The sequence below is a fragment of the Nicotiana sylvestris genome, chromosome 6, assembly GCF_000393655.2.
Source record: "Nicotiana sylvestris chromosome 6, ASM39365v2, whole genome shotgun sequence".
NCBI lineage: Eukaryota > Viridiplantae > Streptophyta > Magnoliopsida > Solanales > Solanaceae > Nicotiana > Nicotiana sylvestris.
Window position 1 is genome coordinate 163,850,495 of NC_091062.1, and position 72,089 is coordinate 163,922,583.

Below are 72,089 nucleotides of genomic sequence, written 5' to 3' on the forward strand. Positions count from 1 at the left end.
ACATCTTCGGCAGTTCCATCTCTGGGAGTCGCACCTCCGGGAGTCTCCTCCTCGAGGACTTCATCTTCGTATCCCCCGCTATTGGAGCCACTGACTGAACCATCCTCATCAGAAAGCAAAGCGGCAGCCTCTTCTTCCAAAGTCTTTGCCCTTTCAATATCGGAAGAGAGGTCGAAGCCGCGAGCATGCACCTTTCCCTCCGGGACTGTCGCCTAGCATGGTCAATTGTACATAATAACTTAAACTTTGGCCGTAGAAGAAATCTCCTTTGCCCGGGTGTTAGCTGCATTAGCATCAGTTCGGTACGAAGATATAAATGCCTCAGCGTCGGATTTGGCCTTGGCAAGCTCAGCAACGGATTTAACTTTAAGCTCCTCGATTTTGCGACATCAAGCCAGGCTCTCCTCCTTCACACTTTGAAGATGGCGTTCGATTGAAGCCAGTTGCTCCCGAAGACTATCTTTCTCCGAGGCAAAACTGTCCATACCTTGCCTCCACTCCAAGGCCTCGACCTCTTTCATCTTGAGCTCCTCTCGGAGCTACTCCACCAGCTCGCCCTTTTGTTGAAACTACAAAGTAAAAGTGTTAGTAAACCGATTGGACAAGTCCATAAAAAACTTCAGAGGGTATATTACCTTTTCAGTAAGCTCAGCTTATTCTAGACGAGCCTTTGCCAGCTCGGCTCGAAGATCGCTGATCTCCTCCGCTTTATTGACATAGAGGGTTTTGAGATGGTCCCTCTCTTCCGAGGTTTTCGTAAGCTCGGCCTCACATCGAGCAAGTTCAGCTCGAGACTTTGAGAATTCTTCTTTATGGAGAACAACGACCTTCACAAAAGGGGAGAGGTTAGACTCATAACACCAAGGATAAAAGCACAAGCGTAATCCTAAAGGACAGAAACTTACTTGTTTGAAGAGCTGATGGGCCTCGACGAAAATAAAAGCAGCATCTAGGTCGGGGCCATCTTCAATCCCTGCAAGGCATTCTCAAAAGATATTATGCCCTTCATGGCTCACCCCCACGTCAGGAGTTCTCATGTTCCGAGCATCTCGGAATTGCCCCTCGGAGAATTCAGGATCGAGCAGCGAATCATCCACATTAATTACCCCAAGGGATCCACTCGAGGCATTTTCTTCTATACGAAGGGCCTCTAGGCCGGGCCCCTTGGTCTCACCCTCCAAATGATCTCCAAGACGGTTTCTCTTTTGTTGCCCGATGGCTCGGGGACTTTACTCAAACTTTCCTCGGAGATTTTGTCGGTTCTAGAATGAACCATATCTGCCACCACCGATTTGGCAGACTTCGAAGCTCCAGTGCTTCCTTTTTTATGAGCTACCAATAGGCAGTCGTCATCTTCTTCTTCCTGGTCCCGAAGGCATTGGGCCATTCCTGGAGATAAGGCCAGAGTATCGGCCTTGGGCTTTCAAACCATGCTCTTCTTCGGCTTTGGTGTATTTACAGGTGACCCCCTCTTTCTTTTCTTTTCTTTGGGAGGTTTTTGGGATCTCTTCTTCACCGGTTGGAGGTGGCCGCATAGCGACGGCATCTCTGAGGCCTGCATAGACACAAAGTAAGTACTTCACTGAAAAATACAAGCAAACAAACAAGGTAACTCACTGTGGTTTTTAGCCTCCCATCGGCCTTTGGCCAGGTCATGCCAACAACGTTTCGCGTATGAGGAAGTAGAGGCCAGTTTTCAGACCCAACCTTCGAGGTCTGGGACCACACCGGGAAACCAAGAAACAATTATACCATCGAAAAAGGGTCAGACCGAGAAAAAGGGAAGGTCGAGGAAGAGAAGGGAAAACTGGATGTAAAAGTCACTATCAATAAGCATGTACTTACGCTTCATGTTCCATTCCACGGGTAATGACATCCTCTCAGCAGGAATCAGGTCAGAGGTCTGGACTCGAACAAACCGGTTCATCCATTCTCAATCTTTGTCCTCATAGATGTTGGAGAAGAGAGATTTCAAGAATCTACGTTGCAGCTTTATCAGGACACCTTGATAAAGGTGAGGGCTATACATCCTGATCAAATGGTCGAGGTTAAAAGACATCCCCTCGACCTAGCTCAAGAAGTATCGGATCAGATTGACGATTCACCATAATGAGGGGTAGATCTGGCAGAGCGTCACTTGGTATTGTTGGAAAAAATTGAGGATAACTAGATCTATGGGACCCAAATTCGGGTCGGCAGGACCCAGTGTGAATGGGTAGGTATATATGCTTAAGTACCCCGCTTTGTGAATAGTGATATCCTCTTCAAGGAAGGGATCACTACGTCCTTGTTCTCCCAAATGTAGTCTTTTTTCACTTGGTCGAGCTCATAAATGGTTATCAAACAGATATACCGAGACATGGGATCACATTGACCTGGTGTCGATACAGGTTTATCAATCTTAAAATTGGATGTTATGTTGCACGACGGGGGAATGCACTCCTCGATGCAAGGTGGCACCACCGATTTACTTATGGACGGTCGTGATGACGAAAAGGCTTTTTCTTTTTGGGGAACAACTTTAGATGTTTTAGTCATTGCAAGAGAAAGGGTTGATGATAAGCTAAAGGCAAGCTAAGGAGATGGATGAACTCAGAGAGGTTGAAGGAGCTAGTGAGATTTTGAAAACGATTAGAGAAGTAAAATTTGTAAAATGGTGAAGCTGGTCTATTTATAAGGGCCACTTAAGCGTGTTAGGGAAGCCGAGCAGCCGATCGTCAGCCGCGTCCAATTAATGGCCATGGAGAACTGTGCAGACGCGACCTTTCAGTCACTTCAGTCGCTGACGTCATGAGATTAAAGTCATGATCGAGGCATTGAAAGAACGAGAATCAAATCGTTTCTTATCATTTTAATCAAAGAAATGTGGGGACTATCTGTATACGGTCGAAATCAAGTGTGCTCGATTTTCCAGGTTCGAGGGGTTGCTCTAAGCCCGAGTTTGGGAGGGTCGAGTTCAAGCTCGATGGGCAAACTTGAGCTTGAAGACAGAATGCAATGCCCAGAGATAGGAGTACGAGGAATACTGAGGCCGAGTATGCTCAATCCCGAAATAGTACCATTATGGACTTGTAATAGAATGAGCTAGATTCCCGCCACGTCCCCAAGATCATGGTGCAAATTCTGGAATAGGATTGTACGATTCCGTACTAGGCGGTTAGACAGTTGTATCAAGAATATTCCTTACTGTAAATAAAAATAATCCTTATTTAAGATTCCCCTATTATATAAAAAGGACCCCAATCATTTGTAAGACAATCTAATCATTGAGCAAAGAATATACACTCTACTTTTTCGCCTATTTTTCATTAGAATTGTCCTTTAGCTCTACTGCTCTTACTTTACTTTTCTTGATTAATTGTTCTTACTGCCCTAAACCCACCTCGAATATACTCTCTACTTTTTGCTCTTAGCTCATCAGAACCGTCCTTTAAATTAATTTTTTTTCTTTATTGCTCTTAGTTCATCTCGAGGCCACTAAGCTCAAGGTCACCACTGCTGAGTAACATTGGTTTGGTTCACTTATTTCTTTCATTTCTACTTTATATTTGTTAATTATTAATTGGTATTGAACTAAATCACATATCTTTAAAACCAGAAATCAAATTTAATTGTTACTCGTATTTTTGAGGTAAACAATGCCACTTCACAACAAGCATTCTAGGTGTTATTAAAGCATATGTATAACAATATAACAAAACCATGTCACAATTTGACTTGTCTTCTCTGATTATTTATGAAATATTTTTTAAGTGACTCATGATACTTAGGTAAAGATAAGTAATTTTTTGCTAAAAAGTATTTTAATGACTTTGGTGCAATAAAGGTATTTAAATAGTAAATTTTTCAACTATAGCAATATTTTTTATGGTTTCCCCTTTAAATTCCACTTACAAAGTAAAAGAATAAGTGAATAAATATTTTTTTTACTTTGGCCCTTTAAATCCCATTATTACCAACTCAATTGAAATTCCTAAATTAGCACAATCCAAATGAATACTACATACAGCTGCTTTCCTTAAGGTTTCTGCTAATCATTCTTACATCTCTATACCTTTTTTAATATAATACTAGTTTCTGGGCACGCGCATTGTGCGTGTATCCCATATTAAAGAGTATAAAAATTCTAAAATAACAATTAAAGAAAAAAGTGAAAGTTTTGAAAATGATGAATGTCAATCATATTCAATAAAGATATCATTCCCTTCCCATATAAATCATCTAATGCCTTACTGTAATTTCTTACAATTTGTACTTACTTTAGAAGCTCAAGAAGATATTTGCTTAATAGCACAGAAAAAGTAGATGTGTTGGTTTGTATTCACATTGTGCATAAAAGTGATACATTCATTCAATTGGGAGAAAGTAAAAATAAGAGAGTCTTATCGGTGAAAACCTTCGCGGGCACCATAAGACGACAAGGAATTGAGGAACAAATGAATGAGAGAGGTTTGTCGGTGAAAACCCTTCAGAGCACTGCAAGTCGAACAAGGTACGTAAGTTGGCGGAAAGTAAAATTGGGTTGTGGAAATCTTGGAGAACAAAGTAAAACAATTGGAAAGGGGATTGGTTAAATAGACTGGGCTGATTAATCCAAAATGCATACCATGATCATTGGTGCCAGTGGCTCCACTCAGATAAGTTCCTTTTTCCTATCTCCAACAGTCATCCAAATTTGGATTTTCTTCTTTATTCTTAATTCTCAAAATCGTCGCATTTCATTACTGTTAATTTTTACTCCTCTAAAGCTCTTCCAAGGTTAGCCTTATTCCAACAAATAAGAAGGAATGTAAAAGTGTACTACCATATTCAAAATTGCACAAAGCAAAATACGGCTAGGACATGCTGGAGATAGTATGATGAAAAGTGGGGCCTAGGGTATAAGCAAAGGTTAAATCGGTGGAATGGTTCAGTAATGTCATGAGAGATGTATGGTTACGAATAAAAGGGTCAGAAGTGAAAAACAACAGTTGGGGATCCTGCAGTTAAGGATCAGTCATGAGGTCAAAACAGTCCTTTCGACCAGTTCAAGGCAGTCTGTTGAAGCAAAGCATGGCAAAGAGAAAACCATCCCTAGCAAGAATGCCACAACTAACCACCACGTTTTAAACTGACAAGATTTTCTTTGATTTGAAACAGGGGCAAAGATGGCATTTATTTCAGGAAGCACCCTGTAAGGAAAGCAAGTACAATGCAGGTTTGATCGTATAAATTCTCAGGACCCTCCTGGAAAATGGGACTTAACTTTAATTCAAAACATTCATGAGTACAAGATCTAGCATAAGCTCTACTTCGTGAAAATATAAGTTGGTTTGAATTTTTCATTTTTTTTAAGACAAGACTCAATTCGAAACTTCAGGACCCTCCTGGAAAATGGGACCTAGGTTAAAATTCAAGACAAACATAAGTAGTGAATATAGGACAAATGTGCACCAAAAGGGATATAAGTTGGCTTCAAAGTTCGCATAAGAGTTTTCAGGACCCACCTGAATAATGGGACGTAACTTTAAGCATTTCATTAGATAAGTAAGTGTTGTTATAAAAGAGTACAATTTAGCCGTAAAATTGTCACTCTTATGATAAGACTTGATTTTTGATTGCCAGGACCCTCCTGGATAATGGGACGTAGTCTAAAACTGGCTTGGATAACAAGATTTAGCATAAGACATACCTTCAGTAAATATAATTTAGCTTTAAAATTGTCGTTAATTAAGAGTTGTCAGGACCCTCCCGGATAATGGGGAGTAGTTTAAGACCTTCTTAGATAACAAGATTTAGCAGAAGTCATACCTTTAAAAGATATAGCTTAGATTTAAAATTGTCATTTAGTAAAGAGTTGTCAGGACCCCCCCCCTGGATAATGGGACCTAGCTTTCAAATTCATAGTAATATTTGGTAATATGATTCAGTTTAACACTCAAAGATGCGCCCAGCTACCAAATTGGGGCAGAAAATTTTCTTTTGTTTTGTCTATTTTTGTTGAAGTCATGTGCCCATCTGAAGAACAGGGAGAACAACACGGATGTTAAAGATAAGAGCATGACAAAGTACTAGCAATCAGGCGTCCACCTGGAGAACAAGGAAAAACAGTTGAAATATCAGCAATCAGGCGTCCACCTGGAGAACAAGGAACAACAGTTGAAGTATCAAGGAACAACAGTTGAAGTATCAGCAATCAGGCGTCTACCTGGAGAACAAGGAAAAGCAGTTGAAGATTCAGTAATCAGGCGTCCACCTGGAGAACAAGGAACAACAATTCAAGTTTCAGCAATCAGGCGCCTACCTGGAGAGCAAGGGAGTACAATTCAAGTTTCAGCTTTCAAGTTCTTACTGATATTTGGTAACATGATTTAGTTTACACTCATATATATGCCCAGCTACCAAACCGGGGCAAAAAAATTTCTTTGTTTTTGTCTATTTTGTTGAAATCAGGCGCCCACCTGGAGAGCAAGGGAATACAATTCAAGTTTCAGCAATCATGCGCCCACCTGGAGAGCAAGGGAATACAATTCAAGTTTCAGCAATTAGGAGCCCACCTGGAGAGCATGGGAGTATAATTCAAGTCAGCGGTCAGGCATCTACTTGGAGGAAAGGGAAAACATCTCAGATTACAATTAAAGTCAATAACAAAAGAAGTTCGCGGCAAGAATGCGAGTCAACAGTCCGAGCTGATCAACAAAAGTTAGTCGCGATCCAAAAAAAAAAGACAAGAAGTGAATCCAAATGTAGAAGTTGGTAAAAGATGTGAGCTTCTCAAGACATGGTTAAGGTGACAAGCACTACATGTCCGGTCTTGATCCGAAAATCTGAAGAAGAACGGGCTAGCACCTGCAACTAGCAAGCGTCAAGGTTCAAATCCAAATTCTGTATAAAGAACCATTCAAGACTCAAGATCTAGCTTCAGAAGACTTATAGATAGGAATCTTGTAACTCATAGTTGATAGGCTTAGCTAGTTTTTTCCATGTTTTGATTTTTGATGTAACATCAGGATTGCGGATCTGAGCCTCGGATAGAACCTTACTCGACTCTCGAACATCACTTCATCACCTCATCCATTTCTGAACTACATGCGACTGGATTCCCTTATAACCCGGGATATGTAGGCTGTCCAAAACCAGGACTTGGTTGCACCTTTTCTTTTTCTTTTTTTTCCTCTTTTGAATACCGATATGGTCAAAGAATTAGTCACATGGTTCATTTATCTTTGCTAGAATTTTATTCGTGTTTCCGAGCAAAGAGGGACAGTTGTGAACACCTAATTTTTGACCGCACTCAAATTTTATACTAGTTTAGTGTAAATATTTCTTTTAGGTCTAATCTTAATATTTTAAAAAAAAATATCTTACTTTTAATATGTTTTACTTTAGAAAAAAAAGGGTGCCAAGAAAAGTTAAAATAAAAAAAATAATAAACTAACGGAAGAACAAGAATCAGTAAATTAAGAAAGATACAAAATAATATCCCTTTTACCCATGATCTCCTCAACCGCCCCACGATTTCTCCTCCTAACTCTCATTTTTCCACTTTCTCATGTTAGTGACTTTCCCACTTCCTCATATTAGTGACTTTTCCACTTTCTCATATTAGTGACTTCCCCACTTCCTCATGTTAGTGGTCATGTCTCAATCCCCACTTCCTCATGTTAGTGCTCACTCCCTCACGTCTCACATCATGCGCACACACACAATCACTGGCACACACACACGATCTTACACAAAAACACACATACACATCTATATAATACACTTCACAAATAAAAAGAAAGAAAAGAGAAAAAACAATAATTCAAGTAAGAAAAAACGAGAGGAGAAGTTCAAAACATAGAGACGAAAAAAGGGATGGCTTCTTCTTAACGGAGACAGGGGGTATACACTCGATATACAGTCACTATACATTTTTTATACACTAGCGATACTCTCAATATACACTGGATATACACGGCCAGCCATTGAAAAATACAAGGTCATGAACCCCACCCCAGACCACCACCCTTGACTTCGTCTTCTCCAAAGGAACCCCCCCCCCACTTCGATTTTCATCTTCTCCACTGGAAAAACTCAAAAAAAAAACCAACCAGGAAAATCAGTCCAAACACACCTCACAAAATAGCTCCATAACCACCGAGTGCTAGTGTCGGAATTTTGGAGTTTCGAGGTTACAGATTGTTGGTTCTGTTTGTGGTTCGAGGGGTCCGTCGAGGTTGCCGCCGGCAAAGGTTTGTGGTCGTTTTATTTCTTGGCTTGATGTTTGAGTTACAGAAATGTAAAGTTTGATCTGGTCAATATAAAGGTTCATTCCCAATCTAATCTTTTATCCTTTAAATGCATTTGGGTCTAGCAAAAGAAAATTCCGTTAGCTACAGGTGCGTGCCATATTTTTGACATGCTTTAAAGTCTAATTTGATCCTTTAACTTGGTGCCATGATATTTGCTACAATTTTATTTGCATTATGAATGTTTAAGTTAAGTGAAATTCTTGTTGTTTAAGTTAAATGATATTCTTGTTGTTATGTAGTTGCAAGTGTGTTAAAGTCATGAATGTATATATATACTATTTTTATAATCTGATGTCCTAGGTATAAATAAAAGAATATTATTTACTTTATTAGATCTAAAGGGAAACAACAAACTGAAATTTGTTAGAGCTAAAAGTCGTGTAGGCTAGTTGCTATAGAATGAGCCAAATAACTGGCCACTGGTATTGGAAATCGGACATAAGCTTGGTATAAGAATGATGTTTTGGTTGAAATATATCACATTGCACCTTGGCGTTTTAGTTAAATGCTGACCTATTTCTTCGATAATCAAGAACGTCGAATTATTCAACGATACTAGTATGCTTGTACCCACGTTCTCTTAATAATCTATTATCGTAATTGTGTACACGTTCGCATGACATAATTACGATTTTTAGAATAAATCAAGGTACGCGTTCGCGCGATTTTGGCCAAATTTTTTTTGTAATAATAATAAAGTGTTGTTAATCGTGTACACGTACGCGTGACATGATTTTTAACGCGCCAAACAAAATGAGTACACGTATGCGTGACTCGTTTCAGGTTAATTTCTTAATTAAAAGCGGTAAAAAGGTAAATGCACATAGGTTCTAAAATGAGTAATTAAACAATTTTAATAAGTCAAGTATGATCAAAGCAATCGTGCTAAAACTACGGAATTCGGGAGTGCCTAACACCTTCCCCCGGGTTAACAGAATTTCTTACCCGGATTTCTGTGTTCGCAGACTGTAAACAGAGTCAATATTTTCCTCGATTCGGGATTCGAACCAGTGACTTGGGAAACCATAAATTATCCCAAGTGGCGACTCTGAATCTTTAATTGAAATAAATCCTGTTTCAATTGTCACTTTAATTGGAAAAACTCCTTTATCCCCCTCGGTGTAGTTAAAAATGAGGTGTGACAGCCATGGCGACTCTGCTGGGGACAAGAACCCAGAATTTCTTGTTCAGGGTTCAAGAATTCGAGCTTACAGTAACTGTTATATTTGGCTTTATTATTTTTTTATGTTTGTGCTTAATGTGCGAAATATTGCTTTTTACCTCTTTGATATTATCTGAACTGTATATATAAACTGTTACGAAACCATTCTTCTTTCTGAGTCTTCTGAATTTATGGTGCACACGTGCGCGTGGCCCACCTTTCTGTTAGAGGTCATATCAAATAGAACGAAGTTGGTTCAAGTAACTAGACCGGGTAGATTTTCGTGCTCCCGGTACGTTGCCCCCGCTTCGGCTCGAGCTGTCCGCTCAGGTAAGCCAGGTCTAGAACAATAAACCCAGGTTTTAAACCTAGTATAACAAAGCCTCATGCCGGATCCCTAGTAGGAACGCTTGTTTGCATCACGTGCATTTGACTTTGGGGACTCAACACATGGGTTGGGTCCGTCTAGGACAGGTGCACCCAAAATAACAGACCATCTTGATGCATCCTATGTGCTACATGTTGCATTTATTCAAGGGTAAAAGGGTCATTTGGCGGACCAATGATAGTTGAGGGCAAATGAAAAAAAAAAGAAAAGAGAGAGTGAAGTGTGGGGATAAAGCGAGTTGGGCCCAATTATGTTGTTAAAAAAAGAAATTGAAATTTCAGGAAAAAAAAGATTTTGCACTTTTTCATCATTTTCCGAAAATCAGAAAATCAAAAAAGAAAGAGAAAAAGAAAATCCAAAAAGATTTTGCATGTTTCATCATTTTTCAAGAAAAAGTAAAAAATAAATATGTTATCTCTAAATTAGTTATTTTTTTTAATTATCGCCCGTATCCAATCTGCCCGAACTACGCGAACCTGATTCTCGTCTCTCGCGGAGGGATACGTAGGCAACCCACATAGGGTCCGGTCTTCCTAGTAAATCCTAGGTTCTTGGCTTTGTGGGGTGTTAGCCAAATTTTGCACTTCTAGCCACCTTTTGGCCAAATAAGCTATTTTGCAAAAATAGCCTCAATCATGTCTTGCATGTGTCCGCTAGGGAGTGTTATTGTCTCACATAGTGTTGGTTTAAAGTTTTCTCATACAGGTGTGGATTTATTTACCGAAGTTTGAGCATGACAGACACCCCGTGACCATCTAGTCAGGATCGCTCAGTCAGGAGTTGCTTAAGGAGATTTGTTTTTTTTTTTATGCTTTGAGTTTGTTCTTCATTTTATGTCGTCTTTTACTTTCTAGTTTTTGTACAGTAATGTCAAGTCTTTTGTTATTGTATTTCTTGCTTTATATTTGAAAAAATATGTTATAACTCAAAAATCCAAAAAAAAAGAGATGTTGCATTTTTTTTTAGGTTGTTCTTCCTTTAGGCAATTAATATCTAGGACTTAAAATGGGTTGTTTTTATGTTCCTTTAAGTATATTAGGACCAAAATTCAAAAAAAAAAAGAATTTTCTTTTAGTACTTCTTTAAAAGCTTTCTTTATGGTGTTAATTCCAAAATCCAAAAAGATTTTCTTTTGAGGTGTTTCTTTGAAATTACTGAAACATGAAAAAAAAATTCTTTTTATTTTCATTAGAACTTTAGGATATTGTACATAAAAGAAAAAAAAAAGACAACATACTTTATCTTTGGTTTATTTTCAGAGTTTCTCTTTTAGGCAATCAAAATTGAAATCCAAAAATATTGCTTGTTTCGAAATCTTGCGTCAAGATATCAAATGAAAATTCAAAACATTTTTATGTGGTTTATTCTTTAAATTTTCTTCCTAAAAATAAATAAATAATAATCAAAAAATATTTTTCTCTTCTAGGATATTACCTTAATAGAGTATATGTTTCAAAAGAATAAATAAACAAAAAAATATGCCCGTGAAAATTGAGTTTAGAATAGGTCATAGAACGTTAAGTCTAGAAAATAAAATAAAAAAGAAGGGGGATTTGCTGCTTTTATTTCTCTTTTCTCTTCCGAGTAGTCGTTAAGGTAAAAAGAAAAAAGAAAAAAGGAGAATGTCAGTTTGTTTACTTTATTTCCGTTCTTCCATAACAACGCAAAGATCTGATTCATGCGGCGTCATGATACGTAGGCAACCTACATAGGGTTCGATCGAATTATTTTTTTAATTTATTAAAAGAAAAAAGAAAAAATAAGGGAAAAGAAAAAAAAGATGGTGAAATTATGGGACATGAGAAATGAGAGAAGAAAAAGAGTGATAATCAGAAAGAAAAAGGGGAAGGAAAATGAGCGAGCTAAGAAATGCGAGGAAAGGAAAGAAAAGAGAAGATTCAAATGGACAAATTGGGATGATGCCAACTGACCTTTGTACCCTCGAAGTCATTTTAGAACTGATAACTGTGGCTAGGTACATTGCACATAAAGTGAGATTATTTTATGTTAAATGTCCTAACGCTAACGTGATGGCTTCATTTTGTTATATTCATAGCAGAAGAAGGGTAGTTGGTTTGTGGTTTTTAAAGTGGTAACTCTTCTCTACAACACAAAGTCAAAAGGCAATGGCAGACAACAACAGAACTAAGTTGGTTGATACCGGTGCCTGAAAGCAGTTGGTTGAACGGGACAATGGGTTGGTTGAAGAGGTAAAGATGTTAAGAAAACACATGACGGGCATGTATCAGGCTTGGATGACTGGGAAGGCACCACCCTCGCCACTACCTAGCTTCCTAGATGCTGGCCTTACCCAAACTTCAGACACAATGCCAGATGATCCTCCATACTCTCCAGATCTACCCGCTTATCACAGCTTTTCCAACCACCCTAGTAGCTCCATCACTCGTCCACCAAATATTTTTTCCCAAAAGCGCCCTCCTGTCATATCCACTATTCCCAACAATGAATATCCACTCAAAGCTCATGACCAAAACTACCCCGTAGAGGTTGCCTAAAAGGTTCCTGACTCATACAAGAAGAGCCCTCGGGATAAGCTTCATGTTGAAAATGAAAGGTTCACAGGAAGAGAAGGGAAAGATGGGATACCCAGGAGGCTGAAAGGCATAAAACAATCCTTGAAGAACAAAGAAGGAAGGGAAGACCAGGGTAGCATGGCTTACAAAGAACTATCTGTGTCCCCTGACGTTCGCCTGCCCGTGGGGTTCAAAGTGTCAAAATTTAACTTGTATGATGGGTGTGGAGATCCAGTAGCCCACCTGAGGGTCTATTGCAGTGAAATGAGAAGCTTTGGAGAGAAAAATGACATGTTGATGGCATATTTCAGTAAGAGCTTGACTGGGGCAGCTTTGGACTGGCATATTCGTCAAGATGTTGGTAAGTGGCCTACATTAGGTGGCATGGCTCAAGATTTTGTTCGATACTTTCAATACAGATCAGGCATTACCCCAGATTGCTCCTCCCTATCTAGAATGGAAAAGAAGCCAGAGGAAAGCTTTAGAGAATTTGGACTCAGATGGAGGGAGCAGGTTGCTCGAGTCAATACCCCGATTGGTGAAGAAGAAATAGTTGAGCTTTTCCTAAAAGCCCAAGGGCCAACCTACTTCAGTCATTTGATCCCGGCCTTGGGAAAGCCTTTCAATGATGTGTTAAAAATGGGGGAGCTAGTAGACGAGGGAATCAAGTCAGGCAGAATCATGAGTTGTTCGAAAGACAATCAGAACATCCCAATAAGCTTGGGTGGAAGAAAGAGAAACAGAAAAGATGATCCGATGGGCTTTCCCGATCAACACTTCTAGTCTTGACATCATCCCCGTGGATATCCTTGTGCACCAGATGACCCTTCCCAACGCTACTTCTCTCCACATAACTCCCAAAGTCGCACATCACTTTCCTAGTACCCAGCTCCACAAAATGCCTATCTACCCCCACGAGCCTACCGAAAACCCCCTGGATCAGGTTTCCGGCCCAATCAAGCCTTTAAGAATGAGAGGTTACAGAAGAAGAAAACATTCACTCCATTGGGAGTGTCATATGCCAGTCTGTTCCAGAGGCTAAGGAAATTGGACATGTTGAAGCCGACCCAGATAAAAATGCCAAACCCTCTTCCAAAGAAATTTGATTTTTCTCAAAGGTAAGCCTATTGCTCAGATGCCCCGGGGCATGACATAGAGAAGTGTTGGAATCTGAAGAATGCGATTCAGAAGCTTATTGATACAGGCGACATTGTCGTGCAAAGTCCAGATGCAATAGACACTAGCCAAAGTCCTTCACCTGTGCATAATGAGACACATATGGTGGGTATGATTTGTCTTGAAAAGGAATATGAGAATTCTTCTGAGGTCCTCGGAGGTCCACGTGCTGTGAAACTTTCAACGCTATCAGAGGTTGATCTTAAGAACGAGCCGGCAAAAGGAACCCAAAAGAAATTTCTTAAGAACAATGTGATGAAGACTTGTGAAGTTCCTAGTATTGTTGATGCAGAATTCAGTGGCTAAGATACCGTGCTTGGTAATTGTAAAGACGCCCATTTCTTGGGCAGCCAGAGGGGAGCTTTGGTGGTTTAGTTTGTTGTCATTTCTGTTGTCCGGGTTATTTCAGGGTTGTAATCCCGATATTATCTTGTAATCTAAACCCTTATATCCTTTTATTTTGTCTAGCTCCTTTAGTCGTAGTATCTCATTTAGTGTTATCTAGGTTTGTTTTAGGGTTGTACCCCAATTCATTTTGCTTGTTTTGTTGTTCAAACCCTTTCACCGTCTGTCTAATGCAATTCTCTGTTTTCTGCTATTTATAGTCATTCTTTTAGTCCTCTTCTTCTTTTACAGTTCTTTTCATGATGGTTCTAGTGACATGACATGCACAACATAATTCTCAGCCTGATCTTTAAAAGTCAGTTTAGTCAGGAAGCAATGAGACAATTTTGAAGATGATGGGGACATTTGAGGGAAATACGTAAAGGCATTATGAGATCACTTCAAGCCCGAATTGTGTGAAACTGGGGAAGATAGAGCATAAAGAACCCCTTTTGAAACGCATCATGCCGCATCAGGTTGAAGCTAACTGCAAGTTTGCCCAAATTGATAGGGGTCGTTCGTGGTAATGAGAGTGAGGGTATTGTCCAATGGTGCTTTGTAGTTAACAGATGAAGAAGACGAATGTGTGAATATAGTTATCAAGTCTAGTACAATCAAAAGATGTTACAAATGTTTTCCTTGGTTTGTTTAATTATGTAGTTTGCACTTGGCATGTTTTGGAGATTGGAATGACGAAGGCATTTTGTTCTGCTATCTAAACACTTTATCTGTCATTACCCTTTTGAGCTTTATTTATTTTCTTTCATACCCCTCTTTCGGAATCAGTAGCAAAGATCAGAAACGCAAACATGAAAGATAAATAACGAAAAAGAGAGAAAAGAAAGAAAAGGAGAAAAGAGAAAAGAAAAGAAGTGAAAAGAGAAAGTATAACAACAAGGAAATTCAAGTGTGAACTACATTTGACTTGATTCCTATTAAGGATACGTAGGCAGCCTCACGGCTCGTTCATAGTAAAATAAAATATCAAAAGATCCCCAAGCAAGAAACTGGGGCAGAAGTTGTACTTGTAATAAGAAATGTGATTCCAAGAGTTGTAATTTTAAACCCATGTCAAATTGTTTTGAGCCTTTGATACCCTTTCTTTCTAACCCCGTCCAAAAGCCCATATTACGGTCCAAAGAAAGACCTTCCGATCAGTCTTCGAGAGATTCCAAGTTGAGCAAATAGAGGTGATTCATATCAGGATAACACTCTGGTCCAAGCAGGAAAAGTAATGAAAATGAGAAAATCTTATTGGTGAAAACTCTCATGGGCACCATGAGGCGACGAAAGATGAGAGAAAGTAAAAATGAGAGAGTCTTATTGGTGAAAACCCTCATGGGCACCATGAGGCGACGAAAGCTGAGAGAAAGTAAAAATGAGAGAGTCTTATCGGTGAAAACCTTCACGGGCACCATGAGGCGACGAAAGTTGAGAGAAAGTAAAAATAAGAGAGTTTTATCGGTGAAAACCTTCGCGGGCACCATAAGGCGACAAGGAATTGAGGAACAAACGAATGAGAGAGGTTTGTCGGTGAAAACCCTTCAGGGCACTGCAAGTCGAACAAGGTCCGTAAGTTGGCGGAAAGTAAAATTGGGTTGTGGAAATCTTGGAGAACAAAGTAAAACAATTGGAAAGGAGATTGGTTAAATTAATCCAAAATGCATACCATGATCATTGGTGCCAATGACTCCACTCAGATAAGTTCATTTTTCCTATCTCCAACAGTCATCCAAATTTGGATTTTCTTCTTTATTCTTAATTCTCAAAATCGTCGCATTTCATTGCTGTTAATTTTTACTCCACTAAAGCTCTTCCAAGGTTAGCCTTATTCCAACAAATAAGAAGGAATGTCAAAGTGTACTACCATATTCAAAATTGTACAAAGCAAAATACGGCTAGGACATGCTGGAGATAGTATGATGAAAAATGGGACCTAGGGTGTAAGCAAAGGTTAAATCGGTGGAATGGTTCAGTAATGTCATGAGAGATGTATGGCTACGAATAAAAGGGTCAGAAGTGAAAAACAACAGTTGGGGATCCTGCAGTTAAGGATCAGTCATGAGGTCAAAACAGTCCTTTCGACCAGTTCAAGGCAGTCTGTTGAAGCAAAGCATGGCAAAGAGAAAACCATCCCCAGCAAGAATGCCACAACTAACCACCACGTTTTAAACTGACAAGATTTTCTTTGATTTGAAACAGGGGCAAAGATGGCATTTATTTCAGGAAACACGCTGTAAGGAAAGCAAGTACCATGCAGGTTTGATCGTATAAATTCTCAGGACCCTCCTGGAAAATGGGACTTAACTTTAATTCAAAACATTCATGAGTACAAGATCTAGCATAAGCTCTACTTCGTGAAAATATAAGTTGGTTTGAATTTTTTATTTTTTTAAGACAAGACTCAATTCGAAACTTCAGGACCCTCCTGGAAAATGGGACCTAGGTTAAAATCCAAAACAAACATAAGTAGTGAATATAGGACAAATGTGCACCAAAAGGGATATAAGTTGGCTTCAAAGTTCGCATAAGAGTTTTCAGGACCCACCTGAATAATGGGACGTAACTTTATGCATTCCATTAGATAAGTAAGTGTTGTTATAAGAGAGTACAATTTAGCCGTAAAATTGTCACTCTTATGATAAGACTTGATTTTTGATTGTTAGGACCCTCCTGGATAATGGGACGTAGTTTAAAACTGGCTTGGATAACAAGATTTAGCATAAGACATACCTTCAGTAAATATAATTTAGCTTTAAAATTGTCGTTAATTAAGAGTTGTCAGGACCCTCCCGGATAATGGGGAGTAGTTTAAGACCTTCTTAGATAACAAGATTTAGCAGAAGTCATACCTTTAAAAGATATAGCTTAGATTTAAAATTGTCGTTTAGTTAAGAATTGTCAGGACCCCCCCTGGATAATGGGACCTAGATTTCAAATTCATAGTAATATTTGGTAATATGATTCAGTTTAACACTCAAAGATGCGCCCAGCTACCAATCTGGGGCAGAAAATTTTCTTTTGTTTTGTCTATTTTTGTTGAAGTCATGTGCCCATCTGAAGAACAGGTAGAACAACACGGATGTTAAAGATAAGAGCATGACCAAGTACTAGCAATCAGGCATCCACCTGGAGAACAAGGAAAAACAGTTGAAATATCAGTAATCAGGCGTCCACCTGGAAAACAAGGAACAACAGTTGAAGTATCAAGGAACAACAGTTGAAGTATCAGCAATCAGGCGTCCACCTGGAGAACAAGGAAAAGCAGTTGAAGATTCAGTAATCAGGCGTCCACCTGGAGAACAAGGAACAACAATTCAAGTTTCAGCAATCAGGCGCCCACCTGGAGAGCAAGGGAGTACAATTCAAGTTTCAGCTTTCAAGTTCTTACTGATATTTGGTAACATGATTTAGTTTACACTCATATATAGGCCCAGCTACCAAACTGGGGCAAAATTTTTTCTTTGTTTTTGTCTATTTTGTTGAAATCAGGCGCCCACCTGGAGAGCAAGGGAATACAATTCAAGTTTCAGCAATCAGGCGCCCACCTGGAGAGCAAGGGAATACAATTCAAGTTTCAGCAATCAGGAGCCTACCTGGAGAGCATGGGAGTATAATTCAAGTTCAGCGGTCGGGCATCTACTTGGAGGAAAGGGAAAACATCTCAGATTACAATTAAAGTCAACAACAAAAGAAGTTCGCGGCAAGAATGCGAGTCAACAGTCCGAGCTGATCAACAAAAGTTAGTCGCGATCCAAAAAAAAAGGAAAGGCAAAAAGTGAATCCAAATGCAGAAGTTGATGAAAGATATGAGCTTCTCAAGACATGGTTAAGGTGACAAGCACTACATGTCCGGTCTTGATCCGAAAATCTGAAGAAGAACGGGCTAGCACCTGCAACTAGCAAGCGTCAAGGTTCAAATCCAAAGTCTGCATGAAGAACCATTCAAGACTCAAGATCAAGCTTCAAAAGACTTATAGATAGGAATCTTGTAACTCGTAGTTGATAGGCTTAGCTAGTTTTTTCCATGTTTTGATTTTTGATGTAACATCAGGATTGCGGATCGGAGCCTCAGACGGAACCTCACTCGACTCTTGAACATCACTTCATCACCTTATCCATTTTTGAACTACACGTGTCCCGATTCCCTTATAACTCGGGATATGTAGGCTGTCCAAAATCAGGACTGGGTTGCACCTTTTCTTTTTATTTTATTTTCCTCTTTTGAATACCGATATGGTCAAAATATTAGTCACATGGTTCACTTTATCTTTGCTAGAAAACTCTTCGTGTTTCCGAGCAAAGAGGGGCAGCTGTGAACACTCAATTTTTGACCGCACTCAAATTTTATACTAGTTTAGTGTAAATATTTCTTTTAGGTCTAATCTTAATATTTTAAAAAAAAAATTATCTTACTTTTAATATGTTTTACTTTAGAAAAAAAGGGGTGCCAAGAAGAGTTAAAATAAAATAAATAATAAACTAACGGAACAACAAGAATCAGTAAATTAAGAAAGATACAAAATGATATCCCTTTTACCCATGATCTCCTCAACCGCCCCACGATTTCTCCTCCTAACTCCCATTTTTCCACTTCCTCATGTTAGTGACTTTTTCACTTCCTCATATTAGTGACTTTTCCACTTTCTCATATTAGTGACTTCCCCACTTCATCATGTTAGTGGTCATGTCCCAATCCCCACTTCCTCATGTTAGTGCTCACTCCCTCACATCTCATATCATGCGCACACACACAATCACTGGCACACACACATGATCTTACATAAAAACACACATACACATCTATATAATACACTTCACAAATAAAAAGAAAGAAAAGAGAAAAAAAAACAATAATTCAAGTAAGAAGAAATGAGAGGAGAAGTTCAAAACATAGAGACGAAAAAAGGGATGGCTTCTTCTTAACGGGGACAGGGGGTATACACTCGATATACAGTCACTATACATTTTTTATACACTAGCGATACTCTCGATATACACTGGATATACACGAGCAGCCATTGAAAAATACAAGGTCATGAACCCCAACCCAGACCACCACCCTTGAATTCGTCTTCTCCAAAGGACCCCCCCCCCCTCCACACACACACTTCGATTTTCATCTTCTCCGCTAGAAAAACTCAAAAAAAAAAACAACCAAGAAAATCAGTCCAAACACACCTCACAAAATAGCTCCATAACCATCGAGTGTTAGTGTCAGAATTTTGGTGTTTCGAGGTTACAGATTGTTGGTTCTGTTTGTGGTTCGAGAGGTCCGTCGAGGTTGCCGCCGGCAAAGGTTTGTGGTCGTTTTATTTCTTGGCTTGATGTTTGAGTTACAGAAATGTAAAGTTTGATCCGGTCAATATAAAGGTCCATTCCCAATCTAATCTTTTATCCTTCAAATGCATTTGGATCTAGCAAAAGAAAATTCTGTTAGCTACAAGTTGTTTGCGTGCCATATTTTTGCCATGCTTTAATGTCTAATTTGATCCTTTAACTTGGTGTCATGATATTTGCTACAATTTTATTTGCATTATGAATGTTTAAGTTAAGTGAAATTCTTATTGTTTAAGTTAAATGAGTAAGTTAATTGATATTCTTGTTGTTATGTAGTTGCAAGTGTGTTAAAGTCATGAATGTATATACACACTATTTCTATAATCTGATGTCCTAGGTATAAATAAAAGAATATTATTTCCTTTATTAGATCTAAAGAGAAACAACAAACTGAAATTTGTTAGAGCTAAAAGTCGTGTAGGCTAGTTGCTATAGAATGAGCCAAATAACTGGCCACTGGTATTGGAAATCGGACATAAGCTTGGTATAAGAATGATGTTTTGGTTGAAATAAATCACATTGCACCTTGGCGTTTTAGTTAAATGCTGACCTATTTCTTCGATAATCAAGAACATCGAATTATTCAACGATACTAGTATGCCTGTACCCACGTTCTCTTAATAATCTATTATCGTAATTGTGTACATGTTCGCGTGACATAGTTACGATTTTTAGAATAAATCAAGGTACGCGTTCGCGCGATTTTGGCTAAGTTTTTTTTTGTAATAATAATAAAGTGTTGTTAATCGTGTACACATACGCGTGACATGATTTTTAACGCGCAAAACAAAATGAGTACACGTATGCGTGACTCGTTTCAGGTTAATTTCTTAATTAAAAGCGGTAAAAAGGTAAATGCACATAGGTTCTAAAATGAGTAATTAAACAATTTTAATAAGCCAAGTATGATCAAAGCAACCGTGCTAAAACCACGGAACTCGGGAGTACCTAACACCTTCTCCGGGTTAACAGAATTTCTTACCCGGATTTCTGTGTTCGCAGACTGTAAACAGAGTCAATATTTTCCTCGATTCGGGATTCGAACCGGTGACTTGGGACGCCATAAATTATCCCAAGTGGCGACTCTGAATCTTTAATTGAAATAAATCTCGTTTCAATTATCACTTTAATTGGAAAAACTCCTTTATACCCCTCGGTGTAGTGAAAAAGGAGGTGTGACAACAGAAATATCTCAATTCCGACAAACAAATTCCTTAGTCCAAATTGTCCACATATTGTAGGCAACTATGTTCGAGAGCTCGTTTGAAGTTTGATATACCAACTACCAAGTCTCCCACCCTTAATTTGTTTGCTTCATAAGGCTTGTTCATTAGTACACATATATAGATGAAGATTGAAGAGATGGGCAAAGCTTCATTGATCGTATACATCAATTGTTGTCTCCTCTCCTCATTTTTAATGATCCTTCCATCAAAGCTAAGTGTCATGACCATCATTCCCTTAATTTACAATCTAGCTTCGTTCTCTTAAATTTTATTTTTCTAGCCTTATGAGATGCAAAATCAAAGCTTTTCGATAGTGAAAGCTTTTCTTTTGTCATCCCTCTATTGTTTTGTTTGGTTTCCTGGAAATATTTTAATTATCCTTGTTAAATCTACAAATAATATGAGCTTTCTTTTCTATATTTTTAATTTCTTTGTTTTCCAGTGTAGAAGGAACTAAGAAACAATGAATAAAAATGATGATGGCAGCATCTAGTGATAATAAATAAATAGTTAATGGGGCCTCAAAAGATCGGGGCCTAAAGCAGTTGCTTCAGCTGCTTGGCCCTTCAACCTTCAATCGGCACTGCGATGAACGCATTCACTTCAATCCTTTAGTGTCTAAAAGTCGAGTGTCAACGTGAGGACAAGGAACGGAGAAGTAGTATATGGATGCCCATCATTCAGAATTACATGAGAACGATCGAACAACCGCAGCCTGAAATGTAAGACCTTATGGATGCTGAAGATTATCTAAATGATGAGTAGAAGTTCAATGTAACTGATAGGCTCATCCTGTTGTGCTTAGTGACGTATGATTACACATAGGATCTCCAATTGTTTAAGACGGATTAGGTATCTATATAAGTGTCTCCTGGAATTCTAAGCATCCAAAACTGAAATGTTTCTAATTAATGCTAGCTGTTTTTACTTATTGTGCATAGAAGGGGATAAAGAATTAGTCTTTTTGTCTTCCTTTTAATTGTATTACTACTAACCAAACGTTTATTATTGTGGGAACTAAAATGAAATAAACAAAGAGGTAAATAAATCATCTGTTTTGTCTTTAACTAACCAATAAATAGTTATTACTAGTATAAACGATGAAAGAAACAAAAATAAATGCTGAAATAACTACAGGTAAGAAAATTTACACACCTAATAAGTTGTAATAACTATGGGTAAATGGAACAAATTCTCCATATTCACACGGTTCAATGTTACAAATAATATTCATTTAATGGAAGGTTTTTCTTTCTTTAAGGACAAAATGGTCATTCAGATTTTAAAGGGCATTTTAGTAAACTAACTTCATCTAAAAGTGTTCATGCTTATAATATGGTATGATGATAATATACTTATATTGTTCATGTCTATACTGTGGCTCACTTTGATGTTCCCCGTAAATCTTGTAGGAAAAAAAATAGCAAAAAAGATGGGGGACCCTAAGAATCGGGGGGATTGAACCCGACGTGAATCGAACACGCAACCTTCTGATCTGGAGTCAGACGCGCTACCATTGCGCCACGGATCCAATGTTCTTTGACAACTGAGAAAACTCTATAAAATACAAAAAATGTTGGATTAACATTTCACCTTCATATAGCTACTAACGAATCCAGTAACTATAGTAGCAGTAATTAACTACTCGAGAATAAAAGCTGCATTAATTCGCACTCCTAAATTTAAAAAAAAAAAAAAAAAAAAATTAGCAAGTGCGAAATAATAATTAAATTTGACTCCTGATTTCAGTTAAAAGTCGGGTTATTCTGTGAGTCTTTTCCTTGGCACCTTATATATACACTTTTTTTTCTTCCTATTATCAGCTGCTTAGCCTTACATTTACTGGTTCACTCATTGATACGATCATCCATTGAATTTCAAATTGTGTAAAGCTCTTTTATCAACATTGAATTTGACAGCAAGCTTCACGATTGAACTCACAAATTCAAATGAACTCAAGTTCAAGAAATCAAACAACAGTCTTCCTGACTAAAAATACATATAGAGGAATAGGCATGAAAGATATTTTCTCCACTTCCCAGCCAGAGACTGAATCTAAGGTGAGTTATGTGACTTCAATTGAACCCGTTGCTTTCATCTCGAAGTATGTATACATATGCAAAAGGATAATATATTAGATATAATAAGATCATACTCAGTATGAACCAAAGGGAGAAGTAAGAGAATTTCTGTTAATTCATAACAAGTGTTATACGTTCTAACCAAGCAAAAAGCTCTATTTGCTGTTAAGTTCATCAAAGACAGTTTGGTCACCTGAAACTCATAGTTCACGGCAGATAAACTTATGTACATTATAAACAACTCAGAGTTGCATGCTATAATTTTTATTCTCTTCAGTCTAGTTCAAATGACAACCTCAGATATGAGCGACGAAATCATCACTGTTGTCAATTTCAGATTCCAGGTCACCTTCCATGTCATCGGGGTCGACTGTTGCCCCAGCAGGAGCTTGCTCAGGTTTTGACCCTTCTCCAAGGATCTTTGCCTCTTGTATGATCCGCATTATATCTTCCACTCTTTGCTGTGACTTCTCTGAAGCTTCGCCATAGTTCGCCTTCTCGCCATCCATCAAGTTTTTCGGCAGATTCTTTAGAAACCAGGAATGTTTCTTTATCTCCGGAATAGTGATCCTCTGCAGTATATTGAAATGTTTCAGCTAAACCCAGAGGCGGAGCCAGGATTTCAAATTTATGGGTTCAGGATTCTAATCGTTTTAAGTTACTGGGTTCTAAATTAATAATTTATACATATTCAATTGATTTATTAAGACAAATTCAGGGTTCGAACCAAAGCTACTGGTTCGGCCTAACCCGCTCCCGAGACTCTAGCTCCGCCCCTGGCTAAACCCATCTTTAGTATATACACAGCTGACAGATTTTTTTTAACAAGAAAGCTTGTGTCTAACGTGTAAAATATATTGAAATAAGATGCTTTTCCCGTAAACTGAAGGATCTTCCATTGAAAACCTTTACAGATATCAACGCGCTAGCTAGTGCAATAAATGAAACTTACCATTGATGGATTCGCAACAAAGATTCGAGAAAGAAGGTTCTTGCAATCTGCAGATATTCTTATATAATCCGGTATGGAGAACTGGGCACTCATTATTCTCTGGAAAAGGAAACAAACAGTACTTAATCTGCTAATTGAGACAATAGCGAATCGAACATTGTTCAGGAGATGAGCTTACGTAGTTCAAACCTCAAATCAAAGTATAAGTACAAACTTACCCCAATAGTTTTACGGAAATTTCTAGGATCTTCAGGATCCTCAAAAGGGTATGCTCCTACTAACATCACATACAGTGTCACCCCACATGACCACACGTCTGCAACCTGAAAATGCTAGACTTTAAATCTGCAGAATACTTCAAGTAACTCAAAATGAACCAGATGTAAACAGCATTCAAACATTCAGAAAGGCTATGATATATAAATGAGCTAGCAAGTTCTTACTAAAATGTAGTGTTCCATTTTTATTTATTTTTTGGTTTGACAAGTTCTAACGGGAAGATTTGCTTTAGGCCTAAATATTTAGCCAGAACTAACTAGGCTGCATCAAGTGGTTCAGCTCTAAATCAGCATGATTGAACAGTGGGGTAGTTCTTGTGCAAACAAACCTAGAAACAGATACTAGTACAAGTTCAGCAGGTTCTTCATCAGATTTTTTCATGGTTTTTTAAGCATGTAGTAGCATATATTTAGTTTCAAACAAGAAAAAATCAGTACTTCATCCGTAAATTTACTTATCTTTACTGAACATCTTTTTTGCAAAAATTTTAAAGTATATCCACTGCTGCAATATTTAGTGAAAAGCCAAGTATACCGTCTGTGCAAGCAAACAAAGGCCCCTATGGTAGATTAGTGAAAGGGAAATCGATAAGTAAAATTATCAGGGTAATGCAATTCTTGTGATGCTTGAGGGTTTTGCTTTAGCTATAATGGGAGGAATACGGAAAAGGGGGTTTGGATTTAAAGGTCGAAAGACAACTTGTCAAAGAATTCTTCAAGATTCTAATGTATACCTTCCCATCATATTCCTTCCGCGAGAGGACCTCTGGAGCAATGTAAGCAGGCGTTCCTACTGTTGACTTGGGTTGTGAATGCAATAATCCAGACTGCATGAAGAAAATAGCATGTACAAAGTGCAATGTCTTCTAGATATATGATATAGTACATAACTTCTCAACTAGAAAGCAAGAAACCTTGGAATAGCCAAAATCACATATTTTTAGACGTGGTGTTGGGCTTCCATCAAGGAGCGTGTTTTCCAACTTCAAATCCCTGTGACAAATTTCCTGCAGTAAAGTAGAAGTATTGCTTGAGAAGATTATTACACGAGCAGATGAATATCATAAAAGAACAAAGAGTAGTTTGAATGTTGTACCATTGAATGACAGTAGCTGACTCCAGATATTAGCTGTTGGAAGAAGAAGCGAGCCTGTTGTTGGTAGAACAAAATGAAATGATAAGGATAACATCTCATTCTCACCACCTACAGTAACAGAATAAGTTGGATATCTTTATAACCTCATCTTCACTAAATCTTCCCGCACTGCATATTCTAGCAAAAAGTTCTCCCCCTGCTGCATATTCCATCACGATTGCTAAATGTGTCGGAGTCAACAATACCTTTAACAAAAGGTCCATACCATGTTAATTATGGCACAGCAAGATGGAATAAAGCGCTTTAGTAATTATCAATTAGTGATTGTGACATACCGCAGAAGTTAACCTTTCAAGCGTGAAGATCACAGCTGTGAAGGGTTATGTAAAACAGTGGTAATTGCCTTAGAGACACATTTATAGATTTTATTGGGATGACAGTTTGAGCAAAAAGTACACCGCTTACTCTATATGCACTTCATTGTATACACAAGCAGAACTATTGTAACCTGTATGTGTTTCCACTTATCCTGAAAGCATTTCTGTATTCAAAATATTCTGATAAAATATTTGATTTGTTAACTGGCAGCTTAGCTAAAGAAAAAGCTTCACTGTAAGGAATGTGCAAAGGGACGACAATTTTGCTTCATCTTGTATGCTTTGCATTTAACGCTTTGGGCTGCTTCGGGTAAGCAACTATGCGATCATTATATATGAATCATACAACAAATAAAGGGGATAGAATATGCATATCGGAAAAGAAAGGTGAATCCATTTTCCTTTATTGTTCCAGTCTTCTCCAGAGCGGGCACTACACTAGTCAGTGAAAGCATCTATCAAGTACTTTGATCTCAACATGATGCTGGTTTGTCATCTAAAATGGAGCAGGAGACATGAAAAGTGAAGAAAGAAACAACACAAGGACCTACTGTTACCTATAACTGAAAATGTAGATAACCTCTAGTCATGTTAGAGAATCCAAATTACTCAATATTGGAATGAAACGGATATATATGAGGTGAAATTAGATAGCAAGAATTCACATAGTTGACCCCAACTAACTTGGAATTAAGGCGTTGTTGTTATTGTACTAAGTCTTCAAGTCAAGAAAAAAAGATGTATTTACCTCTTTAAATCTGATAATGTTTGGATGCCTCAATGATCTATGATTTATGATTTCCCTCTGCACATTCTCGTCAATCTGAAACAGCAAACGAGTATACATCAGGATAACTTAACCAGAGAACATATAAACCTTTTTTTTGTACGCTTATAGCAAGTAACTGGAGATAAAGCATATGACATTGTTTTACATGAAAGCAATAAATTAATAGAAATATACTGGAACTTCTCCGCTGCCAACCCGGTGTTGCTCCTTGTTAGATTGGGTCCATGTGATTCAATTATAAAACAAATCAGACAGCAATACCAGCTACCACACTAACTCGGTCAAGAAACCAAGATCAATCAACTACGCCTCAATATCAAACAATAATCGGGGTCAATGAATAAAAAATAAAAAAGTAAAGAAAGAGTGGAGCAAGGGCGAAATTTCATCAACATCAATCAAAGACTCCTAATTCCAATTCAATTGTCCAAAACTCCAAACGACAGCCTAAAGTCAGTGCCAAAACTTTCTAGATGAACTGCCAAAATGCATGTAAACTCCTTCACGATACACTAAGATGCAATGACCAAACTTAACCTCAAAGAGAATTTAATTAATGTAAGAAAGACCAAACATCACCTCAAATTAAGCATTTAAAGGAAAATAAGCATATCCAGAGTTAACAAATACTATATTGATAGCACTGAGAGAAAAAAATCAGTTTGACAAGGAATTAAAACTACCTTCTTCCCTCTTTCTATATATTTGACAGCAACAAGCTCCTTTGTTTTCTTGTCCCTCACTAGCCTTGCCGCCCCAAAATTCCCAGAACCTAGTTCTTTCAATGGCTCATACCTTTCCTCCATCTCAGCTCAATTCAACCCAAAATCAGTAAATCACAAATTTCCAAAGTTTAAACTGGATATACCCAACAACATATATACCCAAATTAAACAGAAAGAACCTTTTTTTTTTAAAAGCAAACTTTCTGACCAGTCCCTGTTTCTGAAATTTTCTCAACTTCCAGTGCTGACACTTTATATAAATGATTAAATCTTAAGTATTAAAATATGCAAAACGTTGAGAACCTGAGCACGTGGATACATTATACGGCACGAATTTAATTAAGGGGTTGGATTCAAAGTTTAATCAGACAATTTCTTCAAGAGTGGGTGAGACTGACACTTGTATATGCTGAATAAAAATGCAATAGCTTAATTTTGTACATAGGCGTAAGATAACCATGCAAAACAGTTGTTTGAAATCAAAAACAGTAACAGCCATTTTAGCTTTAATTTTTTACTCTCACTTTTCAAATAATACTTCTAAATTATCTTATGACTTCGTGTTTTTTAGTTTTAATGGAGTATTAATAATTTTATTTATCACAACACTCACTCTATTTCAATTAATATGATACTACTATCTTTTTAAATTTGGCGACATTCCAAATCTTTGAAATATCATATGACCAAATCTTTGAAATATCATATGACACTTCTGTATCAATATTCACACGGGACAAACTACAGGACAAATTTTTGGGTCCTACCATTAGTGGTCGGTTGGTAGCTTTCATTCTATTTCTTGACCAAGTTAGATGTACACATGTTATCTGGATTTGAGAATTTGTAGTCGTCGAATGATGTTTATGTCACTGTCATGTTTCTTGATCTATTAAACAGGTTAATTCACTTTCACTTTTTCCCAAATAAAGTCACCGATCGAGTTACTACTGTTTTTCTTTGATTACTGTACGTACTCCACCTTCATTTTTCCAAAGCCATAACTCACTCACTCACTCGCCAAGTTATTTCAATTTTACTCCTCTCAAAGGGATTCAAAACCCAACGTGCTTGAGCATTCAATCCCTCTCATGCACGTGTTAAGTTGCTTACTTGGAAAGAGAACACGAGTTAAAACAAAAGTAGAAAACTAATTTAAGATTTGATATTTTCTAGAATTTTTTCTTAATTTACATCTAAAATCATACTTCCTTTGTTTTTAAAGAATGACACTATTTTCTTATAAAACATAACTTTTAAAATTTAAAATAATTTAACTTGAACTTTTTATTTTATTCATTAGTGATAAAAAAAATTTATAATCACATAAATGGTATGACCTATATATTTAAGATAATAAACTTCAAGAGTTTTACAGCAGCACATACATATTATTTCAAATTCAAAATCACATCTATCAAAAGTATTCTTCTCTTTACAACAACAACAACAATAACAACAACAACCCTGTATAATCCCACTTAGTGGGGTCTAGGGAGGGTAGTGTGTACGCAGACCTTACCCCTACCCTAGGGTAGAGAGACTGTTTCCAAATAGACCCCCGACATCCTTCCCTCCAAGAATTTCCCACCTTGCTCTTGGGAGACTCGAACTCACAACCTCTCGGTTGGAAGTCGGCATTCTTCTCTTTCTTAAACTTTAATATAGTCAAATTACGCCTTATATATAAATTACAATGAAGGGAGAATGAAAATTATTTAGGATTTGATATTTCTGAATTTCTAAATTCATGTCCAAAATCATATTTAGCATAATACTAGAAAGCTACATTGTTTAAAATTTGATATTTGCTTTTTTTATCATGCCTAGAATCATATACTACTATAAGTTTTCCGGTTTCTACTCAAAGTGGGTTTACAGTTTATCTATATTATTATAAAAACATGAATAAAATATTGATTTACAAAAATAACCTTATAATATTAAGCATACTAACTCATAATGAAAGGACATGACTGAAATTCTAGACATTAGCCTTGTAATCCTATTAGTTTTAAGGACATCTCAATGTATTAGTGTACAAAAATATTCCTAAAATATTGAATTTACTTTTCCCATAAATTTCGGTTGGAGTTTAGGACTTCGAATTCATTAAAAACACTGCAATCTTGGTTTAACTAACACTAATATATCTATGTTTGAAAATGTCACTCAAATTTTCAAGTAGATCATATATTTTGAAAGACATACAAATAAGAACTTTGAATTAGAAAAAGATTTGGCTACCTTTCACGTGACAATGTTCCTCCCACTCAAAGTGACACAAAAAGTCAACATAATATATGTTGTAAAACTTCGCTTCAAAATTTTAAAAATCAAAAGTGCACATTAAATTGGAAAAAGATTAAGTCTCCAGAGAATTGCATATCCTAAAATAAAAAATAGAATCACTAAAAAAAGGACTTATGGTAAATACAATTTTTACGTATAATAGGCATTAAATTGTGTATCATGCACTTGCCACTTGATCTATTTTGCTATAGAATATAAAAGTAAAACAATGACATGATATATCTATATTTATCTATCTATCTATATCTATTCTATATTTATATTATTATAAAAGTATGAATACAATGTTGGTTTACAAAAATAAACTTATAAGTGATATTAACCATAATAATTCACAATACAAGGACGTAATAGGAATTCTAGATATTAATCTTATAATCCTATTAATTATTGGGCATAATACTACACGTTAAGAATCCTATATGATTACCTTTAGAAATCTTATTATAGTACAATTACTTCAGGGCATAGACATATAATACTATATGTTAGCATGTAAACCTAATACCTCTAGAAACATGTTAAATTTTCTATTAGTAATTTCGGGATAGAGACGTATTTTTAGCCATGTAATCCCATTACGTTTAGGATATACTTCTTAAAACTTTCTATTACTAATTTAATTTGAAAACGTATTATATTGTCCTATTACTAATTTAATTTGAGAATGTATTATATTGTCCAAATTCATTTTAAAAAAAGAGCCTATATATTATTATAAAAGTACAACTACAATATTGATAAACCAAAATATCCCTAAAATATTAAACAGAAGATTCACAGGGAAAAGACATCAGTAATAACCTTTTTGTTTTGGACTACAATACCTTCTATATGAATTTTAAAATTAATAAAATATTTTCTATTAAGTTCTTATTAAAAATATGTGGGAAGATTTAATAAAATAATTTTATAAGAATCCTCCGTATTGGCAATATATTACCACTCTATAATGTCTAATACCCAAAAAAATAGAAGTTATGTTAAATGGATTGTGTAAGCACGTGATTTTTGCCCTATAGGAGAATTACTCCCAAAAATTCAAAAATAAAATGATTTTTCTTTGGTGTGCAATTTTGTGATATTTTGTGATATTTTGAATAATTGTTTGTATTTGCATGTGCATGTCTATTTGCTAAATTAATAAAAAATACAAAAATATGTCGCATTTTGCATGTAGGATTTAATTCTACAATTGTTAGTAATTAAATTTGTTTTACAAAAATTAAAAATTACAAAAATAAGCATCGTTTGCATTTTTAGCATTTAATGTCCAAATATATAATTTTATGCTTAATTAATACTTAATTGTGCGTTAATTATTATGGGAGTTAATTTGCGCTTTTATAACTTAATTTAGTTCTTAATAATAGTTTAAATATTTTTATAATTTAGTTTTAGAGAAATAAAAGAAGAAAAGAGAGCGAAAATATAAAGAAAGTCGGAATTGGGCCTCTTCTTCGATTTCAAGCCACAGGCCCAAAAAATGGCCCAATCTTCCCTACGACCCAGTCCATTTAGAACTGGATCGACCCAGTCCATAACCCAAAAGACCCAAACCCCTTTGTCTTACATTTTACAAAACAAAACAAAAATTAAAAAGACAAAAACCCCTAAAACCTAAAAACTAAGTCATCCGCCTCCCCCCCCTCCTCTCTCTCTCGTCTTCTCCCCAAACGACCCCCAACCTCAAGCAGCCATGGCTGCCCGCCCCCCCCATGGCTGCCCAGCTTCCATTGTCACCACCCTCACACGAACTTCCCCCTCCTCATCGTCCAGACAAATCCTCAAGCCTCCAGCTCCCATAACTGCTGCCGATGCTTCGTGTTTCTTCTCCGATAACAAGACCACTAGTTGCTACTGTTTCGTCGAGCTGCGTTGCTGCTGCGTCTTCTTCTCAACATCGACATAGATACTTCTTTTCTTTCTACCATAGCTGCTACTGTTTCATCGAGCTCGAACCGGAGTTAACATGGTTGCGCCAAACAGTGTCACTGCTGCTTCTCTTCCTCCGTCCAGCTCCCCGCCGCTGCTGCTTCACTGCAGCTTCTTCGTCATTACCATTCCCGTCCAGCTCGAGCTGTTTTCAGCTGGGTTGAAGCTGCGGACTGCTGCTCCTCTCCCTCCGTCTTCTTCGTTTTAGTCGAGGTCGTCGAGCGTCGTTTTGAGATCGTCAAAGTTTACAAGGAAGGTGAGTTCGTCGTTGAGTTCGTCGTCGAATCCGGACAGATTCATTCCCATTCGAGGTTCGTCGAAACAATCCGTACATATTTCATTTCTATCCGGTTAGTAGTTTTTGAGTTTTATTTTATCCGTATTTTGCTTTGATATTTTCGAATCTAAAATCGGCAAATGTTTGTTTTGTTTATCGTTTGAATTAATTTTTGTTCATGTTCATGTTGTTTGTTAAATTAATTTTCAGATTTCAAAATAGAAGTTTAATTAGTTGTTTTCATATTCATTTCATGTTTGTATTATTGTTTAAATGAATATTTGTTAGTTTGATGTTTGTTAGATTCAAATTGAAATTTAATTAACTATTTCTTCAATTTGTTTCATGTGTTTATGTATTGTTAGAAATTGTTAATATTGTTAAGTTCAAGCTTAAGTTCATAATTGTTTATTCGTCGATCTTGTTATTTGTCTAAAAAGAATTTAGTTGTGTTAAAGGAATATATTGATTTAATCGTTTAATCCGTCATGTTTGTTGTGTTAAAATAGATTCATTCATGTTCATACTTTGTTTGGATGATCTTGAATCCGAATTTTGTATAGTTTGATTTCTTGTTTACCATTTATGATTATTTTTTGAATTGTTCTCATAATCTTGTTTAAAGTTTAATATAAGAATTGTTTGTTGTAATGTTGTTAGAGTTGATTTTAAGTTCAATATGATTGAATTTAGAAATCTTCATACTTTGTTTGTTGTTGTTGTTGAATCCGAAAATAGGATTGTTTGTTGCTAAAATATTGTTCAATCAAATTTTAGTTGTTCTTTGTTGTTCAATTTGTGTTCATGTGATTTGTTGTTGAAATGTTGTTAAAATCGTGTTCATGTGATATTGTTGTTATGATGTTCATCCGTGTTCATATTGTTGTTTGAACATTGTTAGAAATTGATCATATTGTCTATATTTTGGTTAAGTTTGATTAATTGATGTGTTATAGCTGATGGGTAGTTTGGTAAATTTGTAGTACGTTCAGGGGTAGTTTGGTAATTTCAGTAAGGTCGGAGGGGGTAGTTTAGGAATTGTACATTTTGTAATTGTTTATTTGAAGCATGGGGGACAAAATGAAATGGGGTGGGTTGTGATATGGTTATTTAATATAAAGGGGGGACAAGATTTAATTTAAAGGGGAATCTTGCATTATTTTAAATGAAGCATGGGGGACAAAATATAATGGGGTGGTGTGATATGTTTATTTAATGTAATGTGGATGAGTGGAAAGATAATGGGTTGGGTAGAGAAAAAGTATGGATTTTAATTAATTGAAAGGTTTGTGGGATGGGTTATATATGTGAAGTCTTGAACACAAGACATAAAAAAGAAGAGAGAACAGAAATAGGGAGAGAGATACGAAAAAAAATACACACACAGATAGAGAAAAAAAACGGACAGAGAATAGAAGAGAGAAAAATTCCGAAAAATATTTAAGCTTTCAAAATAAAAATAAAAGCTAAAAAATCTACTGCTTTCTTTCTTTGTTTGAAATTAGTATTAATGGTTGTTGTTTCATTTAAAGCTTAAAGCTTTTGTTTTTGGGATTACTACTCCACCGGTCTGTTACTGGGTTGTTACTGCTGCTGGACTTTTGTTGCTGTATTGTTATTACTGTCGCTGATTCTCATCATCATTTTCTTTTGCTTCCGATATCAGGTACACAACTGAAAGCTGGTTATTGTAATCCGAATATGAAGCATGAATACGAAAAAATAAATAGTTGAAATTTTGAATTAGTTTTAATTATATTCTGAATTTTATTTGTATGTATAATTTATTTAGTTTGCAAAAAAATCAGAATCGTGTAGCTATTTAATACATATAGTGGAATATCCGACGATAGCTTAACGATTGAACTACCTATATATTGCCAAAAATAAATAAATGGTGTAGTAACTTCGTCAAGTAAAAATCAAACGAATAGGCCATCTAGTAAGAATTTGGTAGAAATATTGTTTAGTTAAATAATATTGGTTAAGTTCAGCATGTAAATGGTCTAGGATTAAAATTGGATTGCTATTTTTTAATTTGACAAATTGAGAACATGCCTAGTATAATGTAACTAGGTAATAACATGTAAATAAATTAAGACATTTTCTCTTTATTTTGTAAAGAAAAATTTCAACAGAAAATGTAGGCATTTTAGGACTATTTTTTTTAATAAAATGAGATGAGTCTCGCCCAATAAAACACACTAATTGCGGGGCCCTCAATAACTATTTAATTGATTACTTAGACTTCGGATGAGCCGTTTAACAAATTTCACGGCATTCCCCAAAGTAAATAAAACGCTAATTGCTTTAGGCGCGGTATAATAATAATTCCATTCTTAAACATGGGTACGCATTTATGCGACCCAAACTAATTTGCATAATTACGGATGCGTTCGCGTGACTTGATTATACTTCTAAAGACATTTCGGATTATGCGTTCGCGCAACTTCGAGCAAATTTTTATTAAAAAGGGGTTCTTCGGAGAATATCAAATTAATTTCATATAACCTGGGATGTGCAGTTCACTATTTAATCATACAAGAGCGACAAACGTTTTTAATTTTATTTTAAGCACAATTTCGAACTTAAGTCTATTTTTATAAATAAATAAAAAATTCGAAAAAAAATAAATAAATTATATTATCAATATCATTGTGTAGACGTACGCGTAACACGATTTTTCACGTTAAAAAAATATATAATATATAAAACGGATACACGTATGCGTGATTCGATTCGAAGAAGGGTCCTTAATTACAAGCAGTCTAAATAGAAGCGGTAATAATAAAATTGGGCAATAAATATGCATTTAATAAATCAAAGTCAAATATAATAACAGTTAAGCGACCGTGCTAGAACCACGGAATTCGGAAATGCCTAACACCTTCTTCCGGATTAACAGAATTCCTTATTCAGGATTTCTGGTTCGCAGAATAACAAACAGAGTCATATTCTCCTCGATTCAGGGATTAAAAATTGGTGACTTGGGACGCCTTAAAATTCCCAGGTGGCGACTCTGAAACAAAACAAATAAATCCCGTTTCGACTGTCCTTTAATTGGAAAAACTCTCACGCACCCTCGCGGGGCGGAAAAAGGAGGTGTGACAGCTCTGGCGACTCTGCTGGGGACTAACACCCAGAACCACTGGTTCAGGGTTTAAGAATTCGAGCTTAAAATAACTGTTATAGTTGGCTTTATTTATTATCTGATTTTTTTATATATGCCCAATGTGCTAAATGACACTTTTACCGCTTTAATATTATTTGAATTATGAATATATACAACTGCTACGAAACCCCCTTCTTTCTGAGTCTTCTAAATTTATGGTGCACACGTGCGCGTGGCCCACCTTTCTGTTAAAGTCATACCAAATAAGACGAAGTTGGGACAAGTAACTAGGCCGGGTAGACTTTCGTGCTCCCGGTACGTTGCCCCCGCTTCGGCTCAAACTGTCCGTTTGGGTAAGCCAGGGCTAGATCAATATGCCTCAGGTTTTTTCACTTAGAATAACTCAGCTTCATGCCGGATCCCTAGTAGGAGCGATTGTTTGCATCACGTGCATTTGACTTTGGAGACTCAACACAGGGGTTGGGTCTGTCTAGGACAGGTGTACCAAAAAAAAATGACCATCCTGATGCATCTTACTTGCTGCTACTTGCGCATTTATTTGATCCGGATTTGTGTGTTGACTGACTTTTGAATATCATGAATAATATTTTAAAATTGAAAAAAAGAAATAGCGGTTAGGGAATTGACTGTTTATTTTTGAAAAAAAACCAATGCCCAAATACTGTCAAAACTCTGCCGAAATTTTGAGAAAATGAAAAAAAATATTTTATTAGTTTGTTTTATTAAAACCAAAGAAAAAATAGAAAGAAAAAAATCGTTGTTCTGTATATATATATAAAGGAAAATAGTTTGTCTTCCCCTGAAAATGACAATGAAAAAGAGTCTTACTTTTAAAATAGTTTTTTTTATTCGTTTCTGAAAAATTCAAAATAAGAAAATGAAAATAGTCGTGCTTTGAAAGTGGTTTTGTTATTTGTTGCTGAAAAAAAATCCTGTTTTAAAATAGTTCGGTTAACTACGCAGGTTTGATTCTCACCGGATGTGAGATACGTAGGCAACCCTCATCGGGTCCAACCCCCATTTTTACTAAAATAGCCAAAAACCAATAAATAAATAAAAAACATGTCAAAATTTTAATTTTTTTTCATAAATAAGTCGGGCAGTGTCCAGCCTCCACTTTTTGCTAAAACAAAATAGCCAAAAAAAAATATGTCAAATTTTAGTTTTGTCATAAAGAAGTCGGGTGACGCTGTTTTATCAAGACATAGCCGAATGTTCCCGAAAGGGACGCTGGAAGGCTGACTTTGCATAAACAGCCACCTTTGGGTCATTTTTTAAAATTTGGTTCAGTTGACCCACACAGCCTTAAAAAATCTTCGTCCCCGAGGCACTGAAGGGCCGTGTTGCACCACCTGGTTTTTATTGTAATTTGAAAAAAAAAAACAAAGAGTCAACGGTCAGGTGAATTTTTTTTTAGTAAAAAATAAGCCGAGCTAGCTTCGACAGTGTCTTAAACCGTTCTTGCCGAAAAAGCCTTAGAGTATCTTTCAGTTGTCGAAAGACTATTTTCGTAAAAGAATGTACAAGTTTTTAAAGTGTCATAAAATAATCTTCTCCGGCCTCAAAATTTGGAAGGGGCCACATTTGCAAAAAATAGCTGTTTGATTGCATTTGTCAAACGGGGAAAGGAAGCTGGCCGTTTGTTTTTGAGTTTGTAAATCTTTTGATTAAAATATGTGGGTTGTTTGATTTTCGAGTTTGTAGGTCATCTTCAAACCATTGAAACCCAGTTTATTTTAATATGAAAATTGAAAAAAAATGATTAATATTGTTCATCTTTTATTGGTCCGAACTACGCAAGGTCTGATTCATGCGGGGTCATGATACGTAGGCAATCTCCATAAGATTCGACCACAACAAAAAAATGAAAAAAAATGAAAAAGAAAAAATGAAAAAAAAATGAAAAAAAAAATCGAAAAAAAAAAGAAAATGAAAAAAAAGATGTTAATAATGGGGACCAACTGAGTCCATTCTAACCTGTTTTGTTTTGAATCGCAAAGAAATAAGGTGGTTGGTTTGTGGTAAGCCGGAAATACAAGACCCAGAAGCACACTTTGCGGGGATCAGGCATGATAACAGAAGCACTCGAATCCTATTGGGACTTGTTGACTAAGGTTGATGATATCGAAGTTGGAAATGGGCTGGACAATACTGATGCAAAGTTCAGTGGCTAAAGATGTCAATTTCAATAAAGTGGGAGGACGCTCCGTTCCTTGGTTAGCAAGAGAGAAGCTGTTGGTGGTTTATTTTGTTGTCATTTCTGTTATCCGGATTATTCTTAGGGTTGTAATCCGAATATTGTCTTGTGTCAAACCTTCTTATCTTTCCATTTTTGTCGTATCAGTTTGTTTAAGTCTCGTTGATGTTGTGTTAAGATTTTATTCTGGTTGTTTTGTTTGTTTTTCTAACCATTTCGCCGGAAGTTTAATACAAAAGCCGGTCTTTTATTATTTCCAGTCATCTTTTTATTTAGTCCTTTTGTCATTTTCGTTCAATGCCGATTCTAGGGACATGACATGCGCACACAGTTTGGGCCTAGTCTATAAAGTTAATCATAAAACCCTGGGAAGGTGATCAAAGCATTTAAAGGAAATAAGAACGGTTTGAGATTATTTGAAGCCCGAGTCATGTGGAACTGGGGCAAGTAAAACATAAAGAAAACCGTTAAATGCAAGATTCGCCAAATTGGCATGAGGGTCGTGCATGAGAGTGAGAGTGTCGCCCAGCAGTGCTTTAGAAATGACAAATGAAAAAGCAAGTGTTTAACATAATTGTCAAGTCCAGCACCATCGGAAGAGACTATAAATCTATGTTCAATTGTGTTGTTTGCACTTGGCATGTTTTGAAGACTGGAATGACGAAGGCATTTTATTCTGCTACCTAAACACTTTATCCTTCGTTACCCCTTTTGAGCCTTATTTATTTTCTTTCATACCCCTCGTTCGGAATCAATAGCAACGACTAGGAAATACGAGCCTGGAAGGTAAAGAAAAAATAAAAAAAAACGAAAAAGAAAAAGAAAAATGAAAAAAAAACAAAAGAAAGTCAAAGTCAAATGAAAAAGAGGAATTGGGAACTACGTTTGACCTGATTCCTCAAAGAGGATACGTAGGCGCCTCACGGCTCGGTCATGGTGTAAAAAGAAATTAAAAATAATAAATAAATAATCCCCAAGCAAGAAACTGGGGCAAGAGTTGTACTCGTTGTAAGCAAAATTGGTTCCGAAGGTTGTAATTTTAAAACCCCAAATTTATTTTGTTTTTGAGCCTTTAATACCCTTTCTTTCTAAGCCTATCCAAAAAAACCCCATTACGGTCCAAAGAAAGACCTTCTGATCAGTCTGCAAAAGATGCCAAGTCAGACAAATGAGAATCTTACCGACGAACATAACATTTTGTTCCACAGCAAAAAGGACTCTAATCTCCAGCAGAGAGAGTCATACCGGCAACACTCCAAATCCCCAGCTGGAAAGTGATACAAATGAGAGAGTCTTATCGGTGAAAATTTTTACGGACACCATAAGGCGACGCAAGCTGAGAGAAAAACCAAAATAAGAGAGGCTTGATAGTGAAAATCCTTCGGGCACTACAGGTCGAATAAGATTGGGAATCAGATGGGGAATAGTCAAGGGAAGACCTTGAAAGACGATTGATGACGAAGGATAGGCCACATATGCATGTCATGACCATTAGAGTCAGTGTTTTCATTTGATAGGTTTTTATTTATAGTTTCTTTTGTTAAAGAGTCATTTTTTCCTTTGTCTTTTATTCTGTTCCCTTTTATCTTTTCCTTTCATAGAAATTTCCCCAGTAGAGTCTGTTTGGTCAAGACCAGTGGGAAATGACTTCAAAGTAGACCATCAGCTTTCCAAGATAAGATCTGACTAGTACATCCAAGTGATATAGTCAGGAAGGAACAAGCGCGAGGCCAGTGTCAAGAAAGATATCCCCAGCAAAAGGATTGACGAGTGTCAAGAGGGATATCCTTGCCGAAATCAAAGGTTATTAAACCTCAAGACCAGAGCCCGTGGACAAAACAAGAAAAACAATAAGCATGATTTGGGAAATTCATGCGAGACTAAAAGGTCGGGAAAATGCAAGTTTCCGAGCCATGCCACGAAAGAAGAGGGATATCCCCAGCAGAAAAGGATTATCCCCAGCAAATAATATCATCCCCAACAAGTTGTGGAACGCAGAGCAAGGAAGGGAAAAGGGAAAACCATCCCAGTGGGAGTATCACAACCAACCACCGCGTTTTAAACTAACAAATTTTGTTTAAATTGAAACAGGTAAAGGAAGTGGCATTGATGACAGAAATGCATGCCATAAGGGAGACTGTAAAACTGCGGCAGAAAATTTTCCTTTCATTTGGAAAAATTTTCTGGAAGTCAGGTACCCACTCGAGGAAGAATAAAGATAACACCAGTCTTAAGGGAAGTGGTCATTGAACCAGTGTTGCCCCCGACATAATAAGTTTCCAATGAAGGAAGTTGTTCCCCAGCAGACAGAACAAAGGGATGACATTTGTGCTCAGAAAAGCAAAAACCATTATCATCCCCAGCAGCTTCCAGAAGAATGAAGCATCGATTTGAAGGGATAAAATTCCCCAGCAGCATTATCCTCAACAACGTTATCCCAAGAAGATAACACTTTTATCCCCAGCAGTGTTGAAAAAAAAATTGAATTTGAAGGAGGGGAAGAAAGGAGACTCCCACAGTGGTATTATCCCCAACAAGCAAGAACAAAGCAGAGCGAAGGAAAAAGAAAAGAAAAAGTCAGGCGTCCACCTGGAGAATGAGGATGAAAAAAAATTGAAGAAGAAGTCAGGCGTCCACCTGGAGAATGAGGATGAAGAATTTAAGAAGAAGTCAGGCGTCCACCTGGAGAATGAGGATGAAAAAAAAATTGAAGTCAGGCGTCCACCTGGAGAATGAGGATGAAAAAAAAATTGAAGAAGAAATCAGGCGTCCACCTGGAGAATGAGGACGAGAATTAAGAAGAAATCAGGCGTCCACTTGGAGAATGAGGATGAAAAGAAGAAGTCAGGCGTCCACCTGGAGAATGAGGATGAAGAATTAAAGAAGAAATCAGGCGTCCACCTAGAGAACAAGGATGAGAATTAAGAAGAAATCAGGCGTCCACCTGGAGAATAAAGATGAATAATTAAAGAAGAAATCAGGAGCCCGCCTGAAGAGAGGAATGGCGATTTATTTTCAAAGTTGTGGTTGAAGTCAGGAGCCCGCCTGAAGAGAGGAAAGGCATTTTTTAAAGTTGTTGAAATCCCGCCAACCTAAAGAAAGGAATGACGATGTATTGGTTGAAGTCAGGAGCCCGCCTGAAGAGAGGAATGACGATTATTTTCAAAGTTGTTGTCAGGAGCCCGCCTGAAGAGAGGAAAGGAATTTTTTTTAAAAAAAAAAATTTGAAATCTTGCCAACCTAAAGAAAGGAATGGCGATGTATGGTTTGAAGTCAGGAGCCCGCCTGAAGAGAGGAAAGGCGTTCTAAAGAGTTGTTGAAATCTTGCCAACCGAAAGAAAGGAATGGCAATGTATGGTTTGAAGTCAGGAGCCCGCCTGAAGAGAGGAATGGCGATTATTTTCAAAGTTGTTGTCAGGAGCCCGCCTGAAGAGAGGAAAGGCATTTTTAAAAAAAATTGTTGAAATCTTGCCAACCTAAAGAAAGGAATGGGGATGTATGGGTTGAAGTCAGGAGCCCGCCTGAAGAGAGGAATGGCGATTATTTTCAAAGTTGTTGTTGAAGTCAGGAGCCCGCCTGAAGAGAGGAAAGGCGTTTTTAAAAAACAGTTGTTGAAATCTTGCCAACCTAAAGAAAGGAATGGCGATGTATGGTTTGAAATCAGGAGCCCGCCTGAAGAGAGGAAAGGCATTTTTAAAAGTTGTTGAAATCTTGCCAGCCTAAAGAAAGGAAATGGCGATGTATTGGTTGAAGTCAGGAGCCCGCCTGAAGAGAGGAAAAGCGTTTTTAAAAGTTGTTGTTGAAGTCAGGAGCCCGCCTGAAGAGAGGAATGGCGAATATTTTCAAAGTTGTTGTTGAAGTCAGGAGCCCGCCTGAAGAGAGGAATGGCGCTTATTTTTAAAAGTTGTTGTTGATGTGGGGAGCCCGCCCAGACAACAGAGGCATACATTTCAGTCTTTATATTTCAAGCATTGAAGTTGGGAGCCCACCCAAATAACAGAGGCATACATTTCAAGTCTTTAATTTTCAAGTATTGAAGTTGGGAGCCCGCCCAGATAACAGAGGCATACATTTCAAAATCAAGTCAGAGGACAATAAAACAGAGGGTTACAATAGGAATCCCCAGCAGGAAACAATAAAATTCCCCGGCACCGGGAAGCAGAAGGTTGCAACAAGAGGTCACAGCACAAACTCAAGTGCATGTGTCAAAAGAAGAAAAGTACCGGAAGAAATGCAAGCAGACAAGGAAGCAAGGCAACAAGAAAAATTGCAGTCTAGCCTAGCTTCTTGTTTTCTTTTAAGCACGGTGTAACAAGGAGATCGGTAAGCAGTAGTAATAGCATGCAACAACAGTAACATTGCAGTCCAACGGTAGTCCCAGCTACCAAAATTTCCCGAACTACATTGACCTGATTCCTGTTTAGCCCAGGATATGTAGGAAACCTTTGAAGCAAAGGTTCGGTCAAATCTTTTTCAAAAAATGCTTCAACGGAGTACTCGGATGGGCAAAAATCGCTCGCTTTATCTTTGCACGAAAACCCTTCGTGTCTCCGGGCAAAGAGGGGCAGCTGTAAGCACGTGATTTTTGCCCTATATGAGAATTACTCCCAAAAATTCAAAAATAAAATGATTTTTCTTTGGTGTGCAATTTTGTGATATTTTGTGATATTTTGAATAATTATTTGTATTTGTCTGTGCATGTTTATTTGCTAAATTAATAAAAAATACAAAAATATGTCGCATTTTGCATGTAGGATTTAATTCTACAATTGTTAGTAATTAAATTTGTTTTACAAAAATTAAAAATTACAAAAATAGGCATCGTTTGCATTTTTAGCATTTAATGTCCAAATATACAATTTTATGCTTAATTAATACTTAATTGTGCGTTAATTGTTATTGGGAGTTAATTTGCGCTTTTATAACTTAATTTAGTTCTTAATAATAGTTTAAATATTTTTATAATTTAGTTTTAGAGAAATAAAAGAAGAAAAGAGAGCGAAAATATAAAGAAAGTCGGAATTGGGCCTCTTCTTCGATTTCAAGCCACAGGCCCAAAAAATGGCCCAATCTTCCCTACGACCCAGTCCATTTAGAACTGGGTCGACCCAGTCCATAACCCAAAATACCCAAACCCCTTTGTCTTACATTTCACAAAACAAAACAAAAATTAAAAAGACAAAAAACCCTAAAACCTAAAAACTAAGTCATCCGCCTCCCCCCCTCCTCTCTCTCTCGTCTTCTCCCCAAACGACCCCCAACCTCAAGCAGCCATGGTTGCCCCCCCCCATGGCTGCCCAGCTTCCATTGTCACCACCCTCACACGAACTTCCCCCTCCTCATCGTCCAGACAAATCCTCAAGCCTCCAGCTCCCATAACTGCTGCCGATGCTTCGTGTTTCTTCTCCGATAACAAGACCACTAGCTGCTACTGTTTCGTCGAGCTGCGTTGCTGCTGCGTCTTCTTCTCAACATTGACGTAGATACTTCTTTTCTTTCTACTATAGCTGCTACTGTTTCATCGAGCTCGAACCGGAGTTAACATGGTTGCGCCAAACAGTGTCACTGCTGCTTCTCTTCCTCCGTCCAGCTCCCCGCCGCTGCTGCTTCACTGCAGCTTCTTCGTCATTACCATTCCCGTCCAGCTCGAGCTGTTTTCAGCTGGGTTGAAGCTGCGGACTGCTGCTCCTCTCCCTCCGTCTTCTTCGTTTTAGTCGAGGTCGTCGAGCGTCGTTTTGAGATCGTCAAAGTTTACAAGGAAGGTGAGTTCGTCGTTGAGTTCGTCGTCGAATCCGGACAGATTCATTCCCATTCGAGGTTCGTCGAAACAGTCCGTACATATTTCATTTCGATCCGGTTAGTAGTTTTTGAGTTTTATTTTGTCCGTATTTTGCTTTGATATTTTCGAATCTAAAATCGGCAAATGTTTGTTTTGTTTATCGTTTGAATTAATTTTTGTTCATGTTCATGTTGTTTGTTAAATTAATTTTCAGATTTCAAAATAGAAGTTTAATTAGTTGTTTTCATATTCATTTCATGTTTGTATTATTGTTTAAATGAATATTTGTTAGTTTGATGTTTGTTAGATTCAAATTGAAATTTAATTAACTATTTCTTCAATTTGTTTCATGTGTTTATGTATTGTTAGAAATTGTTAATATTGTTAAGTTCAAGCTTAAGTTCATAATTGTTTATTCGTCGATCTTGTTATTTGTCTAAAAAGAATTTAGTTGTGTTAAAGGAATATATTGATTTAATCGTTTAATCTGTCATGTTTGTTGTGTTAAAATAGATTCATTCATGTTCATACTTTGTTTGGATGATCTTGAATCCGAATTTTGTATAGTTTGATTTCTTGTTTACCATTTATGATTATTTTTTGAATTGTTCTCATAATCTTGTTTAAAGTTTAATATAAGAATTGTTTGTTGTAATGTTGTTAGAGTTGATTTTAAGTTCAATATGATTGAATTTAGAAATCTTCATACTTTGTTTGTTGTTGTTGTTGAATCCGAAAATAGGATTGTTTGTTGCTAAAATATTGTTCAATCAAATTTTAGTTGTTCTTTGTTGTTCAATTTGTGTTCATGTGATTTGTTGTTGAAATGTTGTTAAAATCGTGTTCATGTGATATTGTTGTTATGATGTTCATCCGTGTTCATATTGTTGTTTGAACATTGTTAGAAATTGATCATATTGTCTATATTTTGGTTAAGTTTGATTAATTGATGTGTTATAGCTGATGGGTAGTTTGGTAAATTTGTAGTACGTTCAGGGGTAGTTTGGTAATTTCAGTAAGGTCGGAGGGGGTAGTTTAGGAATTGTACATTTTGTAATTGTTTATTTGAAGCATGTGGGGACAAAATGAAATGGGGTGGGTTGTGATATGGTTATTTAATATAAAGGGGGGACAAGATTTAATTTAAAGGGGAATCTTGCATTATTTTAAATGAAGCATGGGGGACAAAATATAATGGGGTGGTGTGATATGTTTATTTAATGTAATGTGGATGAGTGGAAAGATAATGGGTTGGGTAGAGAAAAAGTATGGATTTTAATTAATTGAAAGGTTTGTGAGATGGGTTATATATGTGAAGTCTTGAACACAAGACATAAAAAAGAAGAGAGAACAGAAATAGAGAGAGAGATACGAAAAAAAAATACACACACAGATAGAGAGAAAAAAAAAACGGACAGAGAATAGAAGAGAGAAAAATTCCGAAAAATATTTAAGCTTTCAAAATAAAAATAAAAGCTAAAAAATCTACTGCTTTCTTTCTTTGTTTGAAATTAGTATTAATGGTTGTTGTTTCATTTAAAGCTTAAAGCTTTTGTTTTTGGGATTACTACTCCACCGGTCTGTTACTGGGTTGTTACTGCTGCTGGACTTTTGTTGCTGTATTGTTATTACTGTCGCTGATTCTCATCATCATTTTCTTTTGCTTCCGATATCAGGTACACAACTGAAAGCTGGTTATTGTAATCCGAATATGAAGCATGAATACGAAAAAATAAATAGTTGAAATTTTGAATTAGTTTTAATTATATTCTGAATTTTATTTGTATGTATAATTTATTTAGTTTGCAAAAAAATCAGAATCGTGTAGCTATTTAATACATATAGTGGAATATCCGACGATAGCTTAACGATTGAACTACCTATATATTGCCAAAAATAAATAAATGGTGTAGTAACTTCGTCAAGTAAAAATCAAACGAATAGGCCATCTAGTAAGAATTTGGTAGAAATATTGTTTAGTTAAATAATATTGGTTAAGTTCAGCATGTAAATGGTCTAGGATTAAAATTGGATTGCTATTTTTTAATTTGACAAATTGAGAACATGCCTAGTATAATGTAACTAGGTAATAACATGTAAATAAATTAAGACATTTCTCTTTATTTTGTAAAGAAAAATTTCAACAGAAAATGTAGGCATTTTAGGACTATTTTTTTTAATAAAATGAGATGAGCCTCGCCCAATAAAACACACTAATTGCGGGGCCCTCAATAACTGTTTAATTGATTACTTAGACTTCGGATGAGCCGTTTAACAAATTTCACGGCATTCCCCAAAGTAAATAAAACGATAATTGCTTTAGGCGCGGTATAATAATAATTCCATTCTTAAACATGGGTACGCATTTATGCGACCCAAACTAATTTGCATAATTACGGATGCGTTCGCGTGACTTGATTATACTTCTAAAGGCATTTTGGATTATGCGTTCGCGCAACTTCGAGCAAATTTTTATTAAAAAGGGGTTCTTCGGAGAATATCAAATTAATTTCATATAACCTGAGATGTGCAGTTCACTATTTAATCATACAAGAGCGACAGACGTTCTTAATTTTATTTTAAGCACAATTTCGAACTTAAGTCTATTTTTATAAATAAATAAAAATTTCGAAAAAAATAAATAAATTATATTATCAATATCATTGTGTATACGTACGCGTAACACGATTTTTCACGTTAAAACAATATATAATATATAAAACGGATACACGTATGCGTGATTCGATTCGAAGAAGGGTCCTTAATTACAAGCAGTCTAAATAGAAGCGGTAACAATAAAATTGGGCAATAAATATGCATTTAATAAATCAAAGTCAAATATAATAACAGTTAAGCGACCGTGCTAGAACCACGGAATTCGGAAATGCCTAACACCTTCTTCCGGATTAACAGAATTCCTTATTCAGGATTTCTGGTTCGCAGAATAACAAACAGAGTCATATTCTCCTCGATTCAGGGATTAAAAATTGGTGACTTGGGACGCCTTAAAATTCCCAGGTGGCGACTCTGAAACAAAACAAATAAATCCCGTTTCGACTGTCCTTTAATTGGAAAAACTCCCACGCACCCTCGCGGGGCGGAAAAAGGAGGTGTGACAGCTATGGCGACTCTGCTGGGAACTAACACCCAGAACCACTGGTTCAGGGTTTAAGAATTCGAGCTTAAAATAACTGTTATAGTTGGCTTTATTTATTATCTGATTTTTTTTATATATGCCCAATGTGCTAAATGACACTTTTACCGCTTTAATATTATTTGAATTATGAATATATACAACTGCTACGAAACCCCCTTCTTTCTGAGTCTTCTAAATTTATGGTGCACACGTGCGCGTGACCCACCTTTCTGTTAAAGTCATACCAAATAAGACGAAGTTGGGACAAGTAACTAGGCCGGGTAGACTTTCGTGCTCCCGGTACGTTGCCCCCGCTTCGGCTCAAACTGTCCGTTTGGGTAAGCCAGGGCTAGATCAATATGCCTCAGGTTTTTTCACTTAGAATAACTCAGCTTCATGCCGGATCCCTAGTAGGAGCGATTGTTTGCATCACGTGCATTTGACTTTGGAGACTCAACACAGGGGTTGGGTCTGTCTAGGACAGGTGTACCAAAAAAAATGACCATCCTGATGCATCTTACTTGCTGCTACTTGCGCATTTATTTGATCCGGATTTGTGTGTTGACCGACTTTTGAATATCATGAATAATATTTTAAAATTGAAAAAAAGAAATAGCGGTTAGGGAATTGACTGTTTATTTTGAAAAAAAAACCAATGCCCAAATACTGTCAAAACTCTGCCGAAATTTTGATAAAATGAAAAAAAATATTTTATTAGTTTGTTTTATTAAAACCAAAGAAAAAATAGAAAGAAAAAAATCGTTGTTCTGTCTTATTTTTCAAAATATATATATATATATATATATATATATATATATATATATATATATATATATATATATATATATATATATATATAAAGGAAAATAGTTTGTCTTCCCCTGAAAATGACAATGAAAAAGAGTCTTACTTTTAAAATAGTTTTTTTTATTCGTTTCTGAAAAATTCAAAATAAGAAAATGAAAATAGTCGTGCTTTGAAAGTGGTTTTGTTATTTGTTGCTGAAAAAAAATCTTGTTTTAAAATAGTTCGGTTAACTACGCAGGTTTGATTCTCACCGGATGTGAGATACGTAGGCAACCCTCATCGGGTCCAACCCCCATTTTTGCTAAAATAGCCAAAAATCAATAAATAAATAAAAAACATGTCAAATTTTTTTTTTTCATATATAAGTCGGGCAGTGTCCAGCCTCCACTTTTTGCTAAAACAAAATAGCCAAAAAAAATATGTCAAATTTTAGTTTTGTCATAAAGAAGTCGGGTGACGCTGTTTTATCAAGACATAGCCGAATGTTCCCGAAAGGGACGCTGGAAGGCTGACTTTGCATAAACAGCCACCTTTGGGTCATTTTTTAAAATTTGGTTCAGTTGACCCACACAGCCTTAAAAAATCTTCGTCCCCGAGGCGCTGAAGGGCCGTGTTGCACCACCTGGTTTTTATTGTAATTTGAAAAAGAAAAAAAAACAAAGAGTCAACGGTCAGGTGAATTTTTGTTTTAGTAAAAAATAAGCCGAGCTAGCTTCGACAGTGTCTTAAACCGTTCTTGCCGAAAAAGCCTTAGAGTATCTTTCAGTTGTCGAAAGGCTATTTTCGTAAAAGAATGGACAGGTTTTTAAAGTGTCATAAAATAATCTTCTCCGGCCTCAAAATTTGGAAGGGGCCACATTTGCAAAAAATAGCCATTTGATTGCATTTGTCAAACGGGGAAAGGAAGCTGGCCGTTTGTTTTTGAGTTTGTAAATCTTTTGATTAAAATATGTGGGTTGTTTGATTTTCGAGTTTGTAGGTCATCTTCAAACCATTGAAACCCAGTTTATTTTAATATGAAAATTGAAAAAAAATGATTAATATTGTTCATCTTTTATTGGTCCGAACTACGCAAGGTCTGATTCATGCGGGGTCATGATACGTAGGCAATCTCCATAAGATTCAACCACAACAAAAAAATGAAAAAAAATGAAAAAGAAAAAATGAAAAAAAAAATGAAAAAAAAATCGAGAAAAAGAAAGAAAATGAAAAAAAAGATGTTGTTAATAATGGGGACCAACTGAGTCCATTCTAACCTGTTTTGTTTTGAATCGCAAAGAAAGAAGGTGGTTGGTTTGTGGTAAGCCGGAAATACAAGACCCAGAAGCACACTTTGCGGGGATCAGGCATGATAACAGAAGCACTCGAATCCTATTGGGACTTGTTGACTAAGGTTGATGATATCGAAGTTGGAAATGGGCTGGACAATACTGATGCAAAGTTCAGTGGCTAAAGATGTCAATTTCGATAAAGTGGGAGGACGCTCCGTTCCTTGGTTAGCAAAAGAGAAGCTTGTGGTGGCTTATTTTGTTGTCATTTCTGTTGTCCGGATTATTCTTAGGGTTGTAATCCGAATATTGTCTTGTGTCAAACCTTCTTATCTTTCCATTTTGTCATATCAGTTTGTTTAAGTTTTGTCAAGGCTGTGTTAGGATTTTATTCTGCTTGTTTTGTTTGTTTTATTATTCAAACCATTTCGCTAGTAGTCTAATACAAAAGCCGGTCTTTTATTATTTCCAGTCATCTTTTTATTTAGTCCTTTTGTCATTTTCGTTCAATGCCGATTCTAGGGACATGACATGCGCACACAGTTTGGGCCTAGTCTATAAAGTTAATCATAAAACCCTGGGAAGGTGATCAAAGCATTTAAAGGAAATAAGAACGGTTTGAGATTATTTGAAGCCCGAGTCATGTGGAACTGGGGCAAGTAAAACATAAAGAAAACCGTTAAATGCAAGATTCGCCAAATTGGCATGAGGGTCGTGCATGAGAGTGAGAGTGTCGCCCAGCAGTGCTTTAGAAATGACAAATGAAAAAGCAAGTGTTTAACATAATTGTCAAGTCCAGCACCATCGGAAGAGACTATAAATCTATGTTCAATTGTGTTGTTTGCACTTGGCATGTTTTGAAGACTGGAATGACGAAGGCATTTTATTCTGCTACCTAAACACTTTATCCTTCGTTACCCCTTTTGAGCCTTATTTATTTTCTTTCATACCCCTCGTTCGGAATCAATAGCAACGACTAGGAAATACGAGCCTGGAAGGTAAAGAAAAAATCAAAAAAAAAATGAAAAAGAAAAAGAAAAATGAAAAAAAAAAACAAACAAAGGAAAGTCAAATAAAAAAAGGAATTGGGAACTACGTTTGACCTGATTCCTCAAAGAGGATACGTAGGCGCCTCACGGCTCGGTCATGGTGTAAAAAGAAATTAAAAATAATAAATAAATAATCCCCAAGCAAGAAACTGGGGCAAGAGTTGTACTCGTTGTAAGCAAAATTGGTTCCGAAGGTTGTAATTTTAAAACCCCAAATTTATTTTGTTTTTGAGCCTTTCATACCCTTTCTTTCTAAGCCTATCCAAAAAAACCACATTACGGGATTATCCTTTGTAGATGCCTCCAACAGAGTCGAAAGGTCATAAAGTGTATGAGGAAGCACAATCAAAACTAAATCCTGAACAAAAACAAACTTTCAAGACAATATTATAAAGAGTCGACTCAGCTATAGCGGGATTATCCTTTGTAGATGCCTCCAACAGAATCGAAATAATATTCTTATGCCATGCATTACTTGCAAATATTAGATCAAGAGACATGATACTGTTAGCAATAATAATAAGTGATGTACCAACAACGATTTTATTATGAGATCATACAAGTCACTTTAGATTTGATATACCTCTTCAAAGAACTGAAATAACCATCACAAATATATCAAAGCAGTAGAATGGTACTAAATTTATAAGGAAAACAAAATTAATAATATAGGATGAAGCGCTTACAGCTAAGCATCAACTGATCGAAATAATTGACTAGAGTTTAGAGATATATTAGATATCAATGAACCATTTGGCAGAAAAATAATGGTTTGGGAGGTGAATTCTTTCAAGTACTACCAGTAGTTTCAAAATCGATGAAAGTAGAGACTATAAAAGCTAACTTGCCAAAATTATACTTATGGACTCAAATAAAAAAGATTCAACTGACAAGAAATATAATATAATATAATATAATATAATATATATATATATATATATATATATATATGAACATATCTAACATTCAATGACTTCTTGCTTCGCGTTGGAAATGAAGAAAAGTATCCAATAAAATATGATTTTGTTCTTCTAGAATACTTTGTTATCAACTCCAATGGTAAGAGTAGTGCACTTAATAGAGAAATTTTTTCATCATTATATTAGAACGTGTAATTCGTGCAAATTACATGGTAGAGATTAAAGAGATATCTTAGCTAGCAAAAATGAATATGTTGACAAACTAAATAATAGGTTGATTGTTAAGTTTCATGGTAAAAACGAAATGTTTTTCAATTTTTGACTCAACAGAAGATGATACCAACAATTACGATCAAGAAAAATACTTAAATACTTAATACCAAATGACCTTCTACCATACATATTTGTTGTCAAGTTGGTTATTTTTTATGTATGCTAGTGTCACCGTATATACAATAGACTAAGTTAAAACTGATTTTTCATTACATATAGATTGATTTTAAAGAAAAATATGCTTGTCATGCTACTAAACACTTAGATGCACCAAATAGGTTATGTAATAGCACACATATGGTATATAAAAGTTTTGACAATAACGTCATACATACAAGAATTATTATATTGGTCAATATGCTTATAAGTATATGTTTATCTCTGAATTCAACTTTCATCTTCAGAAACTAAAGAATATTCTTTTAAATTTATGTGAAAATAATTTTCAGTATGTTTATGTTTTGCAATTACAATAAATAAAGCACAAGGACAAACATCCTAAATATTGGATTATATTTGTCGCAATATATTTTCTTGCATGAACAACAATATTGTACTCAAGAAGGATATCAATATCGACAACAAAAGTTCTGGTTATGGCAGAGCAACCAAAGCATTAGAAGGAAACATACATAATAATATCATCTACAAAGAAGTGTTCGGTAAGATACAACCACATTAAATACTTTTAAGCTATAATACATAATTATCTAACTAACATGACTAAATTGATCATTTGTGTAAGTTCTGATAATGTCCTTTCATTTTGAATTCACGCATTATGCTTATGTAATAATATTTTTCAATATTTAGATGAGTTGTATTATTATGCATAAAATTTCTCTCATTAGATAAATTTTATTATTCCTTCATATAAATAAATATATAAACCATCATGTGCCATTATTAACGTGCAATGCACGTTCATAGATACTAATTATTATAAATATGGTTATTACTACCTATATTCTTGTTGGAATATATACCACAGCGGAAGCAATAGCAGAATCCTATTCACGTGTAATCTAAACAACTAGCACGTATGGAGATTTTAGGGTTACCTCTTGAAGCATAAACACAACAAATCTATGTCGTTCTCCAGTTCCTCAGTTGATACCACACACCAGCAGATTTCCACAGTCTTCTACTGTGTTACCAAACAATAACCGAAAATAGAGAATTTTGGGTGGGCAAAATTCTAGTAGAAACCGCAGTCAGAATCATTCCCCAAATGTCCAGCCCTTATATCCATATATATATATAGCTGCGTTTTTAGGTCAAAACCGTTTTCAAAACCTGTTAGGTTTCCTTCTCCCACTAAGGGACGGTTTCCATGTTTTCTTTCCCACTAAGTAACAGTTTCCACTATTTTCTATTATTTTGGCACAGTAGGGACCACAGAATTTAATTAACAAGGCTTCCTATTATGATATTAATTTCGAAATTCTGAAATTAATTTCCATCATAATAAATTACGAATTATTCCACTAAAAATTCGTAATTGCACTCCTTAGTTCAATTTCGAAATTCTTCCATAAAACCTTATTTAACTCCTCATGTTAAGATTCAGATACTAATCAATCAAATTAAATTACTGACTATTTAATTTATTGATTACTTCCTTTAGACTTACACTTAACTTATTTCATGTGTCGGATACAAAATCCACCGGCCGGGTTTACACATGAAAACTTATAAGCTTTCATAAAGGAGTATCATCAATCTCAAAATCGAGACATGGATTCCATCAACTAATTATTACTTCGCCAATGTATATCATTGTTATCCAATTTACCAGGCTTATTGACTCGCGAAAGAATCTCGCCTTTCAATAAATCAAAACAACAAGTGACATACACAGCTAATAATAATTATATCAGGATTAAGAGTATAAGTACATTAAATGGACTAGAGAAATTATTTTATAAAGTCAGTATAAAATACTCATCTCTACTTGATCCGTTCAATACATACAAAATGTACTAGCACAAGAAGTTGGAATTAAACCATTCCCATAATCAAGATAAATTATATTTAATCTTGTGCTACAATCATTCCGATGATTTGTCCAATTCCATCATTAGATTGTGAACATTAACTTTTATGTCTTACAAGAACCGATGATTTAATCTTCCGTGTATAAGCTAAACTCTATACACTAAATCATCTACTATGTAAGCAATGGACGCACAAACCAACACATGATCTATTTAAAATGAAACTTTATTGAATTTAAACAAGTAAATAAATAATTGTTCATAAAGAATACTATAACAATACGCATGGCTTATAGTATATTCTAACAATCTCCCACTTAGACTAATAACCATGCGTCTACAATTTTGACACCCATTCCTTCTACATGCTTATCAAAAGTCTTCTGTGGTAAGCTCTTAGTAAACGGATCTGCCAAGTTGTTCTCTGACGCAATCTTGGTGACCACTACATCCCCTCTCTGCACTATATCACGAATTAAATGATATTTACGCTCAATGTGCTTTGCCCTCTTATGGCTTCATGGCTCCTTTGAATTTGCAACCGCACTACTATTATCACAGTAAAGCGTAATTGGCGCTTGAATCGAGGAAACCACACCCAACTCTCTCAGGAAGTTACCGAGCCAAACTGCCTCTTTGGCTGCCTCAAAGGTTGCCACATATTCGACTTCCATGGTGGAATCAGCAACACAAGTTTGCTTGATACTCCTCCAACTTATGGCTCCACCTCCAAGAGTAAACACATTACCTGAGGTAGACTTTCTAGAATCTCTGTCTGATTGGAAATCCGAATCAGTATACCCAATAGGTACCAGGTCATCCGATTGGTAGATCAACATGTAATCCCTAGTCCTTTTCAGGTACTTGATTATATGTTTAACCGCCGTCCAATGCTCTTTCCCAGGATTAGACTGAAATCTGCTAACAACGCCAACGGCAAAGCAGATATCAGGCCTAGTGCATAACATAGCATACATGAGGCTCCCCACAGCTGATGCATAAGGGACCGCCTTCATCTTTTCTATCTCTTCATCAGTCTTAGGAGACTGATCTTTAGATAGAGAAATTCCATGTCTGAAAGGAAGGAATCCTTTCTTGGAATCATGCATGCTAAACCTGGAGAGTATTGTATCAATATAAAGACCTTGGGACAAGCCTAATATCCTTTTCTTGCGATCTCGCAAGAGTTTGATCCCAAGGATATGAGCCGCTTCTCCCAAATCTTTCATATCAAAATGTGTGGACAACCACTGCTTAACTGAATTCAACATGCCCACATTATTTCCTATGAGCAGTATGTCATCTACATATAAGATCAAAAATGCCACTTTGTCCCCATCCCACTTTTTGTATACACAAGATTCGTTAAGACACTGATCAAAACCAAAAGTTTTAATCGCCTTATCAAAACAAGTGTTCCATGCCCTAGATGCCTGTTTTAGTCCATAAATGGACCTTTTAAGCTTACACAACATGTGCTCTTTGCCACTTTCCATAAAACCGTCTGGTTGCATCATATAGATGCACTCATCAAGACTTCCATTAAGGAAAGCTGTCTTGACATCCATTTGCCAAATCTCATAATCATAATGAGCAGCAATGGATAAGATAATCCTTATAGACTTAAGCATGGCTACCGGCGAGAAAGTTTCCTCATAGTCGATCCCCTCTTTCTGAGTAAACCCTTTCACTACAAGTCTTGCTTTAAAAGTTTGTACTTTTCCGTCTACACCTCTCTTTTTCTTATAGATCCATTTGCATCCAATGGGTTTAACCCCATCAGTTGGTTCTACAAGATCCCAAACCTGATTAGAGTACATAGACTCCATCTCTGATTTCATAGCAGCAACCCACTTATCGGCATCCTTATCATGTAGTGCTTGGTCGTAATTGACAGGTTCGGAGGTAGGCTCCTCAGGGATCCTATCATATGATTCTCCCAAGAGCGTGTAACGAACTGGCTGTCTTATTTCTCTCCCACTATGACTACGCACTACATCAGTTGCAACTATATCACGTTGATTTTGTGGTTTAACCACAACATCATCAGGAACCTGAGTCTCCATGCTATCCTTAGGGATATCAACGACTTCTTCTTGTTGTGCAGTCTGCTCAACATGACTCCCACTACTTTGTGGTAGTATGACTGCGGGCACTTGTTCTTGTGGGACATTAAGTCTATTGACATTTCTCCCACTACTAAAGTGCAATGGTATGTCAAAATTGACTTCCGGGGTTTGGATATGGTCGTTTTGATTTTCAGATGACTGAGTTTCCATTCCCTTGCTAAGTTCCTGTAAAACGAGTTTACTTCTAGGAACATGGTTCATCAAATAGTCCTCTTCTAGAAACTTGGCATTTGTGCTAACAATTACCTTTTTCTCTTTAGGACAATAGAATAAACCACCTTTCGTCCCTTTTGGATAACCTATAAACACGCATACATCCGTTCTTGCCTCCAATTTATCCGTTTTCCCCTTTAGCACATGTGCCGGACAACCCCAAACTCGAATATGCCGCAGACTAGGCTTGCGCCCAGTCCACAATTCTGTAGGGGTCAAGGGTACTGACTTTGAAGGAACTAAGTTCAGAACATAATTCGCCGTTTCTAAGGCATGTCCCCAAAAAGACGAAGGCAAATCAGAATAACTCATCATTGATCTAACCAATTTCATAAGAGTCTTATTTCTTCTTTCAGCTACACCATTTTGTTGTGGAGTTCCAGGTGCAGATAATTGAGATGTAATTCTACATTCTGATAAATAACCAATGAAGTCCGTAGAGAGGTACTCCCCACCACGATCAAATCGTAGTGTCTTGATATGTTTATTATGTCTCTTTTCAGTCTCAGTCTTGAATTCTTTGAACTTTTCAAAACATTCAGACTTTCGACGCAACAAATAAATATATCCATATTTTGAGTAATCATTTGTGAAAGTCACAAAATACTCAAAATCACCTCTTGCTTGGACATTCATTGGACCACACAAATCAGAATGAATTAACTCTAATTTATCACTTGCCCGATTTCTTTTTGAGGGGAAATTTCGTTTTGTCATTTTTCCTTCTAAACAAGATTTACAAGTTGGTAGTGCCTCCACTTTCAATGAACTTAAAGGTCCATCCTTGACCAACCTGGAAATTCTGTTTAGATTTATATGACCCAAACGCAAGTGCCATAAATATGTTTCACTCAATTCAGAAGAACGTTTTCTCTTACTTGGTAAATCAACATTATTCAGTTCTTTAGGTGGTAATGGTTTAGGAATAGAGTCAACAACAAAAAGACCATTAATCAATGTAGCCGAAGAGAGATAACGCTTATTATGAGTAATAACACATTTATCAACGTCATGACAATTAAAATCATAACCATCTCTCATAGCGCTAGAAACCGAAATTAAATTCCTTCTAACGGAAGGTACATATAATGTGTCTTTTAAAGCTAAAACTCTACCACTACCAAACGAAATACTAATATTTCCTAATGCTAAAGCTGGGGCTGCTGAACCGTCTGCTTTATAAACATTGATTTCTCCTCTACTTAGCCACCGCGTTATCTGAAACCCCTGCAAATAAGTGCAGATATGATTAGTGGCTCCCGAATCTACACACTGTCACACCTCCTTTTTGCGCGCCCTGCCCCGAAGGGTTAAGATGCGCGGGTGGAGTTTTTCCAATTTAAGTGACAATATTCGAAATGGGATTATTTATTTAATTCAGAGTCGCCACTTGGGAAAGGTTTGGCTTTTGGTGTCCCAAGTCACCGGTTTATCTTGAATCCCAAATCGAGGAGATTTTCGACTTTTCCAAATGAAGTCTGCGAACCAGAAATTCTAAGTAAGGAATTCTGTTGACCCGAGGGAAGGTGTTAGGCACCCTCGAATCCCGTGGTTCTAGCACGGTCGCTTAAATTATTATAATGGCTAAATATCTGATTTAAATACATGTTGTGACCTATGTGCTTTTATTAAGTTTTAATCGCCTTTATTATTGTCATTTATTTTACAGAATTGCAACGTCGTGAAAATGCGTCTCGAACCACGTCACAATCAATGCACCCGTGATTGTCGACACATTTGGACTTCATTGAGATTTGGATTTGGGTCACATCAATGTGCACCCGAACTTAAGAATGTGATTTAATTAAACCGCGCCAACAGAGTCTAACGCGTAATTATCTTTGTAGAAGGCCATGAAATTTATTAAATGGCCCATCCTGAATTCTAGATAATTATCAAGGTTATTTGTTGAGGGCCCCGCGATTTACATCTCATTTGGCGAGGCTCGTCTCATTATTTTAGAAGGAACATCCTAAAACGGTTACATTTCTGATGTGTTTGTCTCTTAAAAATAGAAGAAAAGATGCGTGCTATTTTTAACTATGTGTTTGGCCCAAATCCGGATTTAGCTAATCGTCCGATTAATTATTTACGGACTGAAGAAACATCGTACCTCATGAAAACATGCTTTGAACTTGATAAAAAAGAAATGTATATGGGATTGATGAAATGTTACGACTGTTACAAGAGCTCCCTAACTTTAACTTATTCAGACAAGATTAATTAAAATTGCTTGTTTAGGAAATGCGACTGGTGGTATTTGAAACTCATCCTGTAAACTGCTTCACGCAAACTGAAACTCAAGAGTTTGAAACTGTATTATCTTTAGCCAGATCTAAACAATCATTTGCCCTTAAATATTCGAAACATGCTTAAATAGCGAGTTTGAGCTAACAATTGTATTAAAATGGCTACACATTTTCATGGATGGTATTTACATCTTATATATTACTAAACGGATAAAATGTCACAGTTTCAGATTGGCATAAACTTTAATTAAGTACAACCTTACTAATGTGTCTCTATTAGGCTAATCAGACCAAGAAACTACAAATCTTAACAACATTAAAAGGCAATTCATAAGCAATACAACAGGTGCTTCTAAATCCTTCAAATCTTTCGATTCATGCTTTCATTGTTACATCAAATGCGAGTCTTAGTATGTACCTGGATATTGGATACAACAGAAGGAGCAAGGGGTCAGTAGGGCAATAGAAGCGATACCAAACAGCAGCAGTAACAGCAGGTACCAATAGAACAACTCCCAGTGCAAGATACAGTTAGAACCGACAAGAAATGGTAGACAGGTAGCAGCAAACAATGCAGTAGGAATAATACTCCAAGACAGACCAACCCAGGGGAAACGAACAATATGAATCAACTAATGAACTCAGCTGATACTTGGAAGAAAACAGAGTTGATTGAACAGGTTGAACAAGACTGGGAATCAGACAAACAAGACAGAAGTAATTTGCTGATTTTCTGCTTATCCCTTTTCCTATCTTCTTTCTTTTCAAGAATCCAATATCAGTCTGCAGTTTTGAACTTATACTTAAGTTATCAGAAAGAGACCTTTTCCAGTTTTTTTTTTGTTTTTCCCCAGAACTTCAATTCTCAGAATTTCAGTTTAGGCTCCCCCTCTGTCTCTCTATGTATGTCTGTGTGTGTATACTTCTCAGTGTGTATTTCAGCTCTCTCTTTCAAAAATTCCTCACAGTCTGTCTATATTCCTTTCCCTTATAATTCTGTCTCCTCTCTATCTCCTAATCCTGTCCCTCTCTCTATCTTTTGTGTGTGTATATCTCCAGAACTTCAAACCTCCTCCTCCCTCCTAAAATCCTCACTGTGTGTTTTATTTTTTTTCTTTTACAGCCCTCAAGGTCCAGTGTGTATATCCTCCTCTCTATCTCCCTCTCTGTTCCTCTCTCTATCTTTTTGTGGGTATCCCTATCTCCAGAACTTCAACTCTCCCTTTATAAGCCTCCAACTCCAACCTTTATCAGCCTGTTGGATTAAATCAAATAACCCCTCCCATGTGCTCCCTTTTTCAGTTCCACTTTAGCTATTTAAGTATTAATCCCATGACATTCCCTTGGCAGGCTTTAACTTTTCATTTTATTATCTAAAAGCAAGTATGGGCATTAAAATATATCTGACAGCATATACTGTCAGATTGTTTAAACTTAAAAGCTTCTTAATGCAGAAAAACAGGCTGTGCACAAGGCACATGAGGTGCACCAATGCACATGCTGTGCACGAGTGCACATGCCTTCCAATTCAGGATTTAAACATAAACAATCCCTTTTTACATTGACTGGTCCAAATCAACAGCTATAGGTAAACGAAAACTGGTTCTGAATTGATTTCAACAAATGTTCAACAGAAGCAAATCGATTTACTATGCTCAGACAGTTGAAATTAATTGACGACACATGTCGACTCGACTATATTAGTATTAACATACACAATCGTAGCCAAAAATCAGACATTTAAACAGTATTGATACATGGTTCGTATTATACTGACTAAGCAGGAATACACTCGAGGAGTCAAACTAGTCAGTCCAAACTCGAAAATCAGCTACTTGCACAATAGGAGGGGGGGGAATTTAGACAAACAAACAGAGGTTCAGGCGAGGTAGTTGAAGCACAGTTGATAGAGGTCAAGGACATAAACAGCAAACGAATAGACCCTTACAACAAATCAAACAAACCAAAACAACTAAGAAAAGAAAAGAAAACTCACCTTAAACTGCAAAAAGATCGAAACCTTAACTCGGACTTGGCCAAACCTTTCTTAAGGCTGAACGGACTTTAAACGAAGTGTTTCTCAGACGAGAAACACTTGGATTAAAGTCCATTAGACCTTAACCTCTTTGGTTCGAACGGATATGGACCAGTGACGAAGAATCCACAAATTCCAAAACTCAGATCTGGGATTCATGCTTCCCTGATCAGATTCGGACCAAACCAAGTATGGTTTGGTCACGAGGGGGGTCTGGGGAGTGTCTGGTATGAAACTGGGGTTGGTTGGGTTAGATCGAGTTTTGACTCGAATCTTCGAATGAAGATTCGAGGACCTGGGGGGTGATTCGAACCATGGGGTTGGTAGATTTGGGTTCAGGATGGCATGGGGGTCCTATGGTGTTCAAGGGAAGGTCACCGGCATCCATGTCGCCGGCTTTCATGGCGGAAGTATGCAGAGGCGGCTAGGGTTTTAGGGCTGTTCGTTTGGGGAGACGAAGCAGCTGGGGTATTGGATAGGGGGGGTAGGGTAGTGTTATGCACTTATATAGTTAGTGGGCAAGTGGATCCTGGCCGTTGGATGAGACGAGATGAAGGGCCAGGATCCTTCGGCTAACAGGGAACGACGTCGTTCCAAGGGTGAAGGGTTAGGGTCGGTCCGGGTGAGACGGGTCGGGTTTATTGGTGGGTTATGGGGATTGATCTTGGACCGTTGGATCGGCTTGGTTTAAACGGTTGTGATGGGTTGGCATCGAAACGACGTAGCTTTGGTGTTAAACTACGTCGTTTCATGGCCTGGGGGTGGGCTGTTTGGACTGGTGGCTTGGGCTGTCCGCTTGGGCTGAGTTCGTTGGGCCAATTTTAACAAATTGGCCCAAGTCCGGAAGGGCCTTTTCTTTCTTTTTTATTTTTATTTTTTTTTCTTCTTTTCTTATTTATTTTAAAACAAAGCTAAGCCAAAAAATCAAATTAAAATTAAATACACACTCAAATACAATTATTTGCACACATACTAAAATATTTCAAAACCGGTAAAGTCAAACCAAATAAAATCACGGACGAAAATGCCTATTCACGATTTTCTATTTAACGACCGAATTACGGTTTGAATTACGCAGGACACATATATATTTTTTGGAATTTTATTTTAATAAAGTAAATAAATAAGAATGGGCCAAAAGCACAAATAAATCCACAAGGTGCCGCACAAAAATCCGAAATTGTACCGCGGGGCCAATTATATATTTTTTATTTCTTTTTGGAGCGATTGTCGTGTGAAGCAAAAATCACGTGCTCACAGCTGCCCCTCTTTGTTCGGAAACACGAAGGGTTTTCGTGCAAAGATCAAGTGAGCGTGTATGAGCGATTTTTGCCTATAGACCACTCCGTATGAAGCATTTTTTGAAAGATCTGACCGAATCTTGCTTCAAAGATTTCCTACATATCCTGGGCTAAACAGGAATCAGGTCAATGTAGTTCGAGAAGTTTTGGTAGCTGGGGCTACCATGGGACTGCAATGCTTGCCGCTACTGCTGCTGCTGTTGTCACTGCTACGTCACTGACCGCCTTATTACAACCAAGCGAAAATTGGAAACTGAACTTAACTACTTTTATGCATGTCAACTGCTAGTTACAAGATTCCTATCTATGATTCTTTTACGACTTGATCTTGGGTCTTAGCTGATTCTGCTTGTAGACTCTGATCTGAATCTTGATGCTTGCGAGTTGTGGCGACTTGTTTTTTAATCTCCGGGATACCGAATAAAATGTGACCGGCAGAGGTCAGGACCTTAGTCAAATGTTGGAGTCGATCTGCTTTCCCTTTACTCTGATATCTCGGGATATCTCTTTTTGTCTTTTTCTTCTTTGATTCCGAACTGGGATTTATCTCGTGGGTCATTTCGATCCATGTGGCTCGAGGTCAGACCTGCGGGAGAAAAGAAACAAACAAACGAAATTTTCTGCCCCAGTTTCACTAGGAAAATTTCGTTACTTATTCACCAGGAAGTTCATAAAATTGATGAAAGAGGATATGCGTGCTCAGTTCAGGGTTGGAGCCCTAATATCGACTAGCTGGGGAAAAGTTCAGTGTAGGGTTTTAAAACCCTTACGCCAAACAAAGGAAGAATTCAGTTTAGGGTTTAAAACCCTAATGCTGCCTAAAAGGAAAAAGTTCAGTTTAGGGTTAAAAACCCTAATGCTGACTAAAAGGAAAATTCAGTTTAGGGTTTAAAACCCTAATGCTGATTGCATTGGAAAAGCTCAGTTTAGAGTTTAAAACTCTGATGCTGGCTAAAAGGAAAAAAGTTCAGTTTAGGGTTTAAAACCCTGATGCTGACTAAAAGAGAATTCAGTTTAGGGTTTAAAACCCTAATGCTGATTGCATGGAAAAGCTCAGTTTAGAGTTTAAAACTCTAATGCTGGCTAAAAGGAAAAAGTTCAGTTTAGGGTTTAAAACCCTAATGCTGACTAAAAGGAAAATTCAGTTTAGGGTTTAAAACCCTAATGCTGATTGCATTGGAAAAGCTCAGTTTAGAGTTTAAAACTCTAATGCTGGCTAAAAGGAAAAAGTTCAGTTTAGGGTTTAAAACCCTGATGCTGACTAAAAGGAAAATTCAGTTTAGGGTTTAAAACCCTAATGCTGATTGCATTGGAAAAGCTCAGTTTAGAGTTTAAAACTCTGATGCTGGCTAAAAGGAAAAAAGTTCAGTTTAGGGTTTAAAACCCTGATGCTGACTAAAAGAGAATTCAGTTTAGGGTTTAAAACCCTAATGCTGATTGCATGGAAAAGCTCAGTTTAGAGTTTAAAACTCTAATGCTGGCTAAAAGGAAAAAGTTCAGTTTAGGGTTTAAAACCCTAATGCTGACTAAAGGAAAATTCAGTTTAGGGTTTAAAACCCTAATGCTGATTGCATTGGAAAAGCTCAGTTTAGAGTTTAAAACTCTAATGCTGGCTAAAAGGAAAAAGTTCAGTTTAGGGTTTAAAACCCTGATGCTGACTAAAAGAGAATTCAGTTTAGGGTTTAAAACCCTAATGCTGATTGCATGGAAAAGCTCAGTTTAGAGTTTAAAACTCTAATGCTGGCTAAAAGGAAAAAGTTCAGTTTAGGGTTTAAAACCCTAATGCTGACTAAAAGGAAAATTCAGTTTAGGGTTTAAAACCCTAATGCTGATTGCATTGGAAAAGCTCAGTTTAGAGTTTAAAACTCTAATGCTGGCTAAAAGGAAAAAGTTCAGTTTAGGGTTTAAAACCCTAATGCTGACTAAAAGGAAAATTCAGTTTAGGGTTTAAAACCCTAATGCTGATTGCATTGGAAAAGCTCAGTTTAGAGTTTAAAACTCTAATGCTGGCTAAAAGGAAAAAGTTCAGTTTAGGGTTTAAAACCCTAATGCTGACTAAAAGGAAAATTCAGTTTAGGGTTTAAAACCCTAATGCTGATTGGTTGGGGGCAAAGTTCAAGAATACTAAGCGACCTCTCTTTTTTTTTTCTTGTTTTAGTAGAAGATACAAGGGAGTTTCGTGGAAACTTACCTTTCGAGTGAATTCCTTATTGCCAAAATATTTCTTGCACCCATGTACCTTCTTCTTTGGGCGACACCTGCTCCTTGCACGGTTGTCTTGGATTACACCTGTTTCAACTTTTCAGACGAAGGACAATTGTTAGTTCGGAAATGACGGTCGGTTTGGTGACCTTGATCGTTCCCGGTTGCTTTGTTGCGTCTTTATTCCTGTTGTGAAGTCCTGCCATTGATTTGATTCATATGCCGAAACCCTTTAGACCGCTCAGGCTTGTATTTCCAGATTCTGTGATGATTTGCCTCGTAAGGCTCTTTTTTTTTTCTTTCTCTTTTTTGTGTCCCGTTTTGCTTGGAGATTCTCAACGGGGATTTTATTGGAGGTATTTTGTGGGGATTTGTACAAAAGGGAAGCTTTGTGGGGAATATTTACAAAGTGGATTCTTCATGTGGATTTTTGTACAATGGGCATGCTGGGGATTTATTTCAAAGTGGGATTTGGGATTTGTTGGGGTATGCTTGTTGGGGAATATTTACAAAAGGACTTGCTGGGATGTGCTGAGGAGATTCCATTTTTTTTTTTTTTTTTTTTTTATATTGAGGAGATTCTGTGGGAGATTGTACAAGACTCTGTTGGGATTTGTACAGGGGGAGACTCTGTGGGGATTTGTCCGAAGGTGGACTTGCTGGGGAAGATTTCAAGATTTCTCTCTTTTTCCTTTACTCCGGCACACCATCAAACGTCATGATCCATCATGCTTGGGTAATCATATCAACGAGATGAGGTGCTTTCCTTCATGAGACGGGATTCCGTGCAAACAAACCATGCCACCTACTCTTTCCGGTGCATCCTGAACTCTGGGTTAAAATGCAAAAAGGGATTCGAAAAGAAACAAAGCAGGGGAAAACAAATCAGAAAAGGAATACCCTTTTCGGGACGAGAAAGACTTATCTGAGGAAGATAACGCTGGCTTTAAATGACATGACATGCCTTTTGGACTGGACGTCTGACCTTCTAAGAGCTTGCGTTTTCCTGAACCAGAACGGACCTGTGATTCCAAACTGGTGGCACTCTGCCGAGACTTTCTTGGGGTGGCGTCATTCTTTTCGGCCAACAGCGCCCTTTGCGGGTTTTCGCTGGCTGACCTCTCTCATTTCTCTTCCTGTCATCGCTTGATAGCACTCTTTGCGAGTTTTTACTAAACAAGCTCTCTCATTTTGGTTTCTCTTCTCCCGTCGCCTCGTGGTGCCCGAAGGTTTTCACCGCCGAGACTCTCTCATTTTATTTCTCTCAACTCAGGGTGTGCCGGTTTCCATTTGTGATGCTTATTGGTTTCCCACTATCTTTGGTAATTGATTTGAAGGCTTGTACTTGGTAAAGAGAGGTAGCTGATACTAAACTTCTCAAGTGTCCTGACATGCCCCGGTTTTCAATTTCAGGGCTGCTGGGATTTTGTTGTTGGTGTGACTGAACCTCAGGGAGAGGCTGCCTACGTATCCTTTCGGAATCAAGTCAAACGTAGTTCAGGCCTCAATCAAATTTTTTTTTTTTTTTTTTTTTTTTTAACGGCTCAAAAGGTGGTAGCGAGAATTGGGTAGTGTTTGGGGAGTAGTGGGGAATAAACACCTTCGCCCTTTTCAACGTGTCAGGACCACTTGGAGTGTGATCTAGACGTAGTACCTCTTGACTGCATCTGCATTCACCGCTGTGTCAGGGTCATTTCCTTCGATATCACCTAAATACAATGCTCCTCTTGGCAATATTTTCCTTACGATGTATGGGCCTTTCCAATTTGGGGCAAACTTTCCTTTTGCTTCTTCATGATGCGGCAGAATACGCCTCAGTACCAATTGTCCTACTTCGAAATTCCGAGGTCGGACTTTCTTGTTGTAAGCACGGGCCATCCTTCGTTGGTATAACTGTCCGTGACAAACTGCAGCCATCCGCTTTTCATCAATCAACGTCAATTGCTCCAGTCGAGTCTTAACCCACTCGCTGTCCTCGATTTCTGCTTCGACAATGATTCGAAGTGAAGGAATCTCTACCTCTGCCGGTATTACGGCCTCGGTTCCATAAACCAAAAGATAAGGAGTCGCTCCCACCGATGTGCGCACCGTAGTGCGATACCCCAATAACGCAAAAGGTAACTGCTCATGCCACTGTCGGGAACTTTGTATTGTTTTCCTCAAAATCTTCTTGATGTTTTTATTTGCAGCTTCTACAGCACCATTGGCTTTTGGCCGATAAGGAGTGGAATTCCTGTGTGTTATCTTGAATTGCTCGCACACGTCTCCCATCAAGTGACTGTTCAAGTTTGCTGCATTATCTGTAATGATAGTCGCAGGAATACCGAAGCGACAGATAAGATTTGAGTGTACAAAATCCACTACAGCTTTCTTGGTGACCGACTTGAGAGTGACAGCCTCTACCCACTTTGTGAAGTAATCGATGGCAACCAGTATAAACCTGTGTCCATTCGAAGCCTTTGGTTCAATTGGTCCAATGACGTCCATGCCCCAAGCGACAAATGGCCAAGGTGCGGACATGGGATGCAGTTCCGTGGGAGGTGCATGAATCAAATTACCGTGCACCTGACACTGATGACACTTCCGGACAAAGCTAAAGCAATCCTTTTCCATGGTCATCCAGTAATAACCTGCTCTAAGGATCTTCTTCGCTAAGACATACCCGTTCATGTGAGGTCCACACACACCTGCGTGTACTTCGTGCATGATCTTTCTCGCTTCCTCGATATCGACACATCTTAAGAGATTGAGGTCCGGAGTCCTCTTATATAACAATTCACTGCTCAAAAAGAAACCACTTGCATGTCGCCTAATGGTCCTCTTTTGATCTCCAGTTGCATGCTCGGGGTATTCTTGTGTCTTCAAGAATCTCTTGATGTCATGGTACCAAGGCTGCGTATTTGATCCCGCCTCGATTACACTGCAGTAACCGTGTCTTTCCTTGATTTGGATTTCCAAAGGATCGACGTGGGCGTCGCCCGGGTAGGGTAGCATAGAAGCCAGAGTAGCAAGTGCATCTGCCAGTTCATTGTGACACCTCGGAATATACCTGAATTCTATTGAGTTAAAGCGCTTGCTGAGGTCCTCCACATGTTGTCGGTATGGGATAAGTTTGACATCCCGAGTTTCCCATTCGCCTTGAACTTGCCGGATGATCAGGTCAGAATCTCCCATAATCAGTAAGTCTTTGACATCCTGATCGATTGCCATATGTATGCCCATAATGCAGGCTTCATATTCAGCTGTATTATTTGTGCAGAAGAAACGAAGTCTAGCTGTGGCGGGATAATGCTGACCGGCAGGTGAGATCAAAATTGCCCCAATCCCTATACCCTTGGCATTCACGGCTCCGTCAAAGAACATCTTCCAAACATGAGCTTCCTCTGAGATCACTTCTACGGTGTTTACCTCTTCATCTGGAAAATAGGTATCCAATGGCTGGTATTCCTCATCGACCGGGTTTTCGGCCAAATGATCTGCTAACGCCTGGGCTTTCATTGCCGTGCGAGTGACATAAACTATGTCGAATTCCGTAAGCAAGATTTGCCATTTAGCCAGTCTCCCAGTAGGCATTGGTTTCTGAAATATATATTTCAAGGGATCCAACCTGCTTATGAGGAATGTAGTGTGGGCTTGGAGATAATGCCTCAGCTTTTGAGCAACCCATGTGAGAGCGCAACATGTCTTCTCCAACAGAGTGTATTTGGCCTCGTAGCTGGTGAATTTCTTGCTCAGGTAGTAGATCGCTTGTTCCCTTTTCCCGGTCACATCGTGTTGCCCCAGGACGCAGCCAAAGGAGTTCTCCAAGACTGTCAGATACAAGAAAAGTGGCCTCCCTGGTTCGGGAGGGACCAAGACTGGGGGATTCGAAAGGTACTCTTTGACTTTATCAAAGGCTTCTTGACACTCCGTTGTCCACTTAATCGCCGCATCTTTTCTTAACAACTTGAATATGGGCTCACACGTGCTTGTCAGCTGGGCAATAAACCGACTGATGTAGTTCAGCCTGCCCAAAAGACTCATCACGTCTTTCTTCGTTCTTGGGGGGGGTAGATCTCTGATAGATTTTATCTTAGTCGGATCTAGCTCGATACCTCTCCTGCTTACGATGAAACCCAAAAGTTTACCCGACGGAACTCCGAAAGCGCATTTGGCTGGATTTAGCTTCAAGTCATACTTCCTTAGCCTCTCGAAGAATTTCCTCAAGTCTTGGATGTGATTATCCTGTGTCCTGGACTTGACTATTACATCGTCCACGTACACCTCTATTTCCTGATGCATCATGTCATGGAAAATGGCGGTCATGGCCCTCATATAAGTAGCCCCAGCATTCTTTAAACCAAACGGCATGACCCGATAACAGTAGGTGCCCCAAGGCGTGGTGAAGGCAGTTTTCTCGGCATCCTCTTCATCCATCAATACCTGATGATACCCAGCGTAACAATCTACGAAAGACTGTATCTCGTGCTTGGCGCAATTGTCAACGAGGATGTGGATGTTGGGCAGCGGGAAATTATCTTTAGGACTTGCTCTGTTCAGATCTCGGTAATCTACACATACTCGAGTTTTCCCGTCCTTTTTCGGTACTGGAACCACATTCGCCAACCATGTTGTATATTGGACTACCCGGATCACTCCTGTTTTCAGTTGCTTGGTGATCTCCTCTTTAATTTTGTCACTGACCTCGGTTTTGAACTTTCGTTGCTTTTGTTGAACCGGAGGACAATCAGGATGAATCGGCAATTTGTGAACCACTAGATCGACACCTAGTCCCGGCATGTCATCATATGACCAAGCAAACACGTCTTTAAATTCAAGAAGAAGTTGAATTATCGCCTCTCGCGTTTTCTTGTCCGTGTGAATGCTTATCTTGGTCTCCCGGATTTCTTCCGGGGTTCCTAAATTTACCGGTTCAGTGTCATTCAGATTTGGCTTAGGTTTATTCTCGAAATATTCCAACTCTCGGTTTATCTCCCTAAAAGCCTCTTCCGCATCATATTCTGGTTCTGGATCCATTAATTCGCAGTTAAATAGCTCATTGTGATCCGGGCGTGAAGTCCGCAAGCATGTCATATTTAAAGCCGCATTATTAGGACTGAAAAGGAAGATAAGAGGAAAAGTAATAAAATCAGAACGAAAGAAAGAAAGGAAAGCAATGAAGATTTTTTTTCATTTTCTTTGGAAAATTGGAAGACAACAACGTTTACAACTAGGAATTCGGAACAACAAATGAAAAGAAGAAAACGTTCAAGTTATGTCCCGGAGATAACTTGTGATACAAGAAAGGTGGCAGGACAGGTCTACCCGGACTTCCGTCTAGTTGGGAATGGCGTGATCTCCCAGTTTTGGAGCTTGGCGTTTGGCCCCATGTATATCATCTCAGCAGTGCTCGTGCCTTCGCCTGGTTGAACCATATGGACCTCGTAGAGCATTTCCCTCATTGCCCCACATATTTCCTCGATTTCCTCAACTGTGAAGACCTCATCTTCTTCTTCTTCAGTGTACCCTGGCCTGACAAAAGTCGCATGTAAATCCGGCAGTGGTTGAGGCAACTTCCAGCCCTCATTTCTCCTTTTCTTTGCCCATTTTTCGTCTGCTGGAGTAGGTTTGAAACCTAGTCCAAAAGGTTTCTTGATGACTGGTAAAGTAATGGGTTCCGTCATTCCCTGAAGGGTTCGTCCAAGCCCCTTCCCTGGCCTAAATCCGTGTCGGATCATCTCTTTGGCCACCATAACCGAAGCGTTAGACAAGAAAGGCTGGGGGCAAGGTACTCCCTCTTCGTGCTGCTCTGCCAATACCACCTCGAAAGCTTGATAGACCGTATGCTCACTCCCTTCTCTTGGTTCAAGATACGGGATAGATGGGTCCCGATAAATGGCATGTTCATCTTCTCCATGGACCACGATCTCTTGGTCTTCATACTCGAACTTCACCATCTGGTGAAGAGTAGAAGGCACGGCTCCTGCCGCATGGATCCAAGGCCTGCCAAGGAGGAAATTGTAAGATGTGTCCATGTCGATCACTTGGAAAGTGACTCGAGATTCGACTGGTCCTATGACCAGCAACAGGTCTATTTCTCCCATGGTGTCTCTCTTGATACCATCGAAAGCTCTCACGCAGACGTTGTTGGGTCGGATTCTTCCGGTCTCAATTTCCATTCTTTGCAGCGTGGAGAGCGGGCAGATGTCAACACCTGATCCCCCATCCAGCATCACCCGCTTGACATAGTAGTCCTCACATTTGACTGTTAAATGCAATGCCTTGTTGTGTGCTGCTCCTTCCGGGGGTAGATCGTTCTTGCTGAAGGAGATTTGGTTGACGGCGAAGAATCTTTCGGTCATCCGCTCTAGTTGCTCCACCGAGGTTTCGACCGGTACGTATGCTTCATTCAGGGTTTTCAGCAGGATCTTTTGATGCTCGGTTGACCTCATTAATAGTGACAGCATGGACACCTGCTCAGGGTGCTTGCGCAGCTGGTCTATCACTTCATAATCCGGCATCTTCATCTGCTTGAAGAACACTTCCGCTTCTTCAACACTCACAGGCTCCTTTGGAGGGAAGCGCCTTTGTGTGGCGTTGTTCAGTTCTTGGGTATTTGAGTACCCTCCAACGAAAGTATTTTCTGGAAGTTCTTCCATGACCTCCTTACCTTTGTATGTTACCAAAGTCTTTTGATAATTCCACGGTACTGTGGACGGGTTGGTCATTGGCTTTTGTGGCACGCGTCCGATAACCACTGGCTCATTCAGCCGAGGTGGTTGAATCGTCCCCCGGACCACATAGGCCCCTTTTGGCACATACATAGGTTTTGTCTTTTTGATCCCGAAGTTCTGCGTCTTCTTGGCTTGACCCCGCGGTACGTAAAGAACTCCACCCTTTGCTGGTACTACTTTCTTCTCCACCTTCTTTTCAGGCTTGCTTTCTGCAGCCTTGGCCTCTTCCCCCCTTTCTGATTTCTGGTCTATTTCAGGCCTCCTCCCTGTGTCGACAATGGCAATTATGGCTTTCAAGGCAGGGTCGAACTCTTTGTCTTCACAAATCATGCCGATCAGCGGCCCATTATTGTGAGCGGGCAATGGATTGTTAGTTACATTTGGGATCTCTTCGTCCCTTAGCACTATCTTCCCCTGCTCTATCAAGTTTTCGACCACTCTTTTCAATGACCAGCAGTCGTTTGTATCATGTCCTTCGGCCCCTGAATGATAGGCGCATCTGACTCCGGCTTTGTAAGAAGGAGATGTCGGGTTTTGCCTCGTTTGGGGAATTGGTTGCAAGAAACCCAACTGGACTAGCTTAGGGAACAATGTGGAGTATTGTTCACCGATGGGCGTAAAAGTCCGCCGTCGAGGTGGCTCTTGGGGGCGGTAGTTATTTTGCGGGGGTTGTGGGTTATAGTGGTTGCGGTAAGGAGGCTGATTTCTGGGAGGTGGAGCTGGGCCTCGGTTGGCTTGTTGTGGTGAATGGTTATAAGGTTGGGCATTCATGACCATATAAGGTTGATGAGCATATGCCACATTTGAGTGGGGGTAGTAGTGTTGTGGGGCCCTTTCCGGAAAATGGGGCCTGGGATGACGATACTCCCTTGCTTCAGAGGCTGCCATAGCCGTTTCTTCCTTCTTCTTCCCCCTTGTCGTTCCTCCCGACCTGCTTTGGACGGCCTGGGAGGTTGCCCTTATGGCTGCTTGACTCAGAATCCGACCCGTTTTCAACCCATTCTCTACCATTTCTCCTATCTTGATTGCTTCCGCGAATGGCTTACCCATGGCCGACATCATGTTTTGGAAATAGTCAGACTCTTGAGCCTGGAGAAAGGTAGTGACCATTTCCACTTCATCCATGGGAGGCTTCACTCTCGACGCCTGTTCACGCCACTTAATAGCATACTCTCTAAAACTTTCCGAAGGCTTCTTCTTCAAATTCGACAGAGAGTTTCGGTCTGGCGCAATGTCGATGTTATACTGGAATTGCTTTACAAAATCTCTGGCGAGATCATCCCATATATGCCATCGGGACATTTCCTGATCCATATACCATTCCGAAGCTATCCCTACTAAGCTTTCCCCAAAATATGCCATGAGCAGTTCTTCTTTTCCGCCGGCTCCCCGCAATTGGTTGCAGTATTTCTTAAGATGTGCAATGGGGTCACCGTGCCCATCGTATTTCTCGAACTTGGGGGTCTTGAAACCCGTCGGCAGGTGCACGTGAGGGAACATGCACAGGTCGGTGTAAGAGACGCTCTTTTGCCCGCTCAAACCTTGCATATTCTTCAAACTTTGTTCAAGGCTTCTCATTCTCTTAGCAATCTCATTTTGTTCTGCAATCCTGGGGTTCTGATCCTGTCCCGGTGCGAGTTCGCACTGAGGCGGTAGAGGATTATTGTTGGTAGCGAACCTGGTTGGTTCCATTGAGAACGATGGTGCTTGGAATGTAAAAGAGGATGAGTCAAAGCTTGGCTTGTATGTGGCAGGCTGTGCCGTAGCTGGGCAAGGCGATGCAGTAAAGATATTCATGCTTGCATCGGTGGCCGACATTCGGGGATGAGGCTCAGAAGGTGATCCGGTGGAGAAAACGGAGTTGGCTGGGTACCCGAATGGGGTAGCAGGGTAATTTATGGGGACATTAGAAGTCCCACCTGACCTGGAGAATAATTCAGGGAATCCGGGGACGACACTTGGCGGCTCTTTCCCATTGTTCCAATCATCCAGCATTTCCAACATGCGGAGCCGCAGGATTCTATTTTCTTCTGCAGTTGCGGATTCAGGCGTGAGGACGGCTGAGATTGAGCTCTCCTCAGAGACGGGGACTGTTTGCAATGGAATTTCCGAAGACATTTCCACACTTCCTTTTGACCTGGTGAAGTAGGTGTGAGTACTGTTTCTGGTCCTAACAATAGGTAGTTGAACACCTCTCCTTGACCTCGTGAAGTATGAGTGCGAGGCCAGACTTTCACCAAACCAACCGTCTTTTCAAAAACCCTGGAAACATGCTCAATGACAAGCGCACGGTTAATTTGCAGCAAATAACAGATAGTTAATCTCACGTTGGGCATGATGCACCTATACAGTTAAGTGGATTACTATATGTCTGCTACGAGAGCACGCGTCATTCCGGTATTTTCCTCTTATTTTTTCTTTTGTTTTTTTTTTCTTTTATTTTATTTTCATTTATTTTTATTTTATATTTTTTTTTGTAGCAAAATAAAATGCGATCGGATCCGATGAGGATTGCCTACGTATCACGATACTCACGTGAATCAGATCATTACGTAGTTCGAAAACACAAATGAGCACGAAAGAAGCAAATTCTTTATTATTGAAGCAGTCTATTACAAACTACATTTTGCAAAAGAAAAAGCAAACTTTGAAAATAAACCTAGACTCAAAAAATAGACTAAAAATCACCCTGATGAAAAAAAAACAGGCAGAAGATGCTAAGATACAGATTTGACCTATGAATGCATTATGGTTTTAAAAATTGGTTTCCGCGGGGCGTCGTTCGGCCTCGCCGCGGTCCTAGGCGTGAGATCCCTCTCAAGTTGCTCTAGCTCGTGCATAGTCTGCTTGACATAAACCATTACTGCCGAGAGGAAGGTAACACTAGACATGTTCTCACATCGTAGACATCGTCTGGTGATGGCGTGGGCAACGGCTTTGATCCTATCTCTGGTTTGCTTCTTCTCTACAAGCAGGTGCTTTATCTGATCGCTGCATATCTTGAAGACTTGAACATCTTGCACGTGTTGATGCTTCAATCGCCGTACTTCCAATTTCATATGGGCTATTGTGTCATACCAGTATCTGCTTTCCATTTGGAAATCCTTGGCCTGACTAGCTGCTTTGATTTCAAGTGCTGCCATCTCTCTCTTTATTTTAGCAATAGTCTTCTCGTGGTCGCCTTCCAATTGATTCAGGTGCCTGCGATGCTTATCCGTTCTTGTATCCCACTGTGCTTTGAGCTCTGCTATGATGTTTTCAGATTTCTCCAAACCATCTCGCCATTCCCTGATTTCACCTTTTAGCCCTTTTATCAGCTGCTCGTCCGATCGACGCCTTGGTTGTCTATCTGCATCCAACCTTATCTGTTTGATCTGG

The 72,089-nt window shown here is 38.0% G+C and overlaps 1 protein-coding gene and 1 non-coding gene across 2 annotated transcripts; both read right to left on the bottom strand.

Moving 5' to 3' along the window:
* Window positions 1-21,945: 21,945 nt before the first annotated feature.
* TRNAW-CCA (transfer RNA tryptophan (anticodon CCA)) lies at window positions 21,946-22,017 on the bottom strand. The gene has a single exon. It is a non-coding gene; the product is annotated as a tRNA-Trp (tRNA).
* A 630-nt stretch (window positions 22,018-22,647) lies between these two features.
* On the bottom strand, window positions 22,648-27,310 carry LOC104226208 (serine/threonine-protein kinase SAPK3-like). The gene is made up of 9 exons (XM_009778128.2): window positions 26,744-27,310; window positions 26,019-26,093; window positions 25,037-25,138; window positions 24,894-24,947; window positions 24,712-24,804; window positions 24,532-24,624; window positions 23,738-23,842; window positions 23,520-23,618; window positions 22,648-23,139 (listed from the first exon to the last, which is right to left on the bottom strand). Exons 1-9 carry the CDS (start codon window positions 26,864-26,866, stop codon window positions 22,864-22,866), a joined length of 1,020 nt encoding a protein of 339 aa, XP_009776430.1. The 5' UTR covers window positions 26,867-27,310; the 3' UTR covers window positions 22,648-22,863.
* Between the last annotated feature and the right edge of the window lie 44,779 nt (window positions 27,311-72,089).

Coding starts and splice junctions, on each gene's coding strand:
- LOC104226208 (XM_009778128.2), bottom strand. CDS start 26,866: ATGGAGGAAAGGTATGAGCCATTGAAAGAACTAGGTTCTGGGAATTTT. Junction 25,139..26,018: donor ACATTATCAGATTTAAAGAG/GTAAATACATCT, acceptor CTTTTGTTAAAG/GTATTGTTGACTCCGACACA. Junction 23,619..23,737: donor ATTTCCGTAAAACTATTGGG/GTAAGTTTGTAC, acceptor TTCCTTTTCCAG/AGAATAATGAGTGCCCAGTT.